Source organism: Rutidosis leptorrhynchoides, chromosome 8 (assembly GCF_046630445.1).
Source record: "Rutidosis leptorrhynchoides isolate AG116_Rl617_1_P2 chromosome 8, CSIRO_AGI_Rlap_v1, whole genome shotgun sequence".
NCBI lineage: Eukaryota > Viridiplantae > Streptophyta > Magnoliopsida > Asterales > Asteraceae > Rutidosis > Rutidosis leptorrhynchoides.
The window spans coordinates 76012629-76084717 of record NC_092340.1 but is presented as its reverse complement, the minus strand read 5'-3'; positions in this window follow the sequence as shown (position 1 = coordinate 76084717).

Sequence of the window (72089 nt, the reverse complement as noted above, 5' to 3'; positions counted from 1 at the left end):
ATTACCTTGTATTAGAATGATAACCTACTATAAGAAACAAAGATTTCTTGAGGTTGGATGATCACCTTACAAGATTGGAAGTGAGCTAGCAAACTTGAAAGTATTCTTGATTTTATGAAACTAGAACTTTTGGAATTTATGAAGAACACTTAGAACTTGAAGATAGAACTTGAGAGAGTTCAATTAGATGAAGAAAATTGAAGAATGAAAGTGTTTGTAGGTGTTTTTGGTCGTTGGTGTATGGATTAGATATAAAGGATATGTAATTTTGTTTTCATGTAAATAAGTCATGAATGATTACTCATATTTTTGTAATCTTATGAGATATTTCATGCTAGTTGCCAAATGATGGTTCCCACATGTGTTAGGTGACTCACATGGGCTGCTAAGAGCTGATCATTGGAGTGTATATACCAATAGTACATACATCTAAAAGCTGTGTATTGTACGAGTACGAATACGGGTGCATACGAGTAGAATTGTTGATGAAACTGAACGAGAATGTAATTGTAAGCATTTTTGTTAAGTAGAAGTATTTTGATAAGTGTATTGAAGTCTTTCAAAAGTGTATAAATACATATTAAAACACTACATGTATATACATTTTAACTGAGTCGTTAAGTCATCGTTAGTCGTTACATGTAAGTGTTGTTTTGAAACCTTTAGGTTAACGATCTTGTTAAATGTTGTTAACCCAATGTTTATAATATCAAAAGAGATTTTAAATTATTATATTATCATGATATTATGATGTACGAATATCTCTTAATATGATATATATACATTAAATGTCGTTACAACGATAATCGTTACATATATGTCTCGTTTCAAAATCATTAAGTTAGTAGTCTTGTTTCTACATATGTAGTTCATTGTTAATATACTTAATGATATGTTTACTTATCATAATATCATGTTAACTATATATATATATATATAACCATATATATGTCATCATATAGTTTTTACAAGTTTTAACGTTCGTGAATCACCGGTCAACTTGGGTGGTAAATTGTCTATATGAAACCTATTTCAATTAATCAAGTCTTAACAAGTTTGATTGCTTAACATGTTGGAAACATTTAATCATGTAAATATCAATCTCAATTAATATATATAAACATGGAAAAGTTTGGGTCACTACAGTACCTACCCGTTAAATAAATTTCGTCCCGAAATTTTAAGCTGTTGAAGGTGTTGACGAATCTTCTGGAAATAGATGCGGGTATTTCTTCTTCATCTGATCTTCACGCTCCCAGGTGAACTCGGGTCCTCTACGAGAATTCCATCGAACCTTAACAATTGGTATCTTGTTTTGCTTAAGTCTTTTAACCTCACGATCCATTATTTCGACGGGTTCTTCGATGAATTGAAGTTTTTCGTTGATTTGGATTTCATCTAACGGAATAGTGAGATCTTCTTTAGCAAAACATTTCTTCAAATTCGAGACGTGAAAAGTGTTATGTACAGTCGCGAGTTGTTGAGGTAACTCTAGTCGGTAAGCTACTGGTCCGACACGATCAATAATCTTGAATGGTCCAATATACCTTGGATTTAATTTCCCTCGTTTACCAAATCGAACAACGCCTTTCCAAGGTGCAACTTTAAGCATGACCATCTCTCCAATTTCAAATTCTATATCTTTTCTTTTAATGTCAGCGTAGCTCTTTTGTCGACTTTGGGCGGTTTTCAACCGTTGTTGAATTTGGATGATCTTCTCGGTAGTTTCTTGTATAATCTCCGGACCCGTAATCTGTCTATCCCCCACTTCACTCCAACAAATCGGAGACCTGCACTTTCTACCATAAAGTGCTTCAAACGGCGCCATCTCAATGCTTGAATGGTAGCTGTTGTTGTAGGAAAATTCTGCTAACGGTAGATGTCGATCCCAACTGTTTCCGAAATCAATAACACATGCTCGTAGCATGTCTTCAAGCGTTTGTATCGTCCTTTCGCTCTGCCCATCAGTTTGTGGATGATAGGCAGTACTCATGTCTAGACGAGTTCCTAATGCTTGCTGTAATGTCTGCCAGAATCTTGAAATAAATCTGCCATCCCTATCAGAGATAATAGAGATTGGTATTCCATGTCTGGAGACGACTTCCTTCAAATACAGTCGTGCTAACTTCTCCATCTTGTCATCTTCTCTTATTGGCAGAAAGTGTGCTGATTTGGTGAGACGATCAACTATTACCCAAATAGTATCAAAACCACCTGCAGTCCTTGGCAATTTAGTGATGAAATCCATGGTAATGTTTTCCCATTTCCATTCCGGGATTTCGGGTTGTTGAAGTAGACCTGATGGTTTCTGATGCTCAGCTTTGACCTTAGAACACGTCAAACATTCTCCTACGTATTTAGCAACATCAGCTTTCATACCCGGCCACCAAAAATGTTTCTTGAGATCCTTGTACATCTTCCCCGTTCCAGGATGTATTGAGTATCTGGTTTTATGAGCTTCTCTAAGTACCATTTCTCTCATATCTCCAAATTTTGGTACCCAAATCCTTTCAGCCCTATACCGGGTTCCGTCTTCCCGAATATTAAGATGCTTCTCCGATCCTTTGGGTATTTCATCCTTTAAATTTCCCTTTTTTAAAACTCCTTGTTGCGCCTCCTTGATTTGAGTAGTAAGGTTATTATGAATCATTATATTCATAGATTTTACTCGAATGGGTTCTCTGTCCTTCCTGCTCAAGGCATCGGCTACCACATTTGCCTTCCCCGGGTGGTAACGAATCTCAAAGTCGTAATCATTCAATAATTCAATCCACCTACGCTGCCTCATATTCAGTTGTTTCTGATTAAATATGTGTTGAAGACTTTTGTGGTCGGTATATATAATACTTTTGACCCCATATAAGTAGTGCCTCCAAGTCTTTAATGCAAAAACAACCGCGCCTAATTCCAAATCATGCGTCGTATAATTTTGTTCGTGAATCTTCAATTGTCTAGACGCATAAGCAATCACCTTCGTTCGTTGCATTAATACACAACCGAGACCTTGCTTTGAGGCATCACAATAAATCACAAAATCATCATTCCCTTCAGGCAATGACAATATAGGTGCCGTAGTTAGCTTTTTCTTCAATAACTGAAACGCTTTCTCTTGTTCATCATTCCATTCAAATTTCTTCCCTTTATGCGTTAATGCAGTCAAGGGTTTTGCTATTCTGGAAAAGTCTTGGATGAACCTTCTGTAGTAACCAGCTAGTCCTAAAAACTGGCGTATGTGTTTCGGAGTTTTTGGGGTTTCCCACTTTTCAACAGTTTCTATCTTTGCCGGATCCACCTTAATACCTTCTTTGTTCACTATGTGACCGAGGAATTGAACTTCTTCCAACCAAAATTCACACTTTGAAAACTTAGCGTACAATTCTTCCTTCCTCAATACTTCTAACACCTTTCTCAAATGTTCACCGTGTTCTTGGTCATTCTTTGAGTAAATAAGTATGTCATCAATGAAAACAATGACAAACTTGTCAAGGTATGGTCCACACACTCGGTTCATAAGGTCCATGAACACAGCTGGTGCATTAGTTAAACCAAACGGCATGACCATAAACTCGTAATGACCGTAACGTGCTCTGAAAGCAGTCTTTGGAATATCATCTTCTTTCACCCGCATTTGATGATACCCGGAACGTAAGTCAATCTTTGAATAAATAGACGAGCCTTGTAGTTGATCAAATAAGTCGTCGATTCTCGGTAGTGGGTAGCGGTTCTTGATGGTAAGTTTGTTCAACTCTCGGTAGTCGATACACAACCTGAATGTACCATCTTTCTTCTTGACAAACAAAACAGGAGCTCCCCACGGTGATGTGCTTGGTCGAATGAAACCACGCTCTAAAAGTTCTTGTAATTGGCTTTGCAGTTCTTTCATCTCGCTGGGTGCGAGTCTGTAAGGAGCACGAGCTATTGGTGCAGCTCCTGGTACAAGATCTATTTGAAATTCAACGGATCGATGTGGGGGTAATCCCGGTAATTCTTTCGGAAATACATCGGGAAATTCTTTTGCAATGGGAACATCATTGATGCTCTTTTCTTCAGTTTGTACTTTCTCGACGTGTGCTAGAACAGCATAGCAACCTTTTCTTATTAGTTTTTGTGCCTTCAAATTACTAATAAGATGTAGCTTCGTGTTGCCCTTTTCTCCGTACACCATTAAGGGTTTTCCTTTTTCTCGTATAATGCGAATTGCATTTTTGTAACAAACGATCTCCGCTTTCACTTCTTTCAACCAGTCCATACCGATTATCACATCAAAACTCCCTAACTCTACTGGTATCAAATCAATCTTAAATGTTTCGCTAACCAGTTTAATTTCTCGATTCCGACATATATTATCTGCTGAAATTAATTTACCATTTGCTAATTCGAGTAAAAATTTACTATCCAAAGGCGTCAATGGACAACTTAATTTAGCACAAAAATCTCTACTCATATAGCTTCTATCCGCACCCGAATCAAATAAAACGTAAGCAGATTTATTGTCAATAAGAAACGTACCCGTAACAAGCTCCGGGTCTTCCTGTGCCTCTACCGCATTAATATTGAAAACTCTTCCACGGCCTTGTCCATTCGTGTTCTCCTGGTTCGGGCAATTTCTAATAATGTGGCCTGGTTTTCCACATTTATAACAAACTACATTGGCATAACTTGCTCCGACACTACTTGCTCCGCCATTACTCGTTCCGACACCATTTGTTCCTTTCGTTCTATTAACCCCTGGTCCGTAGACCTCACACTTCGCCGCGCTATGACCATTTCTTTTACACTTGTTGCAAAATTTGGTGCAGAACCCCGAGTGATTCTTTTCACACCTTTGGCATAGCTGCTTCTGATTGTTGTTGTTGTTACGGTTATTATTGTTGTTGGGATGATTGTTGTAGTTGCTGTTGTTGTTGTTGTTGTTGTTGGGCCGTTTGTTGTAGTTGCGATTGATGTTGCGATTGTTGGGATAATTGTTGCGATTATTGTTGTAATTGCTGTTGTTGTTGTATTGGTGATTCTTATCACCGTTTTCCTCCCACTTTCTTTTGACTTGCTTCACATTGGCCTCTTCAGCAGTCTGTTCTTTAATTCTTTCTTCAATCTGGTTCACTAGTTTGTGAGCCATTCTACATGCCTGTTGTATGGAGGCGGGCTCGTGTGAACTTATATCTTCTTGGATTCTTTCCGGTAATCCTTTCACAAACGCGTCGATCTTCTCTTCCTCATCTTCGAATGCTCCCGGACACAATAGGCACAATTCTGTGAATCGTATTTCGTACGTGGTAATATCAAATCCTTGGGTTCGTAACCCTCTAAGTTCTGTCTTGAGCTTATTGACCTCGGTTCTGGGACGGTACTTCTCGTTCATCAAGTGCTTGAATGCTGACCACGGTAGTGCGTACGCATCGTCTTGTCCCACTTGCTCTAGATAGGTATTCCACCATGTTAACGCAGAACCTGTGAAGGTATGCGTAGCGTACTTCACTTTGTCCTCTTCAGTACACTTACTTATGGCAAACACCGATTCGACCTTCTCGGTCCACCGTTTCAATCCAATCGGTCCTTCGGTTCCATCAAATTCCAAAGGTTTGCAGGCAGTGAATTCTTTGTAGGTGCATCCTACATGATTTCCTGTACTGCTAGATCCAAGGTTATTGTTGGTATGTAGCGCAGCCTGTACTGCGGCTATGTTTGAAGCTAGAAAAGTACGGAATTCCTCTTCATTCATATTCACGGTGTGTCGAGTAGTCGGTGCCATTTCCTTCAAAATAGTCAAATGGAACAAGTTAATCATACAGAATATTAAGAGTAGTTAATAGTATTTCGTAGCATAATATGAACTCATTTATAAAAGCTTTTTCTTCATATTAGCGTTTTATAAGTTTAAATTCGGGTAGTACCTACCCGTTAAGTTCATACTTAGTAGCTAATATACAATTCAACTACTACAATTCTATATGAAAAACTGATTATAATAATATTTCGCGTTCAAACTTTTATACAATATTTTACAAACTTACAATACCGCTTATTTTACATAAAGCATGAAATATAGCACACAATAACTTTGATACAAGATAGTTGTGAACATAATTCTAGCTAGTACACAAGTCGTTCAGCAAAGGCAATAAAGACACGTAATTCATACGTCCAGAAACAAGTCATGCATTTTGGTTTTACTAGGACTACTTCCCATCCTTGGTCTTGTGGAACATAACCGTTATGGCCGTTGATAAGACAGCGTGTTGTAACGTCGTCAAAGGGACGAGGGTTACGTAATGTCCAACAGTCCCGTAATAATCTAAAAACCTCATTTCTTACCCCAATTACCGACTCCGTCACTTGTGGAAACGTTTTGTTTAATAGTTGTAGCCCGATGTTCTTGTTCTCACTTTGGTGAGAAGCGAACATTACTAATCCGTAAGCATAACATGCTTCTTTATGTTGCATGTTAGCCGCTTTTTCTAAATCACGAAGTCCAATATTTGGATATATTGAGTCAAAATAATTTCTTAACCCGTTGCGTAAAATAGCATTTGGGTTCCCCGCAATATATGCGTCAAAGTAAACACATCGTAACTTATGGGTTTCCCAATGTGATATCCCCCATCTTTCAAACGAAAGTCTCTTATAAACCAAGACATTCTTGGAACGTTCTTCGAATGTCTTACAAACTGATCTCGCCTTAAATAGTTGTGCCGAAGAATTCTGGCCGACTCTAGACAAGATTTCATCAATCATGTCTCCGGGTAGGTCTCTTAAAATATTGGGTTGTCTATCCATTTTGTGTTTTTAAACTGTAAAATAGACAAGAGTTAGATTCATAAAAAAAATACTTATTAATACAAGCAATTTTTTTTTACATATATCATAAAGCATAAGAACACTATATTCCATATATTACACCACACGAATACAACTATCTTATTCCGACTCGCTCGTTTCTTCTTCTTCGGTTTTGGTTCGTTTTGCTAAGTTTCTAGGGATATATGATGTTCCCCTAATACGAGCCGTCGTTGTCCACATTGGTTTAGAAAAACTTGGTGGTTTAGAGGTTCCCGGGTCATTGTTACAACTTAAGGACTTCGGGGGTAGACGATACATATAAAGTTCATCAGGGTTGGAATTAGATTTCTCTATTTTTATGCCCTTTCCCTTATTATTTTCTTTTGCCTTTTTAAATTCAGTTGGGGTAATTTCTATAACATCATCGGAATTCTCGTCGGAATCCGATTCATCGGAGAATTGGTAATCCTCCCAATATTTTGCTTCCTTGGCGGAAACACCATTGACCATAATTAACCTTGGTCGGTTGGTTGAGGATTTTCTTTTACTTAACCGTTTTATTATTTCCCCCACCGGTTCTATTTCTTCATCCGGTTCCGATTTTTCTTCCGGTTCCTCTTCGGGAACTTGTGAATCAGTCCACGAATTATTCCAATTTACATTTGACTCTTCATTATTATTAGGTGAGTCAATGGGACTTGTTCTAGAGGTAGACATCTATCATATAATATCAAACACGTTAAGAGATTAATATATCACATAATATTCATATGTTAAAAATATATAGTTTCCAACAAAAATGTTAAGCAATCATTTTTAAAGAAAACACGGTCGAAGTCCAGACTCACTAATGCATCCTAACAAACTCGATAAGACACACTAATGCAAATTTTCTGGTTCTCTAAGACCAACGCTCTGATACCAACTGAAATGTCCCGTTCTTATTGATTAAAAACGTTCCATATTAATTGATTTCGTTGCGAGGTTTTGACCTCTATATGAGACGTTTTTCAAAGACTGCATTCATTTTTAAAACAAACCATAACCTTTATTTCATAAATAAAGGTTAAAAAAGCTTTACGTAGATTATCAAATAATGATAATCTAAAATATCTTGTTTACACATGACCATTACATAATGGTTTACAATACAAATATGTTACATCGAAATCAGTTTCTTGAATGCAGTTTTTACACAATATCATACAAACATGGACTCCAAATCTTGTCCTTATTTTAGTATGCAACAGCGGAAGCTCTTAATATTCACCTGAGAATAAACATGCTTTAAACGTCAACAAAAATGTTGGTGAGTTATAGGTTTAACCTATATATATCAAATCGTAACAATAGACCACAAGATTTCATATTTCAATACACATCCCATACATAGAGATAAAAATCATTCATATGGTGAACACCTGGTAACCGACATTAACAAGATGCATATATAAGAATATCCCCATCATTCCGGGACACCCTTCGGATATGATATAAATTTCGAAGTACTAAAGCATCCGGTACTTTGGATGGGGTTTGTTAGGCCCAATAGATCTATCTTTAGGATTCGCGTCAATTAGGGTGTCTGTTCCCTAATTCTTAGATTACCAGACTTAATATAAAGGGGCATATTCGATTTCGATAATTCAACCATAGAATGTAGTTTCACGTACTTGTGTCTATTTTGTAAATCATTTATAAAACCTGCATGTATTCTCATCCCAAAAATATTAGATTTTAAAAGTGGGACTATAACTCACTTTCACAGATTTTTACTTCGTCGGGAAGTAAGACTTGGCCATTGGTTGATTCACGAACCTATAACAATATATACATATATATCAAAGTATGTTCAAAATATATTTACAACACTTTTTAATATATTTTGATGTTTTAAGTTTATTAAGTCAGCTGTCCTCGTTAGTAACCTACAACTAGTTGTCCACAGTTAGATGTACAGAAATAAATCGATAAATATTATCTTGAATCAATCCACGACCCAGTGTATACGTATCTCAGTATTGATCACAACTCAAACTATATATATTTTGGAATCAACCTCAACCCTGTATAGCTAACTCCAACATTCACATATAGAGTGTCTATGGTTGTTCCGAAATATATATAGATGTGTCGACATGATAGGTCGAAACATTGTATACGTGTCTATGGTATCTCAAGATTACATAATATACAATACAAGTTGATTAAGTTATGGTTGGAATAGATTTGTTACCAATTTTCACGTAGCTAAAATGAGAAAAATTATCCAATCTTGTTTTACCCATAACTTCTTCATTTTAAATCCGTTTTGAGTGAATCAAATTGCTATGGTTTCATATTGAACTCTATTTTATGAATCTAAACAGAAAAAGTATAGGTTTATAGTCGGAAAAATAAGTTACAAGTCATTTTTGTAAAGGTAGTCATTTCAGTCGAAAGAACGACGTCTAGATGACCATTTTAGAAAACATACTTCCACTTTGAGTTTAACCATAATTTTTGGATATAGTTTCATGTTAATAATAAAAATCATTTTCTCAGAATAACAACTTTTAAATCAAAGTTTATCATAGTTTTTAATTAACTAACCCACAACAGCCCTCGGTGTTACTACGACGGCGTAAATCCGGTTTTACGGTGTTTTTCGTGTTTCCAGGTTTTAAATCATTAAGTTAGCATATCATATAGATATAGAACATGTGTTTAGTTGATTTTAAAAGTCAAGTTAGAAGGATTAACTTTTGTTTGCGAACAAGTTTAGAATTAACTAAACTATGTTCTAGTGATTACAAGTTTAAACCTTCGAATAAGATAGCTTTATATGTATGAATCGAATGATGTTATGAACATCATTACTATCTTAATTTCCTTGGATAAACCTACTGGAAAAGAGAAAAATGGATCTAGCTTCAATGGATCCTTGGATGGCTCGAAGTTCTTGAAGCAGAATCATGACACGAAAACAAGTTCAAGTAAGATCATCACTTGAAATAAGATTGTTATAGTTATAGAAATTGAACCAAAGTTTGAATATGATTATTACCTTGTATTAGAATGATAACCTACTATAAGAAACAAAGATTTCTTGAGGTTGGATGATCACCTTACAAGATTGGAAGTGAGCTAGCAAACTTGAAAGTATTCTTGATTTTATGAAACTAGAACTTTTGGAATTTATGAAGAACACTTAGAACTTGAAGATAGAACTTGAGAGAGTTCAATTAGATGAAGAAAATTGAAGAATGAAAGTGTTTGTAGGTGTTTTTGGTCGTTGGTGTATGGATTAGATATAAAGGATATGTAATTTTGTTTTCATGTAAATAAGTCATGAATGATTACTCATATTTTTGTAATCTTATGAGATATTTCATGCTAGTTGCCAAATGATGGTTCCCACATGTGTTAGGTGACTCACATGGGCTGCTAAGAGCTGATCATTGGAGTGTATATACCAATAGTACATACATCTAAAAGCTGTGTATTGTACGAGTACGAATACGGGTGCATACGAGTAGAATTGTTGATGAAACTGAACGAGAATGTAATTGTAAGCATTTTTGTTAAGTAGAAGTATTTTGATAAGTGTATTGAAGTCTTTCAAAAGTGTATAAATACATATTAAAACACTACATGTATATACATTTTAACTGAGTCGTTAAGTCATCGTTAGTCGTTACATGTAAGTGTTGTTTTGAAACCTTTAGGTTAACGATCTTGTTAAATGTTGTTAACCCAATGTTTATAATATCAAAAGAGATTTTAAATTATTATATTATCATGATATTATGATGTACGAATATCTCTTAATATGATATATATACATTAAATGTCGTTACAACGATAATCGTTACATATATGTCTCGTTTCAAAATCATTAAGTTAGTAGTCTTGTTTCTACATATGTAGTTCATTGTTAATATACTTAATGATATGTTTACTTATCATAATATCATGTTAACTATATATATATATATATAACCATATATATCTCATCATATAGTTTTTACAAGTTTTAACGTTCGTGAATCACCGGTCAACTTGGGTGGTAAATTGTCTATATGAAACCTATTTCAATTAATCAAGTCTTAACAAGTTTGATTGCTTAACATGTTGGAAACATTTAATCATGTAAATATCAATCTCAATTAATATATATAAACATGGAAAAGTTTGGGTCACTACAACTTAGCCCGATACATATTGTTTTAATGCCTATTATTTCACTTACAATGCAAATATGTAAAACACATATAATTTTAAATATAACGTCACTTCATTAAACACGCTTTTTAAATCAGCAATATGCGCCGCCAAATAAAGTTACATTTGGCGGCGCATAACCTTTGGTTTCAGATTGTGCTGAAATTCCCGAAATCACCCTAAAACGACCCTGACATCAAGAGTCCTGGATAGTGTCTTGACATTCGAGGTCGTCAGGGTGCCAAAAAAGACATTTTACTCATTTTTAATGTTCTCTTTGAACGTTTTCAATTTATATCGTATTATTAGTTTTGTGTATGCATGACTTAGCATGGTATATATAGTTCTATGGCCTATTATTTCACTCGCAATGTAATTATGTATTACGCATATAATTTTGAATATAATGTCACTTCATTAAACACACTTTTTTAAATCATTAATATGCACCGCCAGATGGAGTACCATGTGGCGGCGCATAACCTTCGGTTTCAGATTGTGCTGAAATTCTCAAGATCACCCTAAAACGGCCGAACGAGCAAGACTCTTAGAATGTGCTTGTATTCGAGGTCGTCTAGATTCCTAAAAAGACATCTTTCCTCGCAAATTCGCACCACGCACCAAACACGACCGACGGTTCGTGGCGCTTGGTATTTTGTGTCTTTTGCCAAAATGTTAGATCTATCGTATCTTTTGACTCGTAGCTCCAATTTAGTCACCGTTATTTTTTAGATTGTGTATTTTTTCGGGATATATCCGTTAGCAAACTGCCGTAGGCGGTTTGTCCCAAATATTTTTCGAAATGGGACCTCGAAAGCCTTCAATTTTGCCTTTTTTCGATTTTGACCGTTTTGAATTTCTTTCATATCTTTTGTGTATGCATGACTTAGCATGATACATATTGTTTTAATGCCTATTATTTCACTTACAATGTAAATATGTAAAACATATATAATTTTAAATATAACGTCACTTCATTAAACACGCTTTTTAAATCACCAATATGCGCCGCCAAATTGAGTTACATTTGGCGGCGCATAACATTTGGTTTCAAATTGTGCTGAAATTCCCGAGATCACCCTAAAACGACCCTGACATCAAGACTCCTGGATAGTGTCTTGACATTCGAGGTCTTCAGGTGCCAAAAAAGACATTTCACTCATTTTTAATGTTCTCTTTGAACGTTTTCAATTTATATCGTATTATTAGTTTTGTGTATGCATGACTTAGCCTGGTATATATAGTTCTATGGCCTATTATTTCACTCGCAATGTAATTATGTATAACGCATATAATTTTGAATCTAATGTCACTTCATTAAACACACTTTTTTAAATCATTAATATGCGCCGCCAGATGGAGTACCATTTGCCGGCGCATAACCTTCAGTTTCAGATTGTGCTGAAATTCTCAAGATCTCCATAAAATGGCCGAACGAGCAAGACTCTTAGAATGTGCTTGCCATTCGAGGTCGTCTAGATTCCTAAAAAGACATATTTCCTCTCAAATTCGCACCACGCACCAAACACGACTGACGGTTCGTGGCGCATAGTGTTTTGTGTCTTTGGCCAAAATGTTAGATCTATCGTATCTTTTGACTCGTAGCTCTGATTTAGTCACCATTTTTTTTAGATTGTGTATTTTTTCGCGATCAATCCGTTGGCAAATGCCGTAGGCGGTTTGCCCCAAATATTTTTCGAAACGGGACCTCGAAAGCCTTCAATTTTGCCTTTTTTCGATTTTGACCGTTTTGAATTTCTTTCATATCTTTTGTGTATGCATGACTTAGCACGATACATATTGTTTTAATGCCTATTATTTCACTTACAATGTAAATATGTAAAACACATATAATTTTAAATATAACGTCACTTCATTAAACACGCTTTTTAAATCACCAATATGCGCCGCCAAATGGAGTTACATTTGGCGGCGCATAACATTTGGTTTCAGATTGTGCTGAAATTCCCGAGATCACCCTAAAACGACCCTGACATCAAGACTCCTGGATAGTGTCTTGACATTCGAGGTCTTCAGGGTGCCAAAAAAAGACATTTAACTCATTTTTAATGTTCTCTTTGAACGTTTTCAATTTATATCGTATTATTAGTTTTGTGTATGCATGACTTAGCCTGGTATATATAGTTCTATGGCCTATTATTTCACTCGCAATGTAATTATGTATAACGCATATAATTTTGAATCTAATGTCACTTCATTAAACACACTTTTTTAAATCATTAATATGCGCCGCCAGATTGAGTACCATTTGCCGGCGCATAACCTTCGGTTTCAGATTGTGCTGAAATTCTCAAGATCTCCCTAAAATGGCCGAACGAGCAAGACTCTCAGAACGTGCTTGCCATTTGAGGTCGTCTAGATTCCTAAAAAGACATATTTCCTCTCAAATTCGCACCACGTACCAAACACGACTGACGGTTCGTGGCGCTTGGTGTTTTGTGTCTTTGGCCAAAATGTTAGATCTATCGTATCTTTTGACTCGTAGCTCTGATTTAGTCACCGTTTTTTTAGATCGTGTATTTTTTCATGATCAATCCGTTGGCAAACGCCGTAGTTGGTTTGCCCCAAATATTTTTCGAAACGAGACCTCGAAAGCCTTCAATTTTGCCTTTTTTCGATTTTGACCGTTTTAAATTTCTTTCATATCTTTTGTGTATGCATGACTTAGCACGATACATATTGTTTTAAGGCCTATTAATTCACTTACAATGTAAATATGTATAACACATATAATTTTAAATATAACGTCACTTCATTAAACACGCTTTTTAAATCACCAATATGCGCCGCCAAATGGAGTTACATTTGGCGGCGCATAACCTTTGGTTTCAGATTGTGCTGAAATTCCCGAGATGACCCTAAAATGACCCTAACATTAAGACTCCTGGATAGTATCTTGATATTCGAGGTAGTCAGGATGCCGAAAAATACATTTTACTCATTTTTAATGTTCTCTTTGAACGTTTTCAATTTATATCGTAATATTAGTTTTGTGTATGCATGACTTAGCATGGTATATATTGTTTTAAGCCCTATTATTTCACTCGCAATGTAATTATGTGTAACGCATAGAATTTTGAATATAATGTCACTTTATTAAACTCACTTTTTTAAATCATTAATATGCGCCGCCAGATGGAGTACCATTTGGCGGCGCATAACCTTCGGTTTCAGATTGTGCTGAAATTCTCAAGATCACCCTAAAACGGCCAAACCAGCAAGACTCTTAGAACGTGCATGCCATTCGAGGTCGTCTAGAATCCTAAAAAAGACATATTTCCTCGCAAATTCGCACCACGCACCAAACACGACTGACGGTTCGTGGTGCTTGGTGTTTTGTGTCTTCGGCCAAAATGTTAAATCTATCGTATCTTTTGACTCGTAGCTCCGATTTAGTCACCTTTTTTTAGATCGTGTATTTTTTCGGGATCAATCCGTTGGAAAACTTCCGTAGGCGGTTTGTCCCAAATATTTTTCGAAATGGGACCTCGAAAGCCTTCAAATTTGCCTTTTTTGATTTTGACCGTTTTGAATTTCTTTTATATCTTTTGTGTATGCATGACTTTGCATGGTACATATAGTTTTAAGGCCTATTATTTCACATACAATGTAAATATATATAATACATATAATTTTAAAAATAACGTCACTTCAATAAACACGCTTTTTAATTCACCAATATGCGCCGCCAAATGGAGTTACATTTGGCGGCGCATAACCTTTGGTTTCAGATTGTGCTGAAATTCCCGAGATCACCCTAAAACGACCCTAACATCAAGACTCCTGGATAGTGTTTTGATATTCGAGGTCGTCAGGATGCCGAAAAAGACATTTTACTCATTATTAATGTTCTCTTTGAACGTTTTCGATTTATATCATAATATTAGTTTTGTGTATGCATGACTTAGCATGGTATATATAGTTTTAAGGCCTATTATTTCACCCGCAATGTAATTATGTGTAACGCATAGAATTTTGAATCTAATGTCACTTTATAAAACTCACTTTTTTAAATCATTAATATGCGCCGCCAGATGGAGTACCATTTGGCGGCGGATAACCTTCGGTTTCAGATTGTGCTGAAATTCTCAAGATCACCCTAAAACGGTCGAACGAGCAAGACTCTCGGAACATGCTTTCCATTCGAGGTCGTCTAGATTCCTAAAAAGACATATTTCCTCGCAAATTCGCACTACGCACCAAACACGACCGACGGTTCGTGGCGCTTGGTGTTTTTTATCTTTGGCCAAAATGTTAGATATATCGTATCTTTTGACTCGTAGCTCCGATTTAGTCACCATTTTTTTAGATCATGTTTTTTTCGGGATCAATCTGTTGGCAAACTGCCGTAGGCGGTTTTTCCCAAATATTTTTCGAAACGGGACCTCGAAAGCCTTCAATTTTGCCTTTTTCGATTTTAACCGTTTTGAATTTCTTTCATATCTTCTGTGTATGCATGACTTAGCATGGTACATATTGTTTTATGGCCTATTATTTCACTTACAATCTAAATATATATAACACATATAATTTTAAATATAACATCACTTCATTAAACACGCTTTTTAAATCAGCAATATGCGCCGCCAAATAAAGTTACATTTGGCGGTGCATAACCTTTGGTTTCAGATTGTGCTGAAATTCCCGAGATCACCCTAAAACGACCCTGACATCAAGACTCCTGGATAGTGTCTTGACATTCGAGGTCGTCAGGGTGCCGAAAAAAGACATTTTACTCATTTTTAATGTTCTCTTTGAACGTTTTCAATCTATATCGTATTATTAATTTTGTGTATGCATGACTTAGCATGGTATATATAGTTCTATGGCCTATTATTTCACTCGCAATGTAATTATGTATTACGCATATAATTTTGAATATAATGTCACTTCATTAAACACACCTTTTTAAATCATTAATATGCGCCGCCAGATGGAGTATCATGTGGCGGCGCATAACCTTCGGATTCAGATTTTGCTAAAATTCTCAAGATCACCCTAAAACAGCCGAACGAGCAAGACTCTTAGAACGTGCTTGTCATTCGAGGTCGTCTAGATTCCTAAAAAGACATATTTCCTCGCATATTTGAAGGTATTTCGTATGCCCGAGAGACATATTAAATTAACGTGGCCACTATGTTATGATCCAAGTCGGGTCATACCCAATAACAAGCTTACCAACACTTTATATGTATTTATTTTAACGGATGGATTGTTAAATAAATACGCGACACTTGAACTTTAGAAAATCGGTTTTCTAAATTATAATCACTTGAGATAAATTATTTGGATAATTTATATATGATGTGGATTTAATTATTTATAGGTTTAAATAATTATGTTATGTTATATTTTATAAAATGGTTTATAAAATTATTCCAAGTAACAAATACATGTTTATTTTATACAAGTTTTATAAAATAATTACAAGTTTTATAAAATTATTCTTGTTATAAAATAATGGATGGTGGGCAGATTTTGGAGCCCCAAGAAAGTCTATCCCACGCTTATTCTTGTTGCTTTCCATAACATAACTCCACATATACATGTCCTTTGACTAGTAGCAACACACACATGAAAACATTTCAAGTGAGATAGCAAAAAAAAAAAAACTGAAAACAATCCCTTGAGAGCTGCTGGCTGCCGTGGCCTGTTTGTGTTCAAAAGGGGTTCAACATTTGGATTTTTGAAGCTCTAATCAAGTGCTAATAAGTCCTAACTAAAGTGTAAAGGTTTGGTAATTAAAGGCTTGGGGTATTACACACTTGAGGCTTCAAGTTATAAGCTTATTTGCCATCATCTTCTTCATCATTTCAGCTGTCCAATTCAGCTTTTATTCTTCATTAAGGAGGTATTAACTTCTTCCTTTATTGTTATATGTAAGCATAATTCCAAGACTTGATATTACATGGAATTCAATTAAAATGGTTTAACATATACACTTGTTTCTAAATGAAATAATGCTTCCGCTTGCCTTAATACTCATAAATTGGTTTTATGATTATATAAACATTACGAACTTGTTGTTATGTTGAATTCCATCAATGGTATCTAGAGCCGAAGTCTTGAAATATGCTTCGAGATGGTTTTTGAACTCACCATAACTTTGCATTTTATGTACATGCATGAAAATAGAATGCAAAAATTATTGGTTTTGGGTGGGTTAAGGTCTAGGCCGAATTATTGGGGGCTCCAAAATAGGTTTTGGTTTGCCATTTGGTTCATATTTTGTTCATACGTTGTTGTTCACAATCATAGCCAAGATCTTGTGGTTGAATGAATGTTTGTTTAGTTGATTTGTTAATTTCAATATGGTTGTAATTATTCATTCAATTGGTTTGTAATAATATTCATTTGGTTATGTAATTTATTTTATATTTGGCATGTAAAATAGATTAGGTTGTATTTTCATTTTTTTAGAAAAATGTATTAGGATATATTTTTTGTAAAAATGAAGATGAAAAGATGGAGTCAAAGGAAGAACACAAGAAGAATCTACTTGGATGCAAGATTAAGTGGGAGTGGTAAAATCTCCTACTTTGTGTTATGACCCATTACCCGGTGGCATTTTGTTTTCGGCTAAACAAAATGCTTACCAAAAGGCTTGATTGTGAACATAATTGTTTTGCATGCATGGTTGTGTTGTTTGATTATGGTTTGTATGTTTGATTACTACAAGTTATCACACATGTTAACAAAAAGCAAAACTACATTTAATTGGTTAAATTAAAAATAGTTAACAACATGCAAAACGACAAATTTAATTGGTTAAATTAAAAGTGGCAAAAGACCTTAATAAATGGTTATTAAGAACAAAAAAATGATCACATATAAAATGGTTTATATCAAGTAATTGGCTAAATTACATGACATGAAAATGGATTTCAAATGAATCATACACTAAATGCATGTTGGTGTATGGCATAAAAGTTTTCTCAAACTAGAAATAATGAAAACTTAAAATCCCTTTAAACAAGGTAAACAAGTTAAATGCCATCCTTTTGTGTGACACTTAGACATATTAAGGAACTCATGATGGGATAAAGGTCACCTAACCGTCATGAATAAACTAATATGATTAAGGTGAAATTCGCATGCTTGTGGGATAAAGGTCACCTAACCACTTGTATGTTAAGTTTACACGTTTACACAAGTAGGACGACTTGATTTGAAAATCATGAACTTAGGGTCACCGAAGCATGATGAACAAATAGGCGTTGATGGGATAATATGCCATGCAAAAGGATTGCATGATCCCATAACTTAGAAGTTGCAAAAGGATTGCAATTGTAATACAATGACTACCTAGCTAAATCAAATGACGGGATAAAGGTCACCTAACTGAAATTTGGTTTACTGTTGGATTCTAAAATTTAATAAATATCAATTGGATTTAAAGGGTATTGATTGTTAAATTAAAATTAATACTTAAACAACTTTGTTAAATTTTGTAGATGGCTGCCAATAACAACAACATTCTGAACGCACCAATAAACTTTAACAACCTATCATTGAGGACAATCCTCGAAAAGAAAAAACTCAACCATACGAACTTCATGGATTGGTTCCGCAATCTAAGAATTGTCCTCAAACTTGAGGATAGGGCGTATGTGTTGGAAGACCCCATTCCCGATCAACCGGACGAGGATGATACGGAAGGCATGGCTTATTGGGAGAAATATTGCACCGATTCGGTGCAAGTTTCTTGCCTCATGCTTGGGACTATGATACCAGAACTCCAAAAGGATTTCGAGCATCATAGTGCATATGACATGATCACACAGTTGAAGGAGATGTTCCTTCAACAAGCTCGTGTCGAGCGCTTTGAAACGGTCCGAATGCTTCATGCATGTCGAATGGACGACTCCCAATCCGTTTCATCTTATGTCCTTAAGATGAAAAGCTTAATTGATCGAGTGAACCGTCTAAACTGCAACGTGTCTAATGAATTAGCCACAGACCTTATCCTTAATTCCTTGTCAAAGAGGTTTGACACATTTGTAATGAATTACAACATGAATGGATGGGATAAAAGCATTGGCGAATTACATGCCATGTTTAAGACGGCAGAGGCAAGCATGGGTAAAAGGGCTTCACCCGTGTTTACGATCAATGAAGGCGGGCCCAAAAACAATAACACTTCTAAGCTGAAGGCGGCTAAGAGGAAAGGACCCGCCTACCAAGGCAAGGGCAAGGGAAAGGGGAAGATGGTTACCCCAACCAACAACAACAAGAAGCAAAAGGTTGCCGGAAAGGCTAACCCCAAGGAAGATCCGTGCTTTGGTTGCGGTGAAATGGGTCACTGGAAATGCAACTGCCCGGTCTACCTCAAAGAGTTGAAAGAAAAGAGGGATGCAGGGCAAACCTCAGGTAATGTATATATGGTATACATTGAGCTTAGTATTACTTCTTCTAATACATGGGTATTAGACACATGATGTGGAACTCATATTTGCAATTCTTTGCAGGGGTTCAAAAGAAGTAATCAAAATGCGGGAACAACAAGTCTCTTCATGTGAAAAGGAGCAAGGGTGCAAGTGAAAGCTCATGGAGACTTTGTTTTAAAGCTTCCAAGTGGCTTGAAGCTTATTTTGAAAAATGTTTTGTATGCACCAGATTTATCACGAAACATTATTTCTGTATCCCGTTTGAAACAATGTGGTTTTAATCTTAATTTCATTAATGATCATATCCATGTTTCTTTAGACAATGTGTTCTATTTTAAGGCCTCGCCTTCAAATGGTATTTATGAATTGGTTCATAATGACACATCATACAATAGCTCAATATACCATGCAAACACCAAGAAGCTCAAAAGGGATTTGAGTGATTCCTACTTATGGCATTGTCGCCTTGGTCACATAAACAAGAGTCGAATGCATACACTTCAAAAGAATGGCCTTTTGAAATCAAATGAACTAGACTCGTTTAATGTATGTGAATCTTGTTTACAAGGCAAAATGACTAAAGCACCTTTCAAAGGGACCTATGAAAGGGCGAAGGACTTATTGGGATTAATACATTCAGATGTATGTGGACCCTTTAAGCCCATAACTAGGAATGGTGAAAGATACTTCGTTACTTTCATTGATAACTTTAGTCGTTTCGGATATGTCTACCTATTAAGACACAAGGATGAAACTTTTGAAGCATTCAAGGAATACCAAAACCAAGTACAAAATCAACTCAATAAGACAATCAAGGTACTTCGTACCGATAGAGGAGGTGAATACCTAAGCGATGCTTTCCAAAATCATCTTAAAGGTTGTGGGATTATTTCACAACTCACTCCTCCTGGAACACCCCAACTGAATGGAGTTTTCAAAAGGAGGAACCGAACCCTAATGGATATGGTTCGATCTATGATGTCTAGAAGCTCGTTACCTCTATCATTTTGGGGTTATTGTCTATGCTCCGCGGCTCGTATTTTAAATATAGCCCCAACCAAGAAAGTGGAACGAACACCTCATGAGATGTGGTTTGAAAAACCTCCATCTCTATCATACTTAAAGGTATGGGGATGTGAAGCTTATCCTAAGCGTTACGTCCCAAATAAGTTAAATGCTCAATCCACGAAGTGTATCTTCATAGGATATCCCAAGGATAATATGGGATATTATTTCTATGATAATTCCGAGCAGAATGTATTTGTTGCTCGGAAGGCAGAATTCCTTGAAACTAAGTTCTTAATGGAAGGCGAAAGTGAAAGGAAAATAAATCTTGAAGAGATTCAAGATCAAGTAGATGATACACAATTGGTTGACACTAGCACTAAACATGAAAATGTTGAGAATGATCAAATGGATGATCAAAATTCACAAGACGTTCGCAGATCTGGTAGGATTAGTAATCCTCCTGAGAGATATGGGTTTCTCATGGATGGTTGCTATGTGGTTGATTTGGATGAACCAACAAACTACCAAGATGCTTTATCAAGGATTGATAAGGATAAATGGCAGGAAGCCATGAACGCTGAGATGCAATCCATGTATGATAACCAAGTTTGGGAACTTGTTGCACAACCTGCTGGCTCAAGGCTAGTTGATTGTAAATGGCTTTTCAAAATGAAAACTGACATACATGGAAACTTGGATACATATAAAGCTATACTTGTAGCAAAAGGTTTCACTCAAACTCAAGGGGTTGACTATGATGAAACTTTTTCACCTGTGGCAATGCTAAAGTCTATTAGGATATTATTTGCCATTACTGCTCATTATGATTATGAAATATGGCAAATGGATGTCAAGACCGCTTTCCTAAATGGATATCTTGTGGAAGATGTCTATATGGTTCAGCCTGAAGGTTTTGTTGATCCGAAATATCCTAAAAAGGTATGCAAGTTAAAGAAGTCAATCTACGGATTGAAACAAGCATCTAGAATGTGGAATCATCGTTTTAATGAGGAGGTCGAGAAATTTGGCTTCATCAAAAATGGTGATGAAGCTTGTGTATATAAGAAAGCTAGTGGGAGCACTATCATGTTCCTTGTACTATATGTGGATGATATATTGTTATTTAGAAATGATATTCCGGTAATGGAAGGTGTCAAAACTTGGCTAAGTAAATGCTTCTCCATTAAGGATCTTGGAGAAGCACAATACGTTTTGGGGATTGGGATCTACAGGAATAGATCTAAGAAACTGATAGGTTTGAATCAAAGTGCATACATTGAAAAGGTCTTGAAAAGGTTCAAGATGGAGAACTCTAAGAGTGGTTTGGTACCTATTCAAAGAGGAACGCCTCTCAGTTCATCTCAGTGCCCTACCACGATAGATGAACAAGAGAGAATGAAGAGAGTCCCTTATGCATCTGCTATTGGGTCAATCATGTATGCAATGATATGCACTAGACCGGATGTGTCATGCGCCCTAAGCTTGACAAGTAGATACTAGAATAACCCAGGAAACAGTCATTGGATTGCGGTTAAAAGTATATTGAAATACCTTAGGAGGACTAAGGATATGTTTCTAATATATGGATCTGGTGAGGAGGAACTCGCTGTAAAAGGTTACGTGGACGCGAGTTTCCAAACTGATCGAGATGATTCTCGATCACAATCTGGTTATGTCTTCACATTAAATGGAGGTGCGGTCTCTTGGAAGAGTTCAAAACAGGATGTTGTTGCCTTATCCACTACAGAGTCAGAGTACATTGCCACCTCATTGGCAGCTCAGGAAGTTGCATGGATGAAGAAATTCATCAACGACTTAGGAGTAGTCCCTTCCATTCAGGACCCTCTTGAGATCTTTTGTGACAACGAGGGTGCGATTGCTCAAATCAAAGAAACTCGTGCTCACCAAAAGACCCGTCACATTGAGCGAAGATTCAACTACATAAAGGATGAAGTTGAAAAGGGAAATATATGTATTCGCAAAGTTCACACAGATCTTAATATAGCGGATCCTCTCACGAAGCTCTTACATGGATCAAAACATACAGGACATGTTTGTGCATTAGGGCTTCGATATTCTAGTGATTGGCCATGATCTGTTTTAAGTATTGTAACGGAATGAAATTATTCGAACTCATTAAAATAATTATGGTATTAATTTATTTTTGAGTCATGTTCCTATTTTGCATATTTTATCCATGAATAAGTAATTATTCTAAATTCCGTAGTCGATCACATTCGTGGGAACAAGTGTGAGGTTTAGACTATTATGAACTTGGATTGGTATATATTCACGGACTGAATGTAGGGCAAGGTTGCTACCAAGGTTCATAGATATTTGTGGGATGCAAATATTGGAAGACATGCCCTCAAGATTTGCTAAATGGAACCTTTGTGGTTGATCACATGTAATCTTGAGTAAAGGCGAATATCATTGTATCCTCTGACCTGAGATACATATTGGGTTCAGATATTTACCAAGTATTGTGCCTTGATTCTTTCCTTCGCTATTCTGAAATATGGTAGTTCATAAGGAAGAGCTCAGGTACAATGCAAGGTATATATTTAGGACGTATGTAGTCAAGATGGAATTTGTCCCTCTTATTCATTGAGAGTCAGATGTCTAAGGCCTGATAAAGTTAAATCTAGAAGAGAGTGATCACTCTGTGTCTCTTGGATTTAACATGACATCTAGGACGAAAGGAAATAATGAAAGATTCACCTATTCATATTCGAGATGGGAACTCGAAGAGGATGATGTTATTGAATGGCACAAAGTCATAACATATTGGGGGTGATGGACGGTCGTTAGGTGGTATCCATCACTTGCATTAACTTCTTATGTTTCTCGTGCAAGTGGGAGATTGAAGGTATTTTGTATGCCCGAGAGACATATTAAATTAACGTGGCCACTATGTTATGATCCAAGTCGGGTCATACCCAATAACAACCTTACCAACACTTTATATGTATTTATTTTAACGGATGGATTGTTAAATAAATACGCGACACTTGAACTTTAGAAAATCGGTTTTCTAAATTATAATCACTTGAGATAAATTATTTGGATAATTTATATATGATGTGGATTTAATTATTTATAGGTTTAAATAATTATGTTATGTTATATTTTATAAAATGGTTTATAAAATTATTCCAAGTAACAAATACATGTTTATTTTATACAAGTTTTATAAAATAATTACAAGTTTTATAAAATTATTCTTGTTATAAAATAATGGATGGTGGGCAGATTTTGGAGCCCCAAGAAAGTCTATCCCATGCTTATTCTTGTTGCTTTCCATAACACAACTCCACATATACATGTCCTTTGACTAGCAGCAACTCACACATGAAAACATTTCAAGTGAGATAGCAAAAAAAAAAAAAAAAAAAAAAAAAAAAACTGAAAACAGTCCCTTGAGAGCTGCTGGCTGCCGTGGCCTGTTTGTGTTCAAAAGGGGTTCAACATTTGCTTTTTGGAAGCTCTAATCAAGTGCTAATAAGTCCTAACTAAAGTGTAAAGGTTTGGTAATTAAAGGCTTGGGGTATTACACACTTGAGGCTTCAAGTTAGAAGCTTATTTGCCATCATCTTCTTCATCATTTCAGCTGTCCAATACATCTTTTATTCTTCATTAAGGAGGTATTAACTTCTTCCTTTATTGTTATATGTAAGCATAATTCCAAGACTTGATATTACATGGAATTCAATTAAAATGGTTTAACATATACACTTGTTTCTAAATGAAATAATGCTTCCACTTGCCTTAATACTCATAAATTGGTTTTGTGATTATATAAACATTATGAACTTGTTTTTATGTTGAATTCCATCAAAATTCGCACCACGCACCAAACACGACTGACGGTTCGTGGCGCTTGGTGTTTTCTGTCTTTGGCCAAAATGTTAGATCTATCGTATCTTTTGACTCGTAGCTCTGATTTAGTCACCATTTTTTTTAGATTGTGTATTTTTTCTCGATCAATCCGTTGGTAAATGCCGTAGGCGGTTTGCCCCAAATATTTTTCGAAACGGGACCTCGAAAGCCTTCAATTTTGCCTTTTTTCGATTTTGACCGTTTTGAATTTCTTTCATATCTTTTGTGTATGCATGACTTAGCACGATACATATTGTTTTAATGCCTATTATTTCACTTACAATGTAAATATGTAAAACACATATAATTTTAAATATAACGTCACTTCATTAAACACACTTTTTAAATCACCAATATGCGCCGCCAAATGGAGTTACATTTGGCGGCGCATAACATTGGGTTTCAGATTGTGCTGAAATTCCCGAGATCACCCTAAAACGACCCTGACATCAAGACTCCTGGATAGTGTCTTGACATTCGAGGTCTTCAGGGTGCCGAAAAAAGACATTTTACTCATTTTTAATGTTCTCTTTGAACGTTTTCAATTTATATCGTATTATTAGTTTTGTGTATGCATGACTTAGCCTGGTATATATAGTTCTATGGCCTATTATTTCACTCGCAATGTAATTATATATAACGCATATAATTTTGAATCTAATGTCACTTCATTAAACACACTTTTTTAAATCATTAATATGCGCCGCCAGATGGAGTACCATTTGGCGGCGCATAACCTTCGGTTTCAGATTGTGCTGAAATTCTCAAGATCACCCTAAAACAGCCGAACGAGCAAGACTCTCAGAACATTTTTGCCATTCGAGGTCGTCTAAATTCCTAAAAGACATATTTCCTCGCAAATTCGCACCACGCACCAAACACGACTGACGGTTCGTGGCGCTTGGTGTTTTGTGTCTTTGGCCAAAATGTTAGATCTATCGTATCTTTTGACTCGTAGCTCTGATTTAGTCACCGTTTTTTTTAGATCGTGTATTTTTCATGATCAATCCATTAGCAAACAACGTAGGCGGTTTGCCCAAAATATTTTTCGAAACGGGACCTCGAAAGCCTTCAATTTTGCCTTTTTTCGATTTTGACCGTTTTGAATTTCTTTCATATCTTTTGTGTATGCATGACTTAGCACGATACATATTGTTTTAAGGCCTATTAAATCACTTACAAAGTAAATATGTATAACACATATAATTTTAAATATAACGTCACTTCATTAAACACGCTTTTTAAATCACCAATATGCGCCGCCAAATGGAGTTACATTTGGCGGCGCATAACCTTTGGTTTCAGATTGTGCTGAAATTCCCGAGATCACCCAAAAATGACCCTAACATCAAGACTCCTGGATAGTTTCTTGATATTCGAGGTCTTCAGGATGCCGAAAAAAGACATTTTACTCATTTTTAATGTTCTCTTTAAACGTTTTCAATTTATATCGTAATATTAGTTTTGTGTATGCATGACTTAGCATGGTATACATTGTTTTAAGGCCTATTATTTCACTCGCAATGTAATTATGTGTAACGCATAGAATTTTGAATCTAATGTCACTTTATTAAACTCACTTTTTTAAATCATTAATATGCGCCGCCAGATGGAGTACCATTTGGCGGCGCATAACCTTCGGTTTCAGATTGTGCTGAAATTCTCAGGATCACCCTAAAATGGCCGAACGAGCAAGACTCTCAGAACGTGCTTGCCATTCGAGGCCGTCTAGAATCCTAAAAAGACATATTTCCTCGCAAATTCGCACCACGCACCAAACACGACTGACGGTTCGTGGTGCTTGGTGTTTTGTGTCATTGGCTAAAATGTTAGATCTACCGTATCTTTTGACTCGTAGCTCCGATTTAGTCACCGTTTTTTTTAGATAATGTATTTTTACGGGATCAATCCATTGGAAAAATTCTGTAGGCGGTTTGTCCCAAATATTTTTTGAAACGGGACATCGAAAGCCTTCAATTTTGCCTTTTTTGATTTTGACCGTTTTGAATTTCTTTCATATATTTTGTGTATGCATGACTTAGCACGGTGCATTTTGTTTTAAGGCCTATTATTTAACTTACAATGTAAATATGTATAATACATATACTTTTAAATATAACGTCACTTCATTAAACACGCTTTTTAATTCACCAATATGCGACGCCAAATGAAGTAACATTTAGCGGCGCATAACCTTTGGTTTCAGATTGTGCTGAAATTCTCGAGATCACCCTAAAATGACCCTAACATCAAGACTCCTGGATAGTGTTTTGATATTCGAGGTCGTCAGGATGCCGAAAAAAGACATTTTACTCATTTTTAATGTTCTCTTTGAACGTTTTCATTTTATATCGTAATATTAGTTTTGTGTATACATGACTTAGCATGGTATATATAGTTTTAAGGCCTATTATTTCACTCGCAATGTAATTATGTGTAACGCATATAATTTTGAATCTAATATCACTTTATTAAACTCACTTTTTTAAATCATTAATATGCGCCGCCAGATGGAGTACCATTTGGCGGCGCATAACCTTCGGTTTCAGATTGTGCTGAAATTCTCAAGATCACCCTAAAACGGCCGAACGAGCAAGACTCTCAGAACATGCTTGCCATTCGAGGTCGTCTAGATTCCTAAAAGGACATATTTCCTCGCAAATTCGCACCACGCACCAAACACGACTGACGGTTCGTGGCGCTTGGTGTTTTGTGTCTTTGGCCAAAATGTTAGATCTATCGTATCTTTTGACTCGTAGCTCCAATTTAGTCACCTTTTTTTAAATCGTGTATTTTTTTGAGATCAATCCGTTGGCAAACTGCCGTAGGCGGTTTTTCCCAAATATTTTTCGAAACGGCACCTCGAAAGCCTTCAATTTTGCCTTTTTTCGATTTTGACCGTTTTGAATTTCTTTCATATCTTTTTTGTATGCATGACTTAGCACGGTACATATTGTTTTAAGGCCTATTATTTCACTTACAATGTAAATATGTATAACACATATAATTTTAAATATAACGTCACTTCATTAAACACGCTTTTTAATTCACCAATATGCGCCCCAAATGAAGTTACATTTTATAACACCCTGCCAAATTACCATCTGACGGCGTGTTAATTCCGGTCTCACAGTTAACAGTTACGCCCTCTATATGAGACGTTTAAAGCAATCGCATTTGTTTTTATTTAAAAATATTAACTTTCAAAAACATAAGTCAATAATCCCAAAATAGAAACACTGTTGTGATCGTAACCACAAGCCAACAATATTTAAATAGTATAAAAGTTTTAAATGCGAAAGTAAATAATATTTTTTAAAATCAAATGCTGACTCCACGGCCAGTCATGCAGCAAACACAGCGGAAGCATACCTCTTAAGGACCAGAGAATAACAACACGCAAAAACAGGTCAACAAATAATGTTGGTGAATCTACAGGTTTAAAGTAATGTAACAGTATCTGAAAAACAGCTATCAAAAAAATAGTTTGATTTTCTTGACCACGAGATTCTATCGCTTGCATAAACCGAGCAACTGAATACTAGCAATGACCTGAGTATTGAAACCACTACACCCGACCTTACCTCGTAAAATGTTATACACTTGTTCAAATGTATTTAATGTTCAAAATAAATGCACCACTGCTTTTATAGTGGGTGAGGTTGTCAACCTAACAGATCCGTCCATCTAAATTGTACTTACACCGATGGTATTAAAAGTATTCAAGCTAGAGGCTTTTTGAACAAAATCATTATGCATATGTGTAGTACTCTTGTCAATATAAAAGTAATTGAAAATGTAAATATAACAGCGTGTATTCTCATCCCTGAAAACATGTAAAAAGCGGGACTTTAGACTCACCTTTGAATAAGCTCGGAATGAAAGACAAATAACTTGTACGGTTTAGACCCGAGTAATGTAACCTAAGTATACGTATGTAGGTTGGTCAATATATGTATCTTATATAAGTGTGGTTGCATAGTGTATGTTGTTTTATTGCTCGACTCGAAGCGTTTCAAAGTAAAAGTCAACTATATCATGCAAGTCAAACAAAGTCAACCGAAGTCAAACCGAAAGTCAAACTTGGTCAAAGTAGTCAACTAAAGTCATCATAAGTAGGTTCATGTCAAATATTGGTCAATATGTCAAACCTAAGTCAAACAATACTTTTTAGGTCATGAATGATCATTTTCACAATTTCAGTTTATCGTTATGCACAAAGTTTATGAACACGTAGCATACTTAGCACATTATCTCATAGTACAAAATTCACATAAATATGACAAACTCCAGATCATAATTAAAATTAAAATCTATTCCAAAAAGTCCAGCCAGGGACTCATACGACAATTAAAAGTCAGGAATCAGAAGGAATACATTTGCGGTTTGCCAAGTCAGTTTCTGACCGTGCACTGATTTTATTTTGGCTATAACCGGAGTTAGGAACATGCAATTGATACAAGACCAGTGGCCATAGTTCAAGGACAAATCAAAGTAACACATATAAAAAATATAGCAACTTTTGTTTAGCCAATTGGTACAGTTTATTCGTGCAACTTGATCATTCAGTTTTCAGCTCAAATCAGATTTCACATAAAGTATGGCTCTATTGTGCCCAATTCATAAGGTTTCAGAGATTGAAATAAACTAATAATAAGTCATATATCATGTTAAGTTTCATTTTCCAGAAGCATACATTCTCAAACAATACAAAAAATTCACAGAGTACAAAACCGTGTGCAATTTACAGATTCGATTCTCATTTAGTTAGTCACATTCACATACGATTATCCGAAGATCTAGATACAATTAGCCTATGATATACACATGAAAGATGAAGTACTTTTGTCTACTTTTCAAATATGCAAGGATTTAATCACAAAAATTAACACATTTTATCATACAAGGTTATTTTCATGCAAGTGCTGTATAAAATTACTTTTACACTAATTCTAGCATATCTTGGGCTATACATGAGCAAACGACATGATATCCTAGTCTAACTTGAGTGTTTTTAAATTATCTTTCCAGTGGTATAAGTCTCACATGCCAATTCGTTTTATATCAATACCAGATTTCTGATCAAGCAACAAAAACACAACGATAATTCAAATCGACATAACTTAATCATACGGAAACGAAATCAAGCGAATCCAAAACCTAAACTCAATAGTTTTTCGCAAGGAATCTGATTATAACATAATAATTAATATTTGAAAAACTTAATTTTTCTGATCAAACAAATACAAATTCGTTTTTAAACCCTAGCGCATCAAACAATCAAAATAACGATTACAATTAACACGTACGCGTATAGACTTGAGCAATTGACAACATAACTATGAAACTTTATAAAAATCAGATTTTTAAGAATTAGGGTTCATGTAAATATACCTTAGATCAACAATCAAAGCACACAAATACGTAAAGGATAACGCGAATTGCAACTTTTATTCTTGAGGTTTAATCAAAAATTGAGTTTGAGTGTGTGTGTGTGTGTGTGTGTGTGTGTGTGTGTGTGTGTGTGTCTGAGTTGGGCGACGGCCAAAGGGAGGGAGGGAGCCAAAAAAATTGACTGGAATAATAGGGTAGGTATTATGGCAATGTTTAATCCTCACAAATTAATTTATATTAAACCGTAGTTTTACAAATTAACACATAAGTCCCTAAAATTATCAAAAATTAAAATATGGGGGAGGGGAGGGGGGTTCGGCTGAATGGGGCCCACATGGGGTTCCCGGGCTCTCGTTTTGCAATCTCGTGTAATCGTGGTCCGTTTAAAGTGCCGTTTAGTCGTACCGAAGGCCCGGAACGCTAACCCGATCGTTAAACGCAACCAATTGTCTAATTTATTAAAAAAACCAATAAATTAAATATTTTACAAAGTTAATAATTAATAAAATTAATTATTAAAATAAACCCGAGCGTTTCGTTGCTCAAAAAGCTATTATCAAAATCGTATCGTTTTTATCGTATTTCATTATCTGAAATATTTATTTGAATTAATATCAGCCCATATCAATTATTAAAACCCTCTGAAGATCAAGTACGCATTTAATACACGTAAACGCATAAAAGTTAAATAATCGCCGTTAAATAAACTAACGGAAGGTTAACGAAAGTAACGGAAAAATCAAGGTTGTTACATTACCCACCTGTTAATGAAAATTTCGTCCCGAAATTTTAGTGATCATCCGCTGAAGTGGTTTCCTCGGGAAACAATTGCGGATACTTTAGCCTCATCTGGTCTTCACGCTCCCACATGAACTCTGGTCCTCTTCTCGCGTTCCACCGAACTTTAACGATTGGAATTCTGCTTTGCTTCAACTGTTTGACCTCCCGGCCCAAGATTTCAACAGGTTCCTCATTGAAATGAAGTTTGTCATCGATACGTAGTTCCTCTAGAGGAATAATCAAATTATCATCGGCTAGGCACTTCTTTAGATTAGATACATGGAAAACGTCATGAATATCGCTGAGTGCTTGTGGCAGTTCCAGTCTGTAAGCTACTGGACCAACTCTTTCAATTATCTCAAACGGTCCAACATATCTAGGACTCAGTTTACCTCATTTTAAAAATCGTACAACACCCTTCCAAGGTGATACCTTAAGCATAACCTTGTCACCAACTTGGAACTCTATGTCTTTCCGTCTAACATCGACGTAACTCTTTTGACGACTTCGAGCCGTTCTCAATCATTCCTAAATTTGTAGAACCTTCTCAGTTGTCTCCTGAATAATCTCAGGACCTGTCAACTCACTATCTCCCAACTCGCTCCAACAAACAGGAGATCTACACTTCCTTCCATACAATGCCTCGAAAGGTGCAGCTTTATTACTCGCATGGTAGCTGTTATTGTATGAGAACTCAGCTAGTGGTATATACTTATCCCATCCGTTTCTGAAATCAATGACACACGCTCTCAACATGTCCTCAAAAGTCTGAATAGTTCGTTCGCTCTGGCCATCCGTCTGGGGGTGATATGATGTACTCATATCTAAACGGGTTCCCATTGCTTTCTGTAACGATTGCCAAAACCTGGAAGTAAATCTGCTATCGCGGTCGGATATAATGGATATAGGCACTCCATGCCTCGAGATGACTTCCTTAATGTAAATCTGAGCCAGCTTCTCCATTTTATCAGTTTCCCTTATCGGTAAGAAGTGTGCGGACTTAGTGAGACGATCCACGATAACCCAAATGGTATCGTGACCTCCCGCCGTTCTCGGAAGTTTCGTAATGAAGTCCATGGAAATTCCTTCCCACTTCCACTGGGGAATCTCTGGTTGAATCAGTAATCCTGATGGCTTCTGATGCTCAGCCTTGACTTTAGCGCAAGTCAAGCACTTCCCGACATAAGTGGCAATGTCAGCTTTCAAGTTCGGCCACCAATAAAATGCCTTCAAATCTTGGTACATCTTATCTGATCCCGGATGAATTGAGTATCTCGACTTGTGTGCTTCCTCCAACACTAGTTCTCTCAATCCACCAAACTTTGGTACCCAAATTCGGTTAGCAAAATACCGTGTTCCATCCTCCTTGATGTCAAACTTCTTATCCATCCCTTTGAGAAATTCAACATCAACATTCTCCTGTTTCATGGCTTCTTGTTGTACTTCGCGGATTTGTGATGTGAGATTTGTACGGACAACTATGTTAAGCGCTTTAACCCTAAGAGATTTCTCTCGCTCCTTTCTGCTCAAGGCATCTGCACAAAATTCGCCTTGCCCGGATGGCATTGAAGTTCGCAGTTATAATCGTTAAGTAGTTCCATCCAACGTCGCTGTCTCATGTTGAGTTGCTTCTGATCGAATATATGCTGTAAACTCTTATGGTCGGTGAAGATAGTGAACTTGGTTCCAAACAGGTAGTGTCTCCATATTTTAAGTGCAAAGACAACTGCTCCTAACTCAAGGTTGTGCGTAGTGTAGTTCTGCTCATGAATCTTTAACTGACACTATCCATAAGCAATAACTTTGTTTCGTTGCATAGGTACGCAACCCATTCCTTGACGTGAGGCATCACAATAAACAACAAAATCTTAACTTCCCTCGGGTAGAGACAATACTAGTGTAGTTGTTAACTTCTCCTTCAACAACTGAACTACAGTCTCTTGCGGTTCTGACCACTCAAACTTCTTGCCCTTATGAGTCAATGTGGTTAATGGTCGGGCGATCTTAGAGAATCCTTCAATGAATCTCCGGTAGTCACCAGCTAGACCCAAAAATTTCCTAATCTGCGTTGGCGTCTTTGGAGTTTCCCAATTCTTAACCGACTCAATCTTTGCCGGATCGACCTGTATTCCATTGGCCCCTACAACATGGCCAAGAAATTGTACCTTTGGTAACCAAAATTCACACTTAGAGAACTTTGCAAACAACTGCTCTTCTCTAAGCATAGTCAATATCGAACGTAGATGCTGCTCGTGCTCTTCTCTGTTCTTGGAGTACACCAATATATCATCAATAAACACAATGACGAATTTATATAGGTATGGCTTACACACACGGTTCATGAGGTCCATGAACACTGCTGGTGCATTCATCAAACCAAACGACATCACTGTAAAATCATAATGTCCATAACGTGTTCTAAACGCTGTCTTCAGGACATCAGCTTCTTTGACTCTCAATTGATGATACCCGGATCTCAAATCAATCTTCGAATAACAACTGGATCCCAGCAACTGATCAAATAAGTCATCAATCCTCGGTAGCGGATACCGATTCTTGATTGTTAGCTTGTTCAATTCTCTGTAGTCGATACACAATCTCATCGACCCATCCTTCTTCTTAACAAACAGGACTGGAGCTCCCCAAGGCGAAGAACTCGGTCGAATAAATCCCTTGTCTAACAACTCTTGCAATTGACTAGACAACTCTTGAAGCTCTGGGGGTGCAAGTCTGTACGGTGCGCGAGCCACCGGTGCCGCTCCTGGCACTAAGTCTATCTGAAACTCAATTTCTCGATGCGGTGGGAGACCAGGTAATTCCTCTGGAAAAACTTCAAGAGATTCCTTAACTATAGGAACGTCTTCGGGTCTCCTTTCTTCTGGTACAATTTGGCTTACATGAGCCAAGAACGTGATACATCCCTTTCTCACATACTTCTGGACTTTCAAGCAGTTAATGAGATGTAATTGTAAGCCATTCTTTTCACCATAAATCATCATAGGTTCACCGTCAGCAATAGGAATACGAATAGCCTTTAGGTCACAGACCACCTCGGCTTTGTTATCAGCTAACCAGTCCATTCCAACCACAAGGTCAAAACTTTCCAGTTTAATAGGTATCACATTAATGCTAAAGGGCTTACTTTCTAACGTCAAAGTACAATCACGATAAATCTTATCAGCTCTCATCAAGTTACCATTCCCTAGTTCTATGGAATACACGTTATCTAGGGGAGAAACGGGTCTCTTAACATTGTGACAAATATCCTTAGATATAAAACTTCTATCGGCGCCAGTATCAAACAAAACATAAACAACTTGATCATCAAGTGAAAACGTACCCGTGACTAGCTTTGGATCATCACGAGCTTCCGCAGAATTGATGTTGAACTCCCTTCCTCGAGCATTCCCGTTGTTGTTCTTATTACAGTCCTTCTTGAAATGACCCGGCTCTCCACAACCATAACAGTTCTTACCACCATTAGCATTGTTCACGTTGCTTGCAGTGCTGCTGTTGTGGGTGTTGCCGTTGAGATTAACCTTGCAATCTTTTGACAAATGACCAAAAATCTTACAACGGTCATAATTTAAGACAGAACAATTCCCAGTATGATGCTTGCCACACTTCTGAAATTGTGGCTTCTTGCCCTTATACCTGGAGTTAGTTCCTGTGGTTCCATTGTCGTTACGGTAAGAATCTTGCTTTTTGAACGGCTGTTGATTGAAATTCTTGTCCTGACCACCATTCCACTTCCTCTTACCATCGTTTGGCTTATTCTCATTCACTGTAGTTCCCTTCCCTCTCTGGGCAAATCTGATCTAATAGCAAACTAGCCATGTCAATAGCTTCCTGCACATTTGCGGGTTTTGAAGTAGTGACCCCGCCTTGAATATTCTCACTCAGACCTTCAATGTACAGTTCTACCTTACGCTTTTCCGGAGTAACCATTTCAAGACACATTAACTCCAGCTCAAATAACCTCTTGTTATAGGCGGTGAGATCGTTGCCTACTAACTTCAGCTCTCGGTACTCGCGTTCCATTTTCTTAACCTCGTTCCTCAAACAATACTCCTCGATCATTCTTTGCTTCAGAGTGTCCCAAGGTAGGGCATAAGCCTGATCACTACCTAGGGATTGAGCATAGTTGTTCCACCAGGTGAGCGCACTGTCTGCCAGTGTGCCCATTGCAAAGCCTACCCTGTCGTTATCATTACAACCACTAATGCGGAAAACCAATTCGAGCTTCTCAAACCACCTAGTGAGACCAACTGGTCCCTCAGTTCCGTTGAAAGAATGCGGGTTGCAACTAGTGAACGTTTTGTAAGAACATCCATTACGGCCTTGTATGCCGTTTCCATTGGTGTTGCTCGAGCCACCACGATCATTACTGTTTCGAGCGTTGTTGAATTCTCAGTAGTTCAGCTCTTTCAACCGCGATTCCTTCGGCGACCATTCTCGTGATTTGGGCGGCGGTTGATTCCTTCGGAGGGATCTTCAACACAGAAAAACACACCGGGTCAGTGTCAAAACAACGCTATATATGAAAATATACTAGCAACGAGTGTTGAAGACTAGTAAATAATAGTACGAAAAGATTCGCTAGTAGTGAGAAGTAATGTAAGTAGTGATAGTAGTGTTAGTAGTGTTAGTAGTAACACTAGTGGTAGTAGTAGTGGTACTAGTGTCATGTAGTGATAGTAGTGATAGTAGTAACACTAAGTAGTAACATTAATGGCAATAGTAGTAGTATAACATAACACAAGTATTATGATCATACAAAGTTACCAAATATAGAATATTACCGCATGCAATAGAAGATAATAGTTACTAATAGCATAAACCACCATTAATATAAATAAAATCCAAGAGTGATAAACCAAATTCCAAAGTAATAAACCAAACAATAAACATAATGTGCTAATAGCCCGGTTTATAACACCCGGTAAGTCTTATATAAAGAAAGTATGGCGGATGGAAAAAGGAAAAGAAGCTCATGGTCAACGACCCTTCACTTCCTCTTCTGTCGGGTACAGAAGGCAGGTCCATCATTCCTCGGCCTATTACGTTCCGCCTCTAACGTAGCAACCATGGTAGTTAAGGCTACTATCAATCTCGCTATCTCAACGAACCTCGCTTCAGGCTCGTACGTATAGGTATTTATACCTGCGACTCTTTCCTCCATTCTCTCAAGATCATCGGGGTGCGGATATGTCCTAGCAATATCGCTCAAGGCGTTAACATGATCAACAATATCCCTGTTACGGTTAGTATGAACCAAATCCAATGCATAAAGGTTCACGGGATGGTTAGGTATCCGATGCGGAGCAGGTGCTGGTGCTGGGGCTGGAGCATTCACCTCAGCCACACTGGAGTCGCTGTCACTGCTTCCTGAATCCTGTGACATCTAACTCATAGTATAAGAACACAAACGAAATAGATTAGTCAAGTAAATAACGTTAGTCACAAAGTACTCATGTAATGACTAAGTCCCGGTCGTAGTCTAGACTCATCAAGGCATCCTAATGACCAAATCAGACACACTAATGCAAGTCCTAGTTTCCCTACGAACCGTTAGCTCTGATACCAACTATAACACCCCGCCAAATTACCATCTGACTGTAGTGACCCGGAAATTTCCGACTAAATTTAAACTTAATCTTTATATGATTTCGATACGATAAGCAAAGTATGTAGAATTGAGTCTAGAAAATTTTAGAACTATGTTCATATATTCAATTACCCTTTGACAATCCCGATGATTCACGAACAATTGTGTGTAAATAAATATGTAAATATATACGTATAAATAAATTCTATACATAAGTAGTATTATATATATATATATATATATATATATATATATATATATATATATATATATATATATATATATATATTAAATTATAAATATTAAAGAATCAATAAGTTATATAATTGATAGTAATACGTATTCTGTTAACCATCACCATCGTTGTAACTTATTTTCTTCTTCTTCTATTCTTAATTGGTACTCTTGTCTCTAATCTAGTATGAATCTGGATCAAACATTAGAAACAATCCAAAATCAGTTACTTTTAACAATTTGCTTTATTATTTTTCCTCATATGTTGAACAACTTACGTACTTCTTGTCTTCAAAACTTGTATCCGATGGCATCAATTTCTCAATACCAACAAATGATCACATCATCTTTACTAGCTCAATTATACGATTATTATCTAAATCACACTATCCTTCACTACAACCCAGGAATTAAAAACAGTAAAATTAAAAGAAAAGAATAAGAAACATTCTTCTCTATCTGTTTCTTGTTCTTGATAACCAAAACAACACAAACTTTCTACAACTTTCTGGGTGATTGCTAATTGTTATTCGATAAACACCAAACCACTTCGTCACTTTCCCTTCTCCATTTAATCGCCACCACCTGGAACCACAGATGAAACACATAACACCCGACTATTACTGTTTTGATTTGTCGAACCACCACACCCAAAGTTAATTCTGTAGCTGCTACACGCTCCCTATACTTTTCCCTAACGATGCCACAATTGCAACTACATTTCTGTTTCGGTAATGATGAAGACAATGGTGATATATGTAAAGATGAGGAGCAAGATATATTTTCCTTATATTATGAACACAATAACGTAAAGTTTTCTAATCTCCCTTTTTTCCTTTATTCTCTTATGGCCGACAAACCACCTCACACAATCGATTTTTATTGTTAAAAGCATAGGGTTCGGTGTATTATTTGATTTAGTATTGGGGAGCCAATTTTCTAGCAATTATGATTATAGTTTATGGAAACATGACGTGGTGAATGTGGCAATCCTATCTAACTACCGCGTAATCCTATTCGCCTCAGTTACTACTTATGTTCAACAGAATTGAATGATGAAAAGGTTGCATTTTTTGAAATGTAAAGTTTGTCAAAGCAGTTGCATGGAATATTATAATTATAATTAACGAATCATGGTGGGACAATATGAGATATGTTGGGTCGACCATTTAAGTGGAGTTAGTGAAAGATTTAGAAAAGATAATAGTTACACAGAATGATTGCTAATATAAATTTACATGTGGGGCTTTAATATAATGGAGAGTATTCGTGGATGACCTGTGCGTTCTTTTGTGTTCCTGCTATGTTGTCAACATCATCATTAAACAACCCCACTCATAACTAAACCACTAACATATGTTAAGAAAATGGAAGTATTGATGTTCCTATATTAGACCGTTCGTGTTAGATAAGTTTGTAAAAGCAAGTTGGGCCGTAAGTTTTCTTTGTTGGACCGGTATAATCCAGGTAGGCCGAATCCCTTTTAAATTACTGGACCGTATGAAATTGGACAATTGGGTCGATACCCATTCATTCTTGCTGTGAAGATGATAAATGATATAGGGATTCAGTGGTAACTACGTGATCATTATAAATTAGGATATGATGATGATGTCGAGTCTATGATGGTAATGATGAATAAAGAAAATGATCATTGGTGTACATGAAATAACAATTAGGATGATATCAAATAATATGATTATGCTCGTGATTTAATCAAGAAGATGATGGTGAGAAAGATGTAACATTAAGGTGATGAGATATTGATGACTTGATGCCAAAAAGAATGATGATGATACGGTTTTAAATGATAATGATAAATTATCATTTGATATTGATATGGATGATACTATGATGATAAATAGATGACGATGAAGAATTATGTTTGCAGAAAGGGTGAAGATAAAGATGGTGTTATGAGTGATGATATATAAGGATGATGATGATGATAAAGAGGTTAGAAGAGTATTTAAGAAGACAATATAATACTTGGTTAAATAAAATTAATCTGGTAGATATAACAGAAAAACATAATTGGAGGAATGGTTAGGTGCATTTGGTTTAATCGAGAGGTCTCAGGTTCAATCCCGGTTTGGGGCATTTTTTTTTTTTTTTTGGGAAAACTAAAGGTAGTCTTCTTTTAGTATTATTATTATTATTATTATTATTATTATTATTATTATTATTATTATTATTATTATTATTATTATTATTATTATTATTATTATTATTATTATAAAGTATTATGTATTATTATCAAAACTATTATTTTCATTATCATTATTATTAAACTTACCATTTTTATTAAAAATCACTGTTATTATTAAAAGTATTAATTTTATTAAAATTTATCATTTTATTATTATTATTATTATTATTAATAGTACCATTATTATCATTATTATTATTATTATTATTATTATTATTATTATTATTATTATTATTATTATTATTATAAGTATTATTACTTTCATATTAACAAAATTATTATAACAAATAATTTTTTTTTATATAGAGTATAATTATTACAACTATCATAGAATTATATATTAGCATTATTTATATAAATATTTACATATAACAAATTATTGATTTTTAATATAATATTAGTCATACGTATATAAAACCACATAAGTATTAACTATATGTACAAATTAAATTATATAAGATATATAATCTAAGATATAATATATAAATTGCTCGATTCCCAGTATATGTGTTAATATATATATAAATGATATAGGTTCGTGAATCCGAGGTCAACCCTATACTTGTTCAATGTCGTTTTATGTATTTTTACTACAAAATACATTAGGTGAGTTTCATTTGCTCCCTTTTTAAATGTTTTTGCAATATATATTTTTGGGACTGAGAATACATTCTCTGCTTTTATAAATGCTTTACGAAATAGACACAAGTGATCGAAACTACATTCTATGGTTGGATTATTAAACCGAATATGCCCCATTTTAGTCTGGTAATCTAAGAATTAGGGAACAGACACCCTATTTGACGCGAACTCTAAAGATAGATCTATCGGGCCCAACAAGCCCCATCCAAAGTACCGGATGCTTTAGTACTTCGAAATTTATATCATGTCCAAAGGAGGATCCCGGAATGATGGGGATATTCTTATATGCATATTGTGAATGTCGGTTACCAGGTGTTCAATCCAAATGAATGATATTTTTGTCTCTATGCATGGGACGTATGTTTATGAGAAATGGAAATATGAAATCTTGTGGTCTATTAAAATTATGAAATGATTATTTATGATAAACTAATGAACTCACCAACCTTTTGGTTGACACTTTAAAGCATGTTTATTCTCAGGTATGAAAGAAACATTCCGCTGTGCATTTGTTCATTTTAAAGACATTATTTGGAGTCGATTATCACAATGGAACCAGATGTTGGTGACTTCGTCCAAATGGATTAGGATGGGTCCTTTCACTGACGGCGTGTTAATTCTGGTCCCACAGTTAATAGTTACGCCCTCTATATGAGATGTTTAAAGCAATCGCATTTAATTTTATTTAAAAATATTAACTTTCAAAAACATAAGTCAATAATCCCAAAATAAAAATGTTGTTGTGATCGTAACCACAAGCCAACAGTATTTAAACAGTATAAAAGTTTTAAATGCGAAAGTAAATAATGTTCTTTAAAATCAAATGCTGTAACATCCCGAACCAATACGCGAGAAAAACCATTGTAAATTTGTGACACAAAAAAAAATTTGCTGGCTGACCATCTGCGCGCCGCGCGGACACCCTTGCGCGCCGCGCAAATACGGGCTGTCCCCGGTGCGCTTTAATGCGAAAAAGATTAGGTGCTTCCCGACACATTTAGCCAAAACGCTTTTAACCGAACATTTATATATGTAAAACTAACACATAACTAAGGTTTAAACGAGTTTTACAAAGTGGGGCCCACACGTGCCCAAAACGCCGCTAAGTGTAAAAATACAAATTTAATACAAATTAGAGTTTCGACCACAAAAAGTTTAATTGCCAAACGACACAACGAGCATGGTGTTTGGGGTTAAACTACCCAAGTCTCGGTCAAACTCCAAGCCAAAGCCAAAAGCGCTTCCTAATCATCAAAGCGGGAAACTTAATCCAAGGTAATGCCCTTACCCTTATCCACACACGAACCTATAAAAAGGTAAACAACGAGAGGGTAAGCAAAGCTTAGTGAGCAAAATAATTATACATATACATATATAATCTACCTACTTGCATCACTTACACAACATCATACTCGGTTTAACATTTCGACAATCATACAACAATATTATGCATATACCATAAACCGCAAATCCACGAGTAGCTAATAATACAATAGCATACGATTCATAATTAAATACATTCAATACATAATTCACGCAACCTTGGTTAACCAATTCGAACAAGGGAAACGGTACTTACAAGACCGTTGGAGTTCATAACATCCACTAGTGTTACTTACACACCGCGTAATCACTAATCCCCCGGGTGATGTCTTGAACACCGCGACTAACTCACCCTTACGACAATGTGGCGTCTTAAACACCGCGACGAATCCACACTTCATTCAATACAATGAGTGGTGTCTTAAACACCGCGACAATTCCACTCCCATGACAATGTGGTGTCTTAAACACCGCGACAATACCACATGTTAATTAAACAATGAGTAGTGTCTTAAACACCGCGACAATTCCACTCCCATGACAATGTGGTGTCTTAAACACCGCGACAATACCACATGTCAATTAAACAATGAGTAGTGTCTTAAACACCGCGACAATTCCACTCCCATGACAATGTGGTGTCTTAAACACCGCGACAATACCACATGTCAATTAAACAATGAGTAGTGTCTTAAACACCGCGACAATACCACTCGTCAAACATACTATGAGTAGTGTCTTAAACACCGCGACAATACTACTCGTTACCTAGAATGTGGTGTCTTAAACACCGCGACAATTCCACATTCGTACACATAAATAAATACATTATATACGTACACGCATAATTATTCCACTCACCTTAGCGCCAAGATGATGATTATGCACTTCCGATCTTCAAAGCAAACGTACCTAATACATAAGTACACATTCAATTACGCAACTAGTGGAATTAACCACAATACTTACACTTGAGCATTTAATGACCCAATATGCATTAAATAGCTCGACTATACCAAAACCGCCCATAAATGGCCAAGACTCAACTAACATCAATAAAGCTAGTGAATTAAAGTCTATTAACTTCAACTAGCATAAACTTAGGGTATTTCATGCCCATTTCACCCCATTAGGTCAACCTTGACTCATTTGACCCATTTTCAAGTTTTCCATCATTTATAAGAGTGCTAATGACTAGCAACTCGATTCAACACTTACAAAACCTCAAACACATGAATAAACCCTAGGTTAACACCCTTTGGGTCATCTTTTACCAATTTAACCCAAACTAGGTCAACATTACCCATCTTGACCCATTTTAATACTTAACCCTAAAATTGGGTCAACTTCACCAAAAACCCTAACTCTTAACATTTAAGGTCTTCATACACATTTAATCACTAGGTTCCAACACAAAACACTAACATTAACCAACATTGGTCCATTTTGACCCATTTGACCTAATAAAAGTCAATACACTCATTTTAGGTCATCTATACCCAAATAGCACCCATTTATACATCAAGCAAGTGTTCTAGCAATTAACTAGCTAATTAGGGTTCATAAACATCAATTAATACTTTGAAACCCTAGGTTAGTTACCATTTAGTCTTCATGACTCAAATTACCCAAGAACACCCAAAAATCACTAATAAATGGGTTTGATGTTCACCATAAACCCTAACTCTAACCCTTTCACAACATTATACTAGGAAATCAAGATTAGAGCTTACCACCACAATCAAAATGTAGCTAGGAAGTAGATGAACAACTTTAGAACTTGAACTTTAGCAAGAAACCTCCTTCTTCTTCTTCAAAATGGGATCTCTCTCTCTAATATCCCACTCTCTCTCACTAAAATGAATTGGGAGGATAAGGTTGGTGAACAAGGGAGTAATTGAACTCCCAAACTACTGATCCAAGCATTAAATCCGGCCTTGAAGTGAATTTACCGAAATGCCCATCGTTTAAATTAAATAAAACAAGGAGAGCTGTCACCAGCGTTTTGCGCGGCGCGCCCTCCCTTTGCGCGGCGCGCAACCCCCTGTTTCCAGCTACTTTTCCATTTTAAACTACATAACAAAACTCCACAACCCGGTTTACTATTTAAGCATTATATATAATATAATTACACGGGTCTTACAAATGCTGACTCCACGGCCAGTCATGCAGCAAACACAGCGGAAACATACCTCTTAAGGACCTGAGAATAACAACACGCAAAAATAGGTCAACAAATAATGTTGGTGAATCTACAGGTTTAAAGTAATGTAACAGTATCTGAAAAACAGTTATTAGAAAAATAGTTTGATTTCCTTGACCACGAGATTCTATCGCTTGCATAAACCGAGCACCTGAATACTAGCAATGACCCGAGTATAGAAACCACTACACCCGACCTTACCTCGTAAAATGTTATACACTTGTTTAAATGTATTTAATGTTCAAAATAAATGCACCACTGCTTTTATAGTGGGTGAGGTTGTCAACCTAACGGATCCGTCCATCTAAATTGTGCTTACACCGATGGTATTAAAAGTATTCAAGCTAGAGGCTTTTTGAACAAACTCATTATGCATATGTGTAGTACTCATGTCAATATAAAAGTAACTGAAAATGTAATTATAACAGCGTGTATTCTCATCCCTGAAAACATGTAAAAAGCGGGACTGTAGACTCACCTTTGAATAAGCTCGGAATAAAAGACAAATGACTTGTACGGTTTAGACCCGAGTAATGTAACCTAAGTATACGTATGTAGGTTGGTCAATATATGTATCTTATACTAGTGTGGTTTCATAGTGTACGTTGTCTTATTGCTCGACTCGACGTGTTTCAAAGTAAAAGTCAACTATATCATGCAAGTCAAACAAAGTCAACAGAAGTCAAACTGAAAGTCAAACTTGGTCAAATTAGTCAACTAAAGTCATCATAAGTAGGTTCATGTCAAATATTGGTCAACATGTCAAACCTAAGTCAAAAAATAGGTTTTTAGTCATGAATGATCATTTTCACAATTTCAGTTTATCGTTATGCACAAAGTTTATGAACACGTAGCATACTTAGCACATTATCTCATAGTACAAAATTCACATAAATATGACAAACTTCAGATCATAATTACACTTAAAATCGATTCCAAAAAGTCTGGCCAGGGACTCATACGACAAATAAAAGTCAGGAATCAGAAGGAATACATTTGGGGTTTGCCAAGTCAGTTTCTGACCGCGTACTAATTTCATTTTGGCTATAACCGGAGTTAGGAACATGCAATTGATACAAGACCAGTGGCCATAGTTCAAGGACAAATCAAAGTAATACATATCAAAAATCTAGAAACTTTTGTTTAGCCAATTGGTACAGTTTATTCGTGCAAGTTGATCATTCAGTTTTCAGCTCAAATCAGAGTTCACATAAACTATGGCTCTATTGTGCCCAATGAATAAGGTTTCAGAGATTGACATAAAATAATAATAAGTCATATATCATGTTAACTTTCATTTTCCAGAAGTATACATGCTCAAACAATATACAAAATTCACAGAGTACAAAACCGTGTGCAATTTTACAGATTCGATTCTCATTTAGTTAGTCACATTCGCATAAATTATCCGAAGATATAGATACAATTAGCCTATGATATCCACATGAAAGATGAAGTACTTTTTGTCTAATTTTCAAATATGCAAAGCTTTAATCACAGAAATTAACACATTTTATCATACAAGGTTATTTTCATGCAAGTGCTGTATAAAATTACTTTTACACTAGTCTAACTTGAGCGTTTTTAAATTATATTTCCAGTGGTATAAGTCTCACATGCCAATTCATTTTCTATAAATACCAGATTTTTGATCAAGCAACAAAAACACAACGATAATTCAAACCGACATAACTTAATCATACGGAAACGAAATCAAGCGAATCCAAAGCCTAAACTCAATAGTTTTTCTCAAGGAATCTGATTATAACATAATAATTAACATTTGAAAAACTTAATTTTTCTTATCAAACAAATACAAATTCATTTTTATACCCTAGCGCATCAAACAATCAAAATAACGATTACAATTAACACGTACGCGTATAGACTTGAGCAATTGACAACATAACTATGAAACTTTATAAAAATCAGATTTTTAAGAATTAGGGTTCATGTAAATATACCTTAGATCAACAATCAAAGCACACCAATACGTAGAGGATAATGCGAATTGCAACTTTTGTTCTTGAGGTTTAATCAAAAATTGAGTTTGAGTGTATGTGTGTGTTAGTTGGGCGACGGCCAAAGGGAGGGAGGGAGCCAAAAAAAATTGACTGGAATAATAGGGTAGGGATTATTGCAGTGTTTAATCCTCACAAATTAATTAATATTAAACCCTAGTTTTACAAATTAGCACATAAGTCCCTAAAATTATCAAAAATTAAAATATAAGGGGGAGGGGAGGGGGGTTTGGCCGAATGGGGCTCACATGGGGTTCCCGGGCTCTCGTTTTGAAATCTCGTGTAATCGTTGTCCGTTTTAAGTGTCGTTTAGTCGTACCGAAGGCCCGAAACACTAACCCGATCGTTAAACGCAACCAATTGCTAATTTATTAAAAAACCAATAAATTAAATATTTTAAAAAGTTAATAATTGATAAAATTAATTATTAAAATAAACCCGAGCGTTTCATTGCTCAAAAAGCTAAATCGTATCGTTTTTATCGTATTTCATTATCCGAAATATTTATTTGAATTAATATCTACCCATATCAATTATTAAAACCCTCCGAAGATCAAGTACGCATTTAATACACGTAAACGCATAAAAGTTAAATAATCGCCATTAAATAAACTAACGGAAGGTTAACGAAAGTAACGAAAAAATCAGGGTTGTTACACATTTGGCGGCACATAACCTTTGGTTTCAGATTATGCTGAAATTCCCGAGATCACCCTAAAACAACACTAACATCAAGACTCCTCGATAGTGTTTTGATATTTAAGGTCGTCAGGAAGCCGAAAAAAGACATTTTACTCATTTTTAATGTTCTCTTTGAACGTTTTCATTTTATATCGTAATATTAGTTTTGTGTATGCATGACTTAGCATGGTATATATAGTTTTAAAGCCTATTATTTCACTCGCAATGTAATTATGTGTAACGCATATAATTTTGAATCTAATGTCACTTTATTAAACTCAATTTTTCAAATCATTAATATGCGCCGCCAGATGGAGTACCATTTGGCGGTGCATAACCTTCGGTTTCAGATTGTGCTGAAATTCTCAAGATCACCCTAAAACGGCCGAACGAGCAAGACTCTCAGAACGTGCTTACCATTTGAGGTCGTCTAGATTCCTAAAAAGACATATTTCCTCGCAAATTCGCACCACGCACCAAACACGACTGACGGTTCGTGGCGCTTGGTGTTTTGTGTCTTTAGCCAAAATGTTAGATCTATCGTATCGTTTGACTCGTAGCTCCGATTTAGTCACCGTTTTTTTAGATCGTGTATTTTTCGGGATCAATCCGTTGGCAAACTGCCGTAGGCGGTTCGGCAGTTTGCCCCAAATATTTTTTGAAACGGGGCCTCGAAAGCCTTCAATTTTGCCTTTTTTCGATTTTGACCGTTTTGAATTTCTTTCATATCTTTTGTGTATGCATGACTTAGCACGGTACATATTGTTTTAAGGCCTATTATTTCACTCACAATGTAAATATGTATAACACATATAATTTTAAATATAACGTCACTTCATTAAACACGCTTTTTAAATCACCAATATGCGCCGCCAAATGGAGTTACATTTGGTGGCGCATAACCTTTGGTTTCAGATTGTGCTGAAATTCCTGTGATCACCCTAAAACGACCCTAACATCAAGACTCCTGGATAGTATCTTGATTTTCGAGGTCGTCAGGATGCCGAAAAAAGACATTTTACTCATTTTTAATGTTCTCTTTGAACGTTTTCAATTTATATCGTTATATTAGTTTTGTGTATGCATGACTTAGCATGGTATATATAGTTCTAAGGCCTATTATATCACTCGCAATGTAATTATGTTTAACGCATATAATTTTGAATCTAATATCACTTTATTAAACTCACTTTTTTAAATCATTAATATGAACCGCCAGATGGAGTACCATTTAGCGGTGCATAACCTTCGGTTTCAGATTGTACTGAAATTCTCAAGATCACCCTAAAATGGCTGAATGAGCAAGACTCTCAGTACGTGTTTGCCATTCGAGGTCATCTAGATTCCTAAAAAGACATATTTCCTCTCAAATTCGCACCACGCACCAAACACGACCGACGGTTCATGGCGCTTGGTGTTTTGTGTCTTTGGCCAAAATGTTAGATTTATCGTATCTTTTGACTCGTAGCTCCGATTTAGTCACCGATTTTTTTAGATCGTGTATATTTTCGGGATCAATCCGTTGGAAAACTTCAGTAGGCGGTTTGTCCCAAATATTTTTCGAAACGGGACCTCGAAAGCCTTCAATTTTGCCTTTTTCGATTTTGACCGTTTTGAATTTCTTTCATATCTTTTGTGTAAGCATGACTTAGCACGGTATATATTATTTTAAGGCCTTTTATTTCACTTACAATGTAAATATGTATAACACATATAATTTTAAATATAACGTCACTTCATTAAACACGCTTTTTAAATCACCAATATGCGCCGCCAAATGGAGTTACATTTGGCGGCGCATAACCTTTAGTTTCAGATTGTGCTGAAATTCCTGAGATCACCCTAAAACGAACATAACATCAAGACTCCTGGATAGTGTCATGATATTCGAGGTCGCCAGGATGCCCAAAAAAGACATTTTACTCATTTTTAATGTTCTCTTTGAACGTTTTCAATTTATATCATAATATTAGTTTTGTGTATGCATGACTTAGCATGGTATATATTGTTTTAAGGCCTATTATTTCACTCGAAATGTAATTATGTGTAACGCATATAATTTTGAATCTAATGTCACTTTATTAAACTCACTTTTTTAAATCATTAATATGCGCCGCCAAATGGAGTACCATTTGGCAGCGCATAACCTTCGGTTTCAGATTGTGCTAAAATTCTCAAGATCACCCTAAAACGGCCGAACGAGCAAGACTCTTAGAACATGCTTGCCATTCGAGGTCATCTAGATTCCTAAAAAGACATATTTCCTCGCAAATTCGCACCACGCACCATACACGACTGATGGTTCGTGGCGCTTGGTGTTTTGTGTCTTTGGCCAAAATATTAGATCTATCGTATCTTTTGACTCGTAGCTCCGATTTAGTCACCGTTTTTTTAGATCGTGTATTTTTTCAGGATCAATCCATTGGAAAACTTCAGTAGGCGGTTTGTCCCAAATATTTTTCGAAACGGGACCTCGAAAGCCTTCAATTTTGCCTTTTTCGATTTTGACCGTTTTGAATTTCTTTCATATCTTTTGTGTAAGCATGACTTAGCACGGTACATATTGTTTTAAGGCCTATTATTTCACTTACAATGTAAATATGTATAACACATATAATTTTAAATATAACGTCACTTCATTAAACACGCTTTTTAAATCACCAATATGCGCCGCCAAATGGAGTTACATTTGGCGGCGCATAACCCTTAGTTTCGGATTGTGCTGAAATTCCCGAGATCACCCTAAAACGACCATAACATCAAGAATCCTGGATAGTGTCTTGATATTCGAGGTCGTCAGGATGCCGAAAAAGACATTTTACTCATTTTTAATATTCTCTTTGAACGTTTTCAATTTATATCGTATTATTAGTTTTGTGTATGCATGACTTAACAAGGTATATATAGTTTTAAGGCCTATTATTTCACTCGCAATGTAATTATGTGTAACGTATATAATTTTGAATCTAATGTCACTTCATTAAACACACTTTTTTAAATCATTAATTTGCGCCGCCAGATGGAGTACCATTTGGCGGCGCATAACCTTCGGTTTCAGATTGTGCTGAAATTCTCAAGATCACCCTAAAACGGCCGAACGACCAAGACTCTCAGAACGTGCTTGCCATTCGAGGTCGTTTAGATTCCTAAAAAGACATATTTCCTCGCAAATTCGCACCACGCACCAAACACGACTGACGGTTCGTGGCACTTGGTGTTTTGTGTCTTTGGCCAAAATGTTAGATCTATCGTATCTTTTGACTCGTAGCTCCGATTTAGTCACCGTTTTTTTAGATCGTGTATTTTTCAGGATCAATCCGTCGGCAAACTGCCGTAGACAGTTTGTCCCAAATATTTTTCGAAACGGGACCTCGAAAGCCTTCAATTTTGCCTTTTTCGATTTTGTCCGTTTTGAATTTCTTTCATATCTTTTGTGTATGCATGACTTAGCACGGTACATATTGTTTTAAGGCCTATTATTTCACTTACAATGTAAATATGTATCACACATATAATTTTAAATATAACGTCACTTCATTAAACACGCTTTTTAAATCACCAATATGCGCCGCCAAATGGAGTTACATTTGGCGGCGCATAACCTTTGGTTTCAGATTGTGATGAAATTCCCGAGATCACCCTAAAACGACCCTAACATCAAGACTCCTGGATAGTGTCTTGACATTCGAGGTCGTCAGGATGCCGAAAAAAGACATTTTACTAATTTTTAATATTCTCTTTGAACGTTTTCAATTTATATCGTATTATTAGTTTTGTGTATGCATGACTTAGCAAGGTATATATAGTTTTAAGGCCTATTATTTCACTCGCAATGTAATTATGTGTAACGCATATAATTTTGAATCTAATGTCACTTCATTAAACACACTTTTTAAATCATTAATTTGCGCCGCTAGATGGAGTACCATTTGGAGGCGCATAACCTTCAGTTTCAGATTGTGCTTAAATTCTCAAGATCACCCTAAAACGGCCGAACGACCAAGACTCTCAGAACGTGCCTGCCATTCGAGGTCGCCTAGATTCCTAAAAAGACATATTTCCTCGCAAATTCGCACCTCGCACCAAACACGACTGACGGTTTGTGGCGCTCGGTGTTTTGTGCCTTTGGCCAAAATGTTAGATCTATCGTATCTTTTGACTCGTAGCTCCGATTTAGTCACTATTTTTTTTAGATCGTGTATTTTTTCGGGATCAATCCGTTGGAAAACTGCCGTAGGCGGTTTGTCCCAAATATTTTTCTAAACGGGACCTCGAAACCCTTCATTTTTGCCTTTTTTCGATTTTTTCCGTTTTGAATTTCTTTCATATCTTTTGTGTATGCATGACTTAGCACGGTACATATTGTTTTAAGGCCTGTTATTTCACTTACAATGTAAATATGTATAGCACATATAATTTTAAATATAACGACACTTCATTAAACACGCTTTTTAAATCACAAATATGCGCCGCCAAATGGAGTTACATTTGGCGGCGCATAACCTTTGGTTTTAGATTGTGCTGAAATTCCCGAGATCACCCTAAAACGACCCTAACATCAAGACTCCTGGATAGTGTCTTGACATTCGAGGTCGTCATGATGCCGAAAAAAGACATTTTACTAATTTTTAATATTCTCTTTGAACATTTTCAATTTATATCGTATTATTAGTTTTTTGTATGCATGACTTAGCAAGGTATATATAGTTTTAAGGCCTATTATTTCACTCGCAATGTAATTATGTGTAACGCATATAATTTTGAATCTAATGTCACTTCATTAAACACACTTTTTTAAATCATTAATTTGCGCCGCCAGATGGAGTACCATTTGGCGGCGCATAACCTTCGGTTTCAGATTGTGCTGAAATTCTCAAGATCACCCTAAAACGGCCGAACGACCACGACTCTCAGAACGTGCCTGCCATTCGAGGTCGTCTAGATTCCTAAAAAGACATATTTACTCGCAAATTCGCACCTCGCACCAAACACGACTGACGGTTCGTGGCGCTTGGTGTTTTGTGTCTTTGGCCAAAATGTTAGATCTATCGTATCATTTGACTCGTAGCTCCGATTTAGTCACTGTTTTTTTTAGATCGTGTATTTTTTCCAGATCAATCCATTGGAAAACTGCCGTAGGCGGTTTGTCCCAAATATTTTTCTAAACGGGACCTCGAAATCCTTCATTTTTGCCTTTTTTCGATTTTGTCCGTTTTGAATTTCTTTCATATCTTTTGTGTATGCATGACTTAGCACGGTACATATTGTTTTAAGGCCTATTATTTCACTTACAATGTAAATATGTATAACACATATAATTTTAAATATAACGGTACTTCATTAAACACGCTTTTTTAAATCACCAATATGCGCCGCCAAATTGAGTTACATTTGGCGGCACATAACCTTTGGTTTCAGATTGTGCTGAAATTCCCGAGATCACCCTAAAACGACCCTAACATCAAGACTCCTGGATAGTGTCTTGACATTCGAGGTCGTCATGATGACGAAAAAAGACATTTTACTAATTTTTAATATTCTCTTTGAACGTTTTCAATTTATATAGTATTATTAGTTTTGTGTATCCATGACTTAGCAAGGTATATATAGTTTTAAGGCCTATTATGAAAGGACCCATTCATATACATTATAAACGATTCACAATAGTTGATTACATTGCGAGGTATTTGACCTATATATGATACATTTTACAAACATTGCATTCGTTTTTAAAAGACAATCTTTCGTTACATCAAAAATTGACAGGCATGCATACCATTTCATAATATCCACTATCCAACTATAAATTGATTTAATAATAATCTTTGATGAACTCAATGACTCGAATGCAACGTTCTTCGAAATATGCTATGAAAGACTCCAAGTAATATCTTTAAAATGAGCAAATGCACAGCGGAAGATTTCTTTAACACCTGAGAATAAACATACTTTAAAGTGTCAACCAAAAGGTTGGTGAGTTCATTAGTTTATCATAATCATTTATTTCCATCATTTTAATAGACCACAAGAATTTCATTTTCAGTTCTCATAAATATACGTCCCATGCATAGAGACAAAAAATAATCATTCATATGGTGAACACCTGGTAACCGACATTAACTAGATACATATAAGAATATCCCCTATCATTCCGGGATCCTCCTTCGGACATGATATAATTTTGAAGTACTAAAGCATTCGGTACTTTGGATGGGGTTTGTTAGGCCCAATAGATCTATCTTTAGGATTCGCGTCAATTAGGGTGTCTGTTCCCTAATTCTTAGATTACCAGACTTTAATAAAAAGGGGCATATTCGATTTCGATAATTCAACCATAGAATGTAGTTTCAATTACTTGTGTCTATTTCGTCAAACATTTATAAAAGCGCATGTATTCTCAGTCCTAAAAATATAAAGGGTAAAAAGGCAAATGAAACTCACCATACTGTATTTCGTAGTAAAAATACATATAACGTCATTGAACAAGTGCAAGGTTGGCCTCGGATTCACGAACCTAAATTAATTATATATATTTATGTGTTGGTCAATATTTGTCTAACAAATTAGGTCAAGTCATAGTGTACCACAATCCTAATGCTCGAGACTAATATGCAAAAGTCAACAAAAGTAAATTTGACTCAAAATAATTTCCAAAAATTTATACATGATTAATATATAGTTTAAATATCGTCGTTTTATATTTTTAAATATTTTTAAAAGATTTATTAGAGTAAATAATATAATTTATTTATTAATAAATAAAATTTTATATTATATTTATATAATAAAATATACTTTTATATATATTAAGTAATAAAATTTATAGGGTTCATTTAATATTATAAAGATAATATGATATGTATTATTAAAGTAAGTTATTACACGTAGTAAAATATGTTTGTATCAAATATTTATTTGATAAAATAATATCTATAATGATAGTAAGTAAAAGTTGTATTATTTTATAATAATAATTATTATTATAAAAATATCAATATTTATAATTACTAAGATGACATTATGATAAAACGATAATTCTAATTATGATAACTTTAATATTTACGATAATTTTTAATATTATCTTAAAATAATAATTTTATTTAAAATAATAATAATAATGATATTTATAGTAACAATGACATTTCTATTAAAATAATAATTTTTGTTAAAATGATAGTTTTAATACTAACGATAATTTTAATAATAATAGTAATGATAAAAATAATAAGAACGATAAGTTTATCTAAATCAATATCTTATAATATTTTAATTTTATCATGATACTCTTACCCATTATTTCCTAATCGTTTCGTTTAATAGCTTTTAATCGTCTTTTATATCGTGTTCGTAATAATGATAATAATAGTAATCAAAATAATTAGGTGTTACAAATATTTGTTTTAATTACACTAATATTAATAATGATAGTTACTATAACATTATTAACGATAATACTAATAATTATCTTAATGATAATATAGTAATAATAATAATAACAATAACAATAACCATTTTTAAATAATGATATATATATTAATAATGATAATAATAATAATACCAATAATAATAATAATAATAATAATAATAATAATAATAATAATAATAATTGGATAATAATAATAATACTAATTATAACTTTAACGATAATAACGATAGTAATAATAAAAAAATAACAATTTTTAATGATAAATCCTTTTATTGATAAAGATAATAATAATAATAATAAGATAAAACTAGAACGACGATAATAACGACGATAATAATAATCATTTTTAATAATAATACAAAAATTCGATGGACTATAACTTCAAATCCGTTCTTCGAAATCATTCGATATCTAAATGAAAAGTTCTTAATTTTTCGCTAGCTTTCCAACGACATGCATATCTTATACCTTATCTCAGTCGCATATATAACTAATTCAGGATTCAACATAACCTAACTAAAGGCAATATCAAAAGTACAAACATGCATAATCCTATATACTCGAGCACTAGTCAGGAATACACTATTAGTATGTAAGAGTTAAATTATGAGTACTCACGTATCAATATTGAGATTCAATATTGCAGGAAAGGTACGTAGACGCAACGGAGATGATAAACACTATATTGACCTCACGAGCATACCCATGAACCATACCAATCACCTCCATAGCTATAACCCATAATTTTCTTAATCCAATCCCACTCGAAAAACAATTTCGAAATCACTCAGACAGCACTCTGACGTAATATTTTATGTATACTAATAATATCTTGAAATAATACGGAGTAAATATATATATGTAAATCGATTGAGAGAGTTTAGAGAAAAATATTTTCAAGTTTCTATGAAATAATGAAACCTATTGAATTCTATTTATAATAGATTTTTGAATTATTAAAGTGAATTATTAAAGTATGAATTATTAAAGTGAATTATTAAAGTATGAATTATTAAAGTGATTTATTAAAGTATGAATTATTAAAGTGAATTATTAAAGTATGAATTATTAAAGTGAATTATTAAAGTTAAAGTAAAGTAAAAATAAAGTAAAGGTAAAGTTTAAGTATAATAAAAGTATAAAACTATGTACGTATAATACGCGTATAAATATATATAATATTAATTTAAATCGTTATATATATTTAATAAAATAAAATATAAATATCGTTATCTTTATCATACTGGTTAAGTAATGAGTTGTCAAAAGTGGTTCTAGATATTTATAAAAGTTATATACGTTTTAATAATAAAGTTCTTTTTAAACTGAAAACGTTTTTGTACGTTTGAAACTAAATCAAATAAATATAATAATTTTGTTTTCCAAAACCAAATATATTTTTAAGAATCATTTTGTTTAAAGGTTAAAATAATGGAAATCGTTATATCATAAAATGTTTTAAAAAATTAGAATCATATATATTCATAATAGGTTTCAAGTTTTTAAATTACAGTTTGTTGGTGAAGCATGGGATAAAGTTTAAAGATTAAATAAACGTATGAAATCATCTTAATGAAAAATGTCGAGTTACTTAACTTGTCGATATCCAACATCTAAGTTATTTACACTTCACGTTCTTACTTATAAATCACTTTACCATTTTCCAAATGTTGTCAAAAAGAATAGATTTCTTAAATCACAGTGGACCTCATAACATAGACCCGTAATCATATCATAATGTATCTGATAAATCAACAATTTGATATTATATTCTAATTCCATCGATAAATATATTGAAACAAATACGATCATGTAAAGTATTATATGTTTAATACTTTATTAATATTCTCAAGTTATAATATATATATATATATACATATATATACATATTTATTTATATATAACGGTTCATGAATCGTCTGAATTTGGTCGAGGTTATAATGAATGTATGAACACAATTGAGAATTCTTGAGATTTAACTTAACAAACTTTGCTTATCGTGTCGGAATAATATAAAGATAAAGTTTAAATTTGATTAGAAATTTCCGGGTTGTCACAGTACCTACCCGTTAAAGAAATTTCATCCCGAAATTTGAGTGGAAAGGTCGTGAATGATAATAAGTATGTTTTCATGATGCATACAGGCTGAAAATTAGAGTTTTATCATCGGCGAATAATTTGGATAAACAATCCATTTATATGAAGAGTACGAATGAAGCTAACATAGAAGAGTGAAATGAGTAAGTGTAGATTCATCTTATCATTTGACGTAGATATGATTGATTTCCAGATTTCAAGGGATTTGAAGAAAATCTTTGTAATAAGATTTGATTCTCCGGTAACAAAAGGAATTAGGATCCGCTTTAAATGCGATCGTCCATTTTAATTGTTCTATCGGAGATTTTCTTATAAATTCACCTCCTTCCTTTTCTTACAACTCACACCTTCTGTTGATGCATTTTATGCAAGTCCCTAGATATCTACCCACGTCCATTACAGGTACAACAGTTTACAGGCCACCATGATCGTTCGTTATTATCCTATCCGTGTTTGTATGTGGTTACAGCAACTGCAGGAATGAGATGTGGATGTTTGACTATGTTAGACTTAGTTAGATGTCCGAGTGAAGCCTCACTCGTACGGCTGACAGGCTCATATGCACTGTTGATGCTGAGCTAAGTCACAATTACAACCTAAATGAGAAGACACGAGTGAGTGATCACCCGTACGGCTGATGAAGCCAACTCGTATGTGTGATGGATGAATCGTACGGGTGAGTCAACAGCAGGGGTATATAAAGTCTTATGTTCTTCATTTTTAGGTTAAGCCTCTCATTTGTTACACACACTCAGATCTGGTGAGCTCCTCCGATTCTCTCTGATAATGCTAAAAACGAACATATATTTCATAGCATTATTCCTCAAGAAAGACAAGCTTTTAGTTGCAATTGTTCTATTTACAAGTGATATTCGTTTAAATAATAAAAGGTGAAGACAAAAGACAGATTCGATGAATTGAAGACGCAAACGACCAAAAAGCTCAAAAGTACAAAAGACAATCAAAGAGGTTCCAATTATTGATAAGAAACGTCTCGAAATTACAAGAGTACAAGATTCAAAACGCAAAGTACAAAATATAAAATTGTACACAAGGACGTTGGAAAATCCGGAACCGGGACCAGAGTCAACTCTCAACGCTCGACGCAACGGACTAAAAATTACAAGTTAACTATGTATATAAATATAATATAATATATAATTAATTATATTAATTATATATATATTATATTTATAAATAAAAACCGTCGGCAGAGAAAGACTCCAAAGTTGTGAGCTGTAATTTTAATCTCCGCGACTCGCGGAGTTTGAAGGCAAAAATACCGCGAGTCGCGGAGCCCCAAAAGTCGAAAATCCCTATAAAGCTCGCGCATTCTGATCGTACAAATTCACCAAAAAATATATCCATCTCTCTATCTATATTGTATATATTTATATTTATATTTTAATTTTAATTTTAATTTTACTTTTAATCCTAATAATAAGGGTATGTTAGCGAATGTTGTAAGGGTGTAAGTCGAAATTCTGTCCGTGTAACGCTACGCTATTTTTAATCATTGTAAGTTATGTTCAACCTTTTTATATTAATGTCTCGTAGCTAAGTTATTATTATGCTTATTCAATCCGAAGTAATCATGATGTTGGGCTAATTACTAAAATTGGGGCTTTGTACCATAATTGGGGTTTGGACAAAAGAACGACACTTGTGGAAATTAGACTATGGGCTATTAATGGGTTTTATATTAACTAAACAATACCTTGTTAATTTAATATACAAACTTATAATTTGACGTATTTATATATAACCACATACGTTTGACTGGGTACGGTGGGCGGGATATCTATAAATACCAATAATTATTCATTTTACCGGATACGGAACTGGATTAATAGTTAATAAACTTGTTGAAACAGGGGTGAATTACATTCAAGAGTAATTGGTGTAATTGTTAACAAAGTAGTAAAACCTTGGTTTACACGCAGTCGATAACCTGGTGTATTCATTAAACAAAGTATTAAAACCTTGTTACAATTCGAATCCCCAATTAGTTGGAATATTTGACTTTGGGAATAAGAATAATTTGACGAAGGCTTTCGCTCTTTATATTTATGACTGATGGACTATTATGGACAAATCCGTATGGACATATTAAATAATCCAGGACAAAGGACAATTAACCCATGGGCATAAAACTAAAATCAACACGTCAAACATCATGATTACGGAAGTTTAAATAAGCATAATTCTTTTATTTCATATTTAATTTCCTTTATTTTATATTTAATTGCACTTCTAATTATCGCACTTTTATTTATTGTTATTTAATCGCACTTTTAATTATCGTACTTTTTAATTATCGTAATTTTATTTTATCGGACTTTTATTTATTGCAATTTCATTATCGTTATTTATTTTACGCTTTAACTTAAGTCTTTTATTTATTTAATATTTTACATTAGGTTTTAACTGCGACTAAAGTTTTAAAATCGACAAACCGGTCATTAAACGGTAAAAACCCCCCTTTATAATAATAATATTACTTATATATATATATATATGTATTTCTATAAAAGTAAACTAATATAGCGTTAAGCTTTGTTTAAAAAGATTCCCTGTGGAACGAACCGGACTTACTAAAAACTACACTACTGTACGATTAGGTACACTGCCTATAAGTGTTGTAGCAAGGTTTAAGTATATCCGTTCTCTAAATAAATAAATATCTTGTGTAAAGTTGTATCGTATTTAATAGTATTTCCTGAAAAAAATTAATAACTATTTTATACCCCTTAGCTTTGACATCAAGTATTTTTGGCGCCGCTGCCGGGGACTCTCTTAAACGCCGGAAGCGCAACGCTACATTAAAAAAAAAAAAATTTAGTTTAATTTTATTAAAATTTGTTTTTATAAAAATACGTTTTTAAATATTCAAAAATATAAAAAGAAAAACAAAAATTTATATATTTTTAAGAGTTTGTTAAAAGTTTTATAAGTTTCTTTATTTTTATTTTAGTTTATAAAAATATAAGTTTTATTTAAATATCTTTTATTTATATTAAAACAGAAAATTAGAAAACATAAAAACCCTAATTAGGTTTTGATTAATTATTAATTTTAGTTTTTATTATTATTTTGTTTAATTAGTTTAATTAAAATATTAAATTAATAGTTTTAATAAATAAATAATATAAAAATAATATTTTTATAAAAATTGTAATTTTTACAACTTTTTGTATATTTTTATATTTTGTCCCTTTTTAATTGTTTTAGCGTAATATTTGTATTTTTCGCTCATATTTAATTTTAAACTTAGTTTTTGCCATAGTCATTTTTACTCCTAGATTTTTAGGCTTTGCCGTAGAATTCCTTAAGTGCTTTTTCTCTAGACTAAGATTTAGGTACTTTAGAATTTTGCGACGCCTTTTTAAGTTTTAGTTTCTTTTTAAGTTATTTCCATTTGGGATATAGTTTTTCCTGTAAGCTTTAATATTTTTAGACACCTTTTACCTATGTACCAATTATCATTCCAATTAGTAATTTCAATTTGCGATTATAATTTTAAGTTAGTTGTAGTAATAAGGTTAGTCAAGTATTTTTAAGTTTTTATAAGTTTCTTTTATTTTTCCGTCACCTTTTATTTTTCAACCATTTTTCCTTTTCCGACGAACTCTTTTTCTTTCTTATTTCTCGCTATTCTAGTTTTAGGACATAGATTTTTTTCTACTCCTTATCTAAAATTCTTAAAATTACGAAAATTTATTTTAAGTGGTTAAATTGATAGACATAAAAATTTTCTGGTTCGTAGTAATAGTTGGATTTGTACGTGGACCGGGTTATTGGAGCCAAACAGTCATCAATTATATTGAGACCAAACGAATCCTGCCCCTCTGCTGCATCTTTTGGCTATTCGAAACGTGGGCAAAATCAGAAAAGTCTATTGGTTGGATAACTTATTATAATTTTTCTTTCCTTTTAAAAACTAATAGGATATTCAGTGAATGCACCGAGCAAGACGTTCACCACCTTTTGTACGTTCACCACCTGTAACTAGATCAAGACATTCAGTTCAAATTTTCGATAATCCATTTTTTGAACCCGACCTTACAATTGAGAATCCGGAGAATATTCAGGAACGATTCATAGATCCTGAACCATTAAATTTTCCTCCGGAACCACCATTCATTCAAACAGAGATTGTTGAGGAACGAACCATTAAATCAGAATCCTCTAGTGATTCCGATTCAACAAATTCAATTATGGAGAATCTGGAACCTTTAAGTATGGAAGACCGAATGAGAGCTAAACGCACTGGCCAAGGTCACGCAATTACTCATCCAGACATTAATGCGCCAGATTATGAAATCAAAGGACAAATTCTACACATGGTGACTAATCAATGCCAATTTAGTGGTGCGCCGAAGGAAGATCCAAATGAACATTTACGTACCTTTAATAGGATCTGCACACTATTTAAAATCCGAGAAGTGGAGGATGAACAGATATATCTCATGTTATTTCCCTGGACTTTAAAGGGAGAAGCGAAAGATTGGTTGGAATCGTTACCTGAAGGGGCGATTGATACATGGGACGTTTTAGTTGAAAAATTTCTTAAACAATTCTTTCCTGCATCTAAAGCCGTAAGACTTCAAGCAGAAATTGTTACGTTCACACAGAAACCAAATGAAACTCTATATGAGGTATGGACTAGATATGGAAAGTTGTTAAGAGGATGTCCGCAACATGGTTTAGACACCTGTCAAATAGTACAAATATTCTACCAAGGATGCGACATCACTACAAGAAAAGACATAGATATAGCAGCTGGTGGTTCTATTATGAAGAAAACCGAAACTGATGCTTACAAAATTATTGATAACACTGCTTCCCACTCACATGAGTGGCACCAAGAAAAAGATATCGTTAGATCATCTAAAGTAGCTAGAGCCGATTCTAGCCATGACTTAGATTCCATTTCCGCAAAGATAGATGCTGTGGAGAGACGAATGGAAAAGATGACTAAAGATATTTACTCAATACGAATTAGTTGTGAGCAGTGTGGAGGACCACATTTGACAAAAGATTGTCTCAGTATTGAATTAACAATGGAACAAAGAGAGAATATTTCATACATAAACCAAAGGCCTGGAAATAATTATCAGAATAATTATCAACCGCCAAGACCGATTTACAATCAAAACCAGAATTATAACCGAAATATTCCATATAACAACCAACAAGGTCCTAGCAATCAACAAGTATCCAATAATACTTACAATCAGCAAAGACCTAATTTTCAAAACAAGCCACCACAACAAACCGATGATAAAAAGCCGAATTTAGAAGATATGATGACGAAGCTAGTTGAAACTCAAACGCAATTTTTCACATCTCAAAAACAAACCAATGAACAAAATGCTCAAGCATTTAGAAATCAACAAGCTTCTATTCAAAATCTAGAACAAGAAGTAAGTAACCTAGCAAGGTTAATAGGTGAAAGAAAACCGGGAAGTCTACCTAGTGATACAAATGCTAACCCCCGGAATGAAATAGCTAAAGCCATTACCACAAGAAGTGGTACAACACTTAAACCACCTGAAATACCTGTAACTTCTGATGAAACTATTCCTACTCCCCAAGAATCACAACCTGATCAAGATAAGGAAAAAGAACCGGTAGTTGAAAAGGTTAATGAAGATAACACAGCTAAGGATAAACCTTATGTTAAACCATACCAACAACCACTTCCTTACCCGAGTAAAATGAAGAAAGAGAAACTTGAAGCCGAGCAATCCAAATTCTTGGATATGTTTAAACAGATAAACGTAAATCTTCCTTTCATTGATGTGATTTCGGGAATGCCTAGATATGCTAAATTCTTGAAAGATCTAATCTCAAATAGAAAGAAAATGGAAGAACTCTCGGCTGTTACTATGAATGCTAATTGTTCAGCAGTGCTGTTGAATAAGATACCAGAAAAATTATCTGATCCAGGAAGTTTCACAATTCCATGTTTTCTGGGTAGTCTTAGTTCAATAGAAGCATTGGCAGACTTAGGTGCTAGTATAAATCTAATGCCGTATTCACTATACGCTAAACTAGACCTTGAAGAATTGAAACCAACAAGAATAAGCATACAACTAGCCGATAGATCAATAAAATATCTTAGAGGGATAATGGAGAACATGCTAGTTAAAGTTGGTACTTTAGTATTTCCAGTAGATTTTGTTGTTTTGGACATGGAAGAAGATTCTCAAGTTCCTCTCATATTAGGAAGACCATTCTTAAACACGGCTAAAGCAATGATAGACGTGTTTGGTAAGAAACTGACCCTAAGTATAGAGGATGAGAGTGTTACCTTTTCAGTTGATAGAGCAATGCAACAACCACAATCTGCAGATGATACATGTTATTATATTCAAACTATAGATGCACATGCAGAATTATTAGAAGAATTTCCAGAATTACAAGGAACAGGAGAATGTTCTTTAGGAGAAGGTAATGAACCAATTGATGAAGCTGAAATGTTAGCTACACTTATAGCTAATGGATATGAACCAACAACAGCAGAAATTCAAATGCTAAAAGAAGAAGACAGATATCGATACAAATCATCGATAGAAGAACCTCCGAAATTAGAGTTAAAGCCACTTCCAAACCATTTGGAATACGCTTATTTACATGGTGAATCTGAATTACCTGTAATAATATCGTCTTCTCTTACTGAAAATGAAAATCACAACTCATTTCTGTGTTGAAAGCTCATAAACCAGCCATTGCATGGAAGATTCATGATATTAAAGGAATAAGTCCTTCGTATTGCACACATAAAATCCTTATGGAAGAAGGTCATAAAATGCATGTGCAACGCCAACGAAGACTAAATCCTAATATGCAAGATGTAGTTAAGAAAGAGATTATTAAACTGCTAGACGCAGGTCTAATTTATCCAATCTCTGATAGTCCATGGGTAAGCCCAGTTCAATGCGTACCTAAGAAGGGTGGCATGACTATCATTACAAATGAGAAAAATGAGCTTATTCCTACTAGGACTGTAACAGGATGGCGTGTGTGTATTGATTATAGAAAATTAAATGACGCCACCAGAAAAGATCACTTTCCCTTACCTTTCATAGATCAAATGTTGGAAAGATTAGCCGGAAATAGTTACTATTGTTTTCTAGATGGATTTTCCGGATATTTTCAAATTCCAATAGCACCCGAAGATCAAGAGAAAACCACATTCACGTGCCCTTATGGTACTTTTGCTTACAAACGCATGCCATTTGGACTTTGTAACGCCCCTGCAACCTTTCAAAGGTGTATGATGGCGATTTTTCATGACATGATAGAAGAATGCATGGAAGTATTCATGGATGACTTTTCAGTCTTCGGTGATACATTTGAATCATGTCTAGTTAATTTGGAACGAATGCTAATTAGATGCGAACAATCAAATCTAGTTCTTAATTGGGAGAAATGCCATTTCATGGTTAAAGAAGGCATCGTTCTTGGTCATAAAATTTCAAAAGAAGGAATTGAAGTGGATAGAGCTAAAGTAGATGTAATTGCTAAACTTCCACATCCCACCAATGTTAGAGGAGTTAGGAGTTTTCTAGGGCATGCCGGTTTTTACCGACGTTTCATAAAAGATTTTTCTAAAATTGCCACTCCTATGAATAAACTCCTAGAAAAGGATGCTCCATTCATCTTTTCAGATGAGTGTATCAAATCTTTTAATATTCTTAAAGAAAAACTCACTAATGCGCCGATCATGATAACACCAAATTGGAATCTACCATTTGAACTAATGTGCGATGCAAGTGATTTTGCAATGGGAGCCGTTTTAGGACAAAGGATTGAAAAACGATTTCAACCTATATATTATGCTAGTAAGATGTTACAAGGAGCACAAACGAACTATACAACTACTGAAAAAGAACTCCTTGCCATTGTCTTTGCTTTTGACAAATTTCGATCATATCTCGTTCTAGCAAAAACGGTGGTCTATACCGACCATTCTGCTCTTAGATACTTATTTTCAAAACAAGATGCTAAACCAAGATTAATCCGTTGGATCTTACTCTTACAAGAGTTTGATATTGAAATCCGAGATAAAAGAGGAGCAGAAAATCTCGCCGCTGATCATCTTTCTCGTCTTGAAAATCCCGAGTTAGAATTTCTGAATGAATCGGCCATACAAGAAAACTTTCCTGATGAATATCTATTGAAGATAGATTATAAAGAAATTCCATGGTTTGCAGACTATGCAAACTACTTAGTTTGTGGATTCCTTGAGAAAGGATTATCGTACCAAAGACGAAAGAAATTCTTCAGTGATATAAAACACTATTTTTGGGAAGATCCACATTTGTTTAAAAGTTGTCCCGATGGAATAATACGCCGATGTGTATTTGGAGATGAAGCTAGTAAAATATTAAACCATTGTCACACAGGACCAACAGGAGGGCATTATGGGCCTCAACTAACAGCAAGAAAAGTTTATGATGCTGGATTCTATTGGCCTACAATTTACAAAGACGCACACCTTCTTTGCAAATCCTGTGATGCATGTCAAAGGGCCGGAAAAATAAGTCAACGTGATGAAATGCCACAAAATGTCATCCAAGTATGTGAAGTATTTGACATTTGGGGTATTGACTTTATGGGTCCATTTCCAAAATATCATAATAATCTCTATATTCTCGTAGCCATTGATTATGTATTTAAATGGGCGGAAGCACAAGCTCTCCCAACTAACGATGCACGAGTTGTAGTCAACTTTTTAAAACGTCTTTTTGCAAGGTTTGGAACACCGAAAGCTTTAATAAGTGATCGGGGTACTCATTTCTGTAATAATCAACTTGAGAAAGTTCTTAAAAGATATGGAGTAACTCATAAAATCTCCACCGCATATCATCCACAAACAAGTGGACAATTTGAAAATACCAACCGAGCTTTAAAATGTATTCTAGAGAAAACCGTAGGATCAAATCCAAAGGAATGGTCCATTAAATTGGAGGATGCACTCTGGGCTTTTAGAACAGCCTACAAAACTCCAATTGGAACCACACCTTTTAGACTTGTTTATGGAAAAGCATGTCATCTTCCAGTAGAAATTGAACACAAAGCATTTTGGGCTTTGAAGACATGTAATCTTGATTTACATGAAGCTGGACGTCTACGATTAAGTCAACTAAACGAATTAGAAGAATTAAGACATGAAGCATACGAAAATTCGTTAATCTATAAAGAAAGAACAAAGAAATGGCATGATAAAAGAATCAGAAGTTCAAAAGAATTTAAAGAAGGAGACAGAGTTCTTCTTTTCAATTCACGATTCAAGCTATTTCCTGGAAAATTGAAATCAAGATGGTCTGGACCATTCATAGTCAAAAGAGTTTTCCCATACGGAACGATAGAATTGATAAATTCAAATGGGATTGAATTTAAAGTTAATGGTCACAGAGTTAAACATTACATACATGGTCCGATGGAAATCGACAACGAAGTTAATCACAATTTCGACACCACAGCTAACTAAGTGTGGGGAGAATCAAGTCTTTAAAGGATAATATGTATTTCTGTTAGAGTTAGATTGTCTGTTTTCATATAGTTCTCGAAAATGGAACCCGAATGGTCTTTCCCTAGCAGACCCTAAAGAACTAGTCTTCTTCCCCCATTCTGAATTTTTATTTTTTTAGGTTTTTACAAAATGAAGACTTCCTGTGAACTAAACCATGGTCTAATGCTACACGCTTTGATCACTAAAAGAAATAATGACATACTACCAAGTGAAATAGTATCAGTAATCAGAGAAAGAATGGACGTAGTTAGAAAAGAATCCAAATGCGAAGATAATAAGTTACAATTTGGTAAAGAAAAATCAAAATCCGCAGCGAAAAGAAGAGCACGACACCTAGAAAGATGTCACAAATGCGGAAAATGGTCACATGGAGGTAAATGTTCAAATAATCAAACCTATTCAAATACCGAATTTATACTTTATGCAGAGACGGACCGTTCATATGTTTAGAAGAAAAGACACTGAATGCTCGAGGTTACGCCTATGTAGCTATGGAAAACCAATTAAACCGACTATCTTATGAATGGGATAGATCATATAACTAAGAAATCTATTTCACAGGTATGTTTGTACAGTTTTTATTTTATTTTTTTTTATTTTTAACCTTTTGATAATAAACGCTAATTTGTTCGCTAAAAAGTATTAAATTGGTATTGAATAAAATTAGGTTTGGCGACCAAAATTATTGATATCATTCAAAAATTTATTACATCACTGCGAAATTTAACGTTTATTCTTAAGGTATAAATATCTTTAATCAATCATCTCAAAATATTTCAAAAATTCGTCATGAGTTAAATTAGGTCTTGGAACCGAAATTACTTTACCGAAAAGAGGGGCGCATATTTTTGATAATATTTGATTGACTAAAGTGGGATAAAAAGCCAAAAAGATTTTTAATTTTATTTTTACCATGTTTTTAAAATTAATATATAAATCTTAAATTAATATTATAAACTTTGTAAAAACAATATTTTTAAAATTGTAAATATTGAAAAAATTAAAATAAATTTGGTGTGAATTTATAATATGAATTTTTAAATTAAGTTTGGTGTGAATTTTTAAAAAAATATGAATTTTATTTTTATACATTTTAAATTTTAAGTTTGGTAAGAATTTTTAATATTAATTTTGAATTTTATATAATTTTATTGTGTAAATTTAAAAACAAAAATTTACTTTATCTCATTAAGTTAAAAATATGATTTTTAAATTTCGTCCTAAGTTGAAAACTAGGTCTTTGAACCGAAATTGCTTTACCTGAGGAAGGGACGAGAACTTTTATTATCATTATTTTTAATCTTATTGAATTAAAGTATGCCAAAAACATTAAAAAAAAAAAACCCAAAAATCTTAGCTTTTAAAACAATCGCTACAAAAAGACAAATTTTAAAATTTTGTCGAGGGACGGACTAGGACATCGATCCGAAACGACCTCGTCCTAAATAACAAGGGAAACAAAATTTTAAAATTAATTACTTAATTGTTTTAATAAGTTAAAGATTATATATAAAAAAAAAATACCAAACTCCGCGACTCGCGGAGTTTGGAGGTTTAATCCCCGCGAGTCGCGGGAGTACCGGATTACAGAAAAAAAATAAAGAGCTGCAACAGCTCAGTTTCACTCCCCACAACAGAAAAAAAACTGCGAATATCCATCGAAAAAACCCGAAAAATACACCCCAAAATCACAATTTTTAACCGTTAATCACCAAATCTTTTACTAAAATCATGTTGAGAAGGATGCTATCTAGGAATTACTCAAGAAAAACGGTAAATTTCTACACCTAAACACCATTTAATCCGAAATTAGTGTTCTTGAGCCATTTTTTCCCCAATTTGATTTTGATGCTTTTTAGTGTAATTAAGCTTAAATTGTTTATGTATTATGCTTGTATAACCTAGATTGATGCTGTTTAACATGATTAGAAGCCTTAAACTTCAAATTTTGAATAATCTAGGGTTTGTGTTCTTGAGCAAATTTGTGGCTTTTTGATATAAACAGGTTATGGCCGATTTTTGTCATGAATTGTTGCTAAATTAAGTAGTGTAACATGTCTAGGTAGTTAAATGATCCAAACTTTGAGCCTAAACATAATTTTGAGAATTAAAGTGGACTTTTTCAAGTCTAAAAATTCATGAACTTGATTTTTGAAAGATAATGCCATTTGAGACTTGTTTAATTGCTAGTAATGATTATTTTGACATGTTATTTGAGTTGAATGCTTATGAACTTGGCGAACATTTTCGTATATGCTTATTTGAAAAAGTGTAGATTTGATGAAAATGTGAAAATGAGCTTAAGTTTGATATAAATTGATCATGTCATTGTAATTATTTTGATTGATTATTTTACTGACACTAATGCATATTTGGATGCACAAAAATTGTGTTTGATGTGTTTTGCAGACTGAAAGGGGTGAATCTTCATCCCAAGCCCGCAATGCTCCTGCTGAGAACGCGGAACAACAGGAGGTGGATAACTACTACAAGCAGGATATACCTCATCCAGTCATGACCTTTTCTGATATGCACTTGGAAGAGTTGCACCCGAACCTGAGATTTGACAGACTTTGGATAGATTATCCAAAATATCAAAGGGGTTTGCATACTCTTCATTCTAAGGTTGTTGAGGTACCGAGGGTCATAGAATGGGGACCCTTAGAAGCTGTAGAATTGGCCGGGCCAATTAGAGAATTACTTGTACAGAGGTATGGTAATTCTACTTTTAATGACTGGGTACATTTATTCACCATGCGTAGACCTGTATATAAAGTATGGTGTAAAGAATTGTTGTGTAGTATAGAGTTGAATGATCGGGTAGCTAGTTTAACCGATCGTTCTTTTATTAGATTTTTGTTAGGCGGTTCGATGCGCCACATGTCTTTACTAGACATGGCTCAGGCTTTACGTATATATACGCCTGAGGAGTTAGCATCTGCCGATTTTAGAGGGTTGATACTAAACGGTAGAAAGATAGATGAAAATTTTGATACACACGGTGTGTGGAGTCAAATGACAAGCCATCACCGTTTCAAAGGGGGAAATTACTCTTATTTGGATATAGATAGAGCCGAATTAAGAGTGATTCATAGGTTTTTAGCTAATTCGATTACACAAAGGGGTAAGAACAAGGAAAAAGTAAATGAACAGGATTTGTTTTACCATATGTGTATTCGAGACCCACAAAGCGCTGTAAGTATACCATATTGTGTGGGTTATTATTTATCAGCTATGGTTCGGGGGATGCGACCGCATAGCATAATAGGAGGTGGTATTTTTATTACTTTGATTGGTGAATATCTCGGTGTGGATATAAGTCGGGGGGGATTATTAGTAGAAGAACCGGAACCCCGCGATACTATAGGTTTAAATGTATACCATGGTGCGAAAGTTTTGAAGAGGCGAAATAACGCCGCAGTACCATACCATGGTAGACATCCACAGGTTGAGAGAAACCAACAGCAAGGTAATGTAGGAGGGGGGAATGAGATGCAAGAAATGCAAAGGTTTATAGCTTCTCAGGAATACGAAAATGCTAGACAGAGAGCATTTGAAGATTGGCAAGTTCATCAGAACCAAATCATAGCTCATTGCTAACATATAGGTAGAAACTATATTCCTACACCGAAACCCATCTTCCCTCCCTGGTCTATAGAGATGCAGCCACCATATCCTACGTATAACCCTGCCGAAGCATTCTATAGCACCTATGGTTATGCCTGGAACCCCTATTGGTACCAGTATCATCCCTAGTATACTTAGTTTTTTTTATTTTGTAATTTGTAATGATTAATACGTTTAATACTTTTGTTAATATTGTAATAGTTTTTATAATTGACTAACTTTTATTCTTAGATTTTAATAATTTTTGAATGTGGGGTAATATACCAAACTTCAAAAATATGTATATATGTTTGCAGTTTATCTTATGTACACAACAGGGTAAAACAACGCATTTTCAAAGACTGGCATTAAGTTCAGCAAAAGCAACTAATTTTGACGACAAGATGCAAAATATATGTGAAATAACAACAAGACGGAATGAACAAATGATGTGCACCATTTATCATTCAACAAACAAACGCCAATATATTTGGAAACTTTGGTAAAAATTTAATCATTTTCACACTAATCACCCTCAATAATTTAAATTGTTACTGATTTCTTGCAAATGAGGGCATTGCAAGATCTTAAGTGTGGGAAGGGGTTAAATTCTTTCGGATTTTAAAATTTTTATCTTAAACACTTGGTTACCATTAAAAATACTAGTAAAGCAGTAGTTGTATTAGAATCTAGTGCTCTCTGATAAAAAAAGAACAGCCCTAGTCTTATATACTAACTACCCAATTCTAGTAAAATTTTTCAAAATTTTCAATTAAATGAACTCAAAATCATGTTTATACATATTTATGAACAATAAAACTAGGTTTTAACACCGAAATTATTGTTACCTCGGAAAGGACATAAATTGAGAAATAAACTAAAATGTTAAAATTCATTTAAAATGGAATAGAGGACGATAAAAAGGAAAATAAAAGCCAAGTGTGGGAAAATTTACCAAGTTATCTTAAACATATGTCACATATATCTGTAACAAATAACTGAAAATACTTTTGCTTTGGACTAAACTAAACAGTTTTACCCGATGAAAGAAAAGAAAAGATGGATCTACACGATGAATCAATTCCATCATTAAAAGGAAGTAAAGTCTTCTGAAAAAGACACGCGCTTCTTGATTTAGGTCATGAAGTTGTCGTCCAGACCAGCTGTAGGTTGACAAAAAATCTAGAAAAGTCATCACTAAAATCAGCAGGAAATCCACGGACCTCAGCATTAAACAGGGTCGCCAAGTGGTCAGATTTATCCTAACCATGAGAAGGATTTATCTCGTACAATGGGGGGGCACCATGCAAATTAGCTGGACAAGACTAATGAATCAGATCCCCAGAAAGGATAACCTCCTTAAAGATTAAAAATCAGCTTTTAAGACTGATATTACTCAATCCTAGAGATTGACCTTAAAGATTGAGAATTACAAACTCATGGAATTCAATGATATCTAAACTCGAGCTTGAATGAGAAAATATTTTGATCAAAATTACAAACCGATTTATTTTCTGAAAACCCTATTTTCAATGCGTTCATTACCATTGAACGTAAAATCCTAGGAATTCACCTGGAATTCATTAGGTCACCTGAACCAAATCGGGTGTCAACCGTAAGAACGGTGGTTGCATAGTGGTCAAAGACAGGACCTTGTGCCATACCGAAAAATCATAAGGGTGAGCTTTACTATTGCTCCTACCAAGGATAGTAATTGCGTCCGACACGTTATAGACCATAATTAAAAGCATGTCAGGGGACATTGCCTTAACAGTTGCTTGTTCAACGCTTTCCTTTACAATCGGACGGTAGTTTACCGAAAGGTAATATACGGGACAAGTAAACTGGACGTGTTGCTTTCCAAATACAAGGTTAGCAAGTGGGTAACACAAAACCATAAGTTTTGAGCTAAAATTTTCAAATCTGAAACCCACCAAACCCACAAAAATATTTTGCAAACACCGGTAAAGGGTTATTCCGGAAAACTTATCTAGGGTAAAAACTAGATTTAATTTTCAAAAGATCAAATATTTTCATAAAGATCCAATTTCCTTAATGGATCTAAATTTTTATAGTCATGTGGAACTGTAAACCATATCGTTACTACCATTGTTTATACCGCCGTATAGAAATCACTGATGTACAAAGTGTGAAGAATAAAGAAGTGATTCTAGTATTTCAAGACGATATTGCTTGAGGACAAGCAACGCTCAAGTGTGGGAATATTTGATAATGCTAAAAACGAACATATATTTCATAGCATTATTCCTCAAGAAAGACAAGCTTTTAGTTGCAATTGTTCTATTTACAAGTGATATTCGTTTAAATAATAAAAGGTGAAGACAACAGACAGATTCGACGAATTGAAGACGCAAACGACCAAAAAGCTCAAAAGTACAAAAGACAATCAAAGAGGTTCCAATTATTGATAAGAAACGTCTCGAAATTACAAGAGTACAAGATTCAAAACGCAAAGTACAAAATATAAAATTGTACGCAAGGACGTTCAAAAATCCGGAACCGGGACCAGAGTCAACTCTCAACGCTCGACGCAACAGACTAAAAATTACAAGTTAACTATGTATATAAATATAATATAATATATAATTAATTATATTAATTATATATATATATATTATATTTATAAATAAAAACCGTCGGCAGAGAAAGACTCCAAAGTTGTGAGCTGTAATTTCAATCTCCGCGACTCGCGGAGTTTGAAGGCAAAAATACCGTCTGATCGTAAAAATCCCTATAAAGCTCGCGCATTCTGATCGTAAAAATTCACCAAAAAATATATCCATCTCTCTATCTATATCGTATATATTTATATTTATATTTTAATTTTAATTTTAATTTTAATTTTAATCCTAATAATAAGGGTATGTTAGCGAATGTTGTAAGGGTGTAAGTCGAAATTCTGTCCGTGTAACGCTACGCTATTTTTAATCATTGTAAGTTATGTTCAACCTTTTTATATTAATGTCTCGTAGCTAAGTTATTATTATGCTTATTTAATCCGAAGTAATCATGATGTTGGGCTAATTACTAAAATTGGGTAATTGGGCTTTGTACCATAATTGAGGTTTGGACAAAAGAACGACACTTGTGGAAATTAGACTATGGGATATTAATGGGTTTTATATTAACTAAACAATACCTTGTTAATTTAATATACAAACTTATAATTTGACGTATTTATATATAACCACATACGTTTGACTGGGTACGGTGGGCGGGATATCTATAAATACCAATAATTATTCATTTTACCGGATACGGAACTGGATTAATAGTTAATAAACTTTTTGAAACAGGGGTGAATTACATTCAAGGGTAATTGGTGTAATTGTTAACAAAGTAGTAAAACCTTGGTTTACACGCAGTCGATAACCTGGTGTATTCATTAAACAAAGTATTAAAACCTTGTTACAATTCGAATCCCCAATTAGTTGGAATATTTGACTTCGGGAATAAGAATAATTTGACGAAGGCTTTCGCTCTTTATATTTATGACTGATGGACTATTATGGACAAATCCGTATGGACATATTAAATAATCCAGGACAAAGGACAATTAACCCATGGGCATAAAACTAAAATCAACACGTCAAACATCATGATTACGGAAGTTTAAATAAGCATAATTCTTTTATTTCATATTTAATTTCCTTTATTTTATATTTAATTGCACTTCTAATTATCGCACTTTTATTTATTGTTATTTAATCGCACTTTTAATTATCGTACTTTTTAATTATCGCAATTTTATTTTATCACACTTTTATTTATTGCAATTTCATTATCGTTATTTATTTTACGCTTTAACTTAAGTCTTTTATTTATTTAATATTTTACATTAGGTTTTAACTGCGACTAAAGTTTTAAAATCGACAAACCGGTCATTAAACGGTAAAAACCCCCCTTTATAATAATAATATTACTTATATATATATACGTATTTCTATAAAAGTAAACTAATATAACGTTAAGCTTTGTTTAAAAAGATTCCCTGTGGAACGAACCGGACTTACTAAAAACTA